This window comes from Nelumbo lutea, chromosome 2 (assembly GCF_056320005.1).
Source record: "Nelumbo lutea isolate HS-2025 chromosome 2, American lotus-T2T, whole genome shotgun sequence".
Lineage (NCBI taxonomy): Eukaryota > Viridiplantae > Streptophyta > Magnoliopsida > Proteales > Nelumbonaceae > Nelumbo > Nelumbo lutea.
The window spans coordinates 98,534,284-98,595,231 of NC_142685.1; the positions used below are offsets into that span (position 1 = coordinate 98,534,284).

At 36.1% G+C, this 60,948-nt stretch overlaps 2 protein-coding genes and 2 pseudogenes across 2 annotated transcripts; 1 reads left to right on the forward strand and 3 right to left on the reverse strand.

The window, feature by feature from the left end:
* Window positions 1-2,294: 2,294 nt before the first annotated feature.
* Window positions 2,295-13,401, reverse strand: LOC148872247 (LEAF RUST 10 DISEASE-RESISTANCE LOCUS RECEPTOR-LIKE PROTEIN KINASE-like 2.5). The gene is made up of 5 exons (XM_088970107.1): window positions 12,528-13,401; window positions 5,008-5,787; window positions 3,777-3,860; window positions 3,558-3,611; window positions 2,295-3,457 (listed from the first exon to the last, which is right to left on the reverse strand). Exons 1-5 carry the CDS (start codon window positions 13,399-13,401, stop codon window positions 2,295-2,297), a joined length of 2,955 nt encoding a protein of 984 aa, XP_088826233.1.
* A 581-nt stretch (window positions 13,402-13,982) lies between these two features.
* LOC148872248 (rust resistance kinase Lr10 pseudogene) lies at window positions 13,983-19,570 on the forward strand (annotated as a pseudogene).
* A 20,709-nt stretch (window positions 19,571-40,279) lies between these two features.
* On the reverse strand, window positions 40,280-53,003 carry LOC148872249 (glucan endo-1,3-beta-glucosidase, acidic pseudogene; annotated as a pseudogene).
* A 1,620-nt stretch (window positions 53,004-54,623) lies between these two features.
* Window positions 54,624-56,316, reverse strand: LOC148872250 (ankyrin repeat-containing protein BDA1-like). Its single transcript, XM_088974036.1, has 2 exons — window positions 55,696-56,316; window positions 54,624-55,566 (listed from the first exon to the last, which is right to left on the reverse strand). Exons 1-2 carry the CDS (start codon window positions 56,275-56,277, stop codon window positions 54,874-54,876), a joined length of 1,275 nt encoding a protein of 424 aa, XP_088830162.1. The 5' UTR covers window positions 56,278-56,316; the 3' UTR covers window positions 54,624-54,873.
* Window positions 56,317-60,948: the final 4,632 nt, after the last annotated feature.

A 60,948-nucleotide genomic window follows, 5' to 3' on the forward strand; every position in this document is an offset into this window, starting at 1 on the left:
TAAATTTTAGATATTAACAATAAAACTTTGAATACTTTTAATTAATTAGCAACAAATTTTGATTATTAATTTAATATTAATTAATAGGGAAAATTTCCAATAGGTACTCTGTACTTTAGGTTGGGTGCCAATTTAGTACATGAACTTTAAAATACAACAATTTAGTACTTAAACTTTCATTTTGGGACAATCTAGTACCTACTGTTAATGGACCGTTAATTATGTATATCACGTGACCTCGTGTGCAATTTAAGATTTTTGAAAATATCAAAATTACCCTTAAAAATAAAATACAATGTTCATCATATTCTTTATCAAGAAAATGAAACAGAATACAAAAGACTCGCCGACTGCTTCGCTCTACTGGATGCATCACATCCCGTATAGCAAGCTAGCATTTTACCAAAAAATTCAAACATGTGGGTGCAAAATGCTATCGTAGATAGGAGCGCTAATGGACACGGGGAGGGAGCAGGCGAGGTGTGTTGTTCGTAATGGAAAGAAAGATACCACTATTTCGCCTCTTTGTTGGACCGCCGAAGTGAACATTGTGGTCTCTGACCTGGACCAGGAACCAATTTGAATTTGGATCTTCACATGTCGGTGGTTTTTAATCGTAGGCATCTCTCTAGGAAGTTGGTGGGCTCATCATGAATTAGGTCGGGGTGGCTGGTGGTTTCGGGATCCCGTAGAGAAGAAGAGAAGGAGTGCCGCCGCTGTTCAACGAAGCAGACGATGAATAGTGGCGGGGAACAATTCATCGTCAGATAGTGGTTGATCGAGGGAGTGTAGTACCTGATTTCAACAGGTACCTAATAGCTGTTCAGTACCTGATGTGGTTGATCATGGAGTGCAGATTTCAGCAGTGGTTTGATCCTAGTTGGGCAGATAGTGGTGCCACTTGGTTCGTTGCAGGACAGCCCGGGATTAGCTCCAGGGGGAGCGACTCATAGTAATGTCCACTGATTTCAGCAGATGTTGAGGATAGTTCTGATTCGCTCTCAGTTTAGCAGTCATAGGATCTGAGGTTGCCAGTTTCTGATGGGGATTGCTTGCAGTAGAGAGGCATTCGGAGACAGAGATAACACAGATCGTTTCAGATGGTGCAGGAGAGACTTGCTGGTCGGGGTGTTCGACGATCGTGGTTTCTGCATGTAGGCGAGCATTCTCGAGAGGGACAAAAGCGCTTCGAGATGTACATTGCCTTGAGGGGGAGTTGCGTACACTGAAAGGCAGTCTTATAGGCGGCCGTCGATTTTAATATCGTTGCGTACGTTGGTTGCTCATTTTGAAAGCACCAAGTTTTGGGATCCGTTTGATAAAGAAAACTAGATGAAATTTAAGGGGCATTTGTATCTTTTTACATATCACTTAACGGTGAATTAACAATAGGTACTAGATTGTTGTAAAGTGAAAATCTGGATACTAGATTATTGCATTTTAAAATTCAGGTACTAAATTGTTACTCGACCTAAAATACAAGGTACTATCGAAAATTTTTCTTCAATTAATAATAATTAAATTATTAATTCTTTCAGATTTTCGCTTCCATCGCACTAATCCCCACTAGTATATTAATTAAAACACAATATTAAACATTTGGCATAGGGCCGGCCAAAGTGTAACCGGAGCCATGCCGTAAAAGTGATATAAAGCTAAACCTAGCTAAGATTTCTCGATCCGATGATATGCCTAGATTAGTTGAGAAATGAAGTGGGGCTGAGAGATAGGGCCCACCTACCTTGAAGGTTCAAAGGATCAAGGCCAGTATTGAGCTATGGATTTCGTGCTGCAAGCGAGTTTAGATGGAGCTTCAATATAAGTCACATATATTCCTTACAAGGATTTCTTAAATATTGTCTATTGAATAGGAGTTGTAAGCAACTATGATTTAAACTATAGATTTAAAAATAAATAAAAAGAAGAAAGAATTTTGTATTGAATCCCTACAAACACTCTATTTCCACCATAAAAGAGGAAATCCAACTCTATTTCTGGATTAATGTACTTTCTTCCCTTGTTTCTATTACTTAAGGTTCAACAGTACTTGTTTTATCTTATTAATTACATGGACAAAACCATGGTGAATACACATGAAATCGCAAGCCTTCAAATTTTGGACTCGGCTGAAACTATGTTTATTTTGATGCATCACTTAATTAGTTGACTTAAATCAATATTAATTTGTTATTGATACATGACTTGAGCAGTCCTGATCCGTGGGTTTTGGTTTGTTGGGACATCACTTGAATCACCCAGATGAATAGATAGATAGTATAGTGTAACAAACAAGATCAACAATTGGATATATTAATTTGGCTGTCAAATAAAATTGATTGTGATTCAGATTGATAAATAGTTGACGCTTCCGAAGGATTTGTATCAAGTGTAGTATCATCAATCGGCATCTCTGGTGGAGAAAGAAAGGGTCTGGGTGGCATTTGTAGAACTTCAATATCTCCTTCCAACATGTCTACAATTCTGTTCATGGAAGGACGATTGACAGGATTCATTTGTATGCACCACAGTGCAACTATCACCAGTTTCTTTGCTATCGTCTTTTCATCATCTGTCGCATCTCCTATTTCGATGTCTTCTCCTTGGCTGACTCTGTCATATATCCAAGATGGGAAATAAAATTGGCTTGAATGATCTCTTGAAGCATTTATAGCCTTCTTCCTGCCTGTTATCTCCAATAATAACATTCCAAAACTATAAACATCTGCCTTATATGTGACGCCACCAATGTTTTTATAAATCATTTCTGGAGCTATATACCCTATTGTTCCTCGTGGAGCTGCAGATAGACTCACAGTTCTGTCATCTGTTGCAAAGAATTTTGCAAGCCCAAAATCTGATATCTTTGGAACAAAGTTGTCGTCAAGAAGAATGTTATGGGGCTTGATATCAAAATGCAGAATTTGTATGTTGCATCCTCGGTGTAGATATTCAATACCACGACCTACTCCTAGGACAATGTCAAGCATCTTCTCCCAACTGAGAGAGATGCTATTTCCTTCTTGGCGAGCAGATATATACTTGTCTAGAGATCCATTGGGCATGAATTCATAAATAAGAGCCCGTTTCGAACCCTCTGAGCAGAACCCAATTAGTTGCACCACATTAACATGATGAATCCTTCCAATGGTGGCAACTTCATTGATGAATTCTTGGCCATTACCGTTGGATTGGTCTAACAATTTTATTGCCACAAGATGGCCACTTTTTAGCTTTCCTTTGAACACAGAACCATAACCTCCTTGACCCAGCTTTTCTTTAAAACCTTTAGTCATCTTCTTGATGCTTGAATAAGAATACCTGATTGGCATGAGATTGTTGTAACTCTGTAGGAAGTCCTCAATACTGTCATCCATTGACAAGTGACGTCGTCGTAGCTTATAAATCAAAAACGGGAAGAAGCACATGATACCACATAAAGTTCTTGTTGTCAATAATCCTAAACAAATAAATCACATCATTTTATTAAAAATCACATGAGAAGTTTTTGACGCAAGGTATTTGCTCATTCAATGAAAATTATCATGAAAGTAGCTTACCTACGACTATGAAAATACCCAAGAAAACATATCTTGTTAAAGTGACAAAATAACCTAAAAGGGTAAAAAAAGAAAGAATATTAGTAATTAATTTGAGATGCACAAACAATGAAAAGAAATGAGAAAAACTCCATATGCCCCTATTACTGTGCAATTACATCCTTCTAGAGGGGTGTTCGAGTTTTCCCAAATAAATATAAAGAGATTTATGGTCCTTACCGAGGCCGACATCATTGTCAGTGATGACAGAGAATTTCCCTTGAAAAATTTTGGCAAAAAAGAGCAAAAGGTCCAAGACAAAGCCTGCATTGTCCAAGTAAAGAATTGGAGTCAGGCCAAAAATAAATTACATTACGCCCAAACTATTCTTCTTCTCCCTTAATTAAATTCGTGAAAGAATTTAGTAAGTTTGCAATGTATGACAAGGTTAAAAACTAGTTTTAGTGTGAGATTAATTTAAAAGTTATTTTGAAGATATATGTACATGTGTGTTTTTATATAATTAATCAATCAAACCTCATTAGATTTAATTTCTAATGAAATCCAATAAGAGTGCGATTGAAAATCTATTGTAGAGGTTCAACTCTAAAAAGTTAAATATTTTATTTTTTTGTTTTGTCTTTTTCTATATATGTAAAAGGTAACTTTAGTTGGATTTATTTCTACTTTTTGTAACCTGAGTTAGTCGTAAAAGCGTTTCTATCTGGCTTGCTCTAACTAAGAGAAACCAGAACAAGTATGAAATGATTTCAGCCCTTCTCTTACTCTGTTTTTGCTCTATGTTTTATTTCAATTAAGTGCATGTAAGTTCTCTATTTTAGAACATCTTCTTCACTTTGCATGCACCCACCTTTAGCTGAAACTACAGCCAAAACCTAACAACAGCAAAAGCTGGGAGCAGTAAGTGGTGTTAGTGTGAGTTCAGTTGACGATGCTTCGGATGTCCCCAGAGGGAAAGTTTGCTTGGGGGAGGGGAGATGGGCGAGACAGCCCCAACAGGATCAACTAGGAGTCAGATGGATTCTTAGGGCAAGGAGGGGAGAAGAGTACTAATTATTCGGAACACGAATTAGTGCAATGGAAAGGATATTGGGACTGTTCCTTTTAGGTAGCGAAAAGCAAATAAGAGATTCGAACGACAGAGGAAGAAGATGGTGTTCAGGCGATGGAGGCTCGTGAGGAGGTAAGGAGAATCAAGACAACAATGATTCCTCTAATGAAGCTAATGCAAAGTTTGAGATTTGGCAGTCTACCAGCTGGAAAGGGTGATTTGGCTAGCAGACAGAGTATGAATTATGGAGCAAATTAAACTGAGCTATTAATAAATTTCCTTTAACGAGCCAAAGGGTGATTTGACTGTACTAATTAACAGTGGGTTGAAAATGTTGATAAAATGTTTGTTTATCTACTTTCTCCGACGGGGATCTATAGGGATAGTGAAATTTCTTACGCACAAGAGTAGGACTGAAATGCTGATCTGCAAAGCCACCGTAGCAGATAGAGGTATGCTTGCCGTAAGCATCATTTTGCACGTAACAATCAAAATCGCAATCTACGCAATCAACGTGAAACCAGAGAGAAAAACCCATTGACATCTTATGGTGGATGTAATGAAAAGAAAAGTTCTCCAACTTCTCCAATTCAATCGGCACAACTAAATTGACTCTGCACGAGTCTGGGGCATCCCAATGACCAAGGTCATAACCCACTAGAGCATAGGAATAGTGCTTTTGCCGGGAGGAGGAGATGGAGGAGTCCACCGAACCATTGATGCAAGTTGACATGTCTACCAAGCAATACTCATAAGAAGAATCGTTATTATGACAACCAAGTGTTTGTGGAGTCTCGCAACGTAGAAGAGAAATGCTGAAGAAGCTGATCGGAAATATATCGCCATGGAGCTGGTATGGTTCTTCGTTACTGAAGTTAAAACGGCCCAATGAATTGTAAGAAGTAGAGGAACAATTGTCATCCTGCAGACCGGAATCGACGACTCGAATTCTATGATTCTGGTACGAGATCTCCTCCACGTAGTACCTCGCTTGATGCAGGTATAAAACAGTACGGTTGCTCTCGCAGGAGATTTCATAGCGTCGGTCGCCGCAGTCCATGCGAGGATCGCCCTTCAGACGAAATGGGTAGCTTATGTTTCTGATGTTGCCGCAGGAAGGAGAGCAGTGTTCATCTTTTTTGGTTGCAGCAGCAGCAGCAGCAGAAACAGTGTTGCGAGCTACAAAGCAGAGAGCACAGAGCATGGCAGCTTTGATCATCGCCGTGAACCATATCGTATTGACTGTTTTTCTCAATCTCAACATCTCCTCGTGGGGTGAGAGAGAGAGAGAGTGATACGGGGCGTTGCCGCCTCAGCCACGTCAGCCACTCCGAATATTTCGCTCCAACCACGTTATCCTTCGCAGAGGTTGTTAGTATTGCGTGAGTGTCTTGTCTCATCATTAATGGTATCTGACCGCCCATGATTATAAATGATTGGATCTTGGAAGCGGATGATTGAACTTGTCTTATCATTAGTATCTCTTGGGTCTCGCTCCTGGTCTTCCCCTTCGAGCATCTTGGTATCGGAGCAACGAAGCCCTCGGCAGCTCAAATACGGGCAACGAAGGATTGCGTAGGAAGCTTGGAAAAATCCCGTGAGGAAATGAATATGAAGTTCACTGAAATGTTGGAACGTCTAAACTACATCACTTCATGAATGGACCAATAGGAGGAGTCTCAGCACCAGTCGTCCACTGGTGGTGGCTTCGGGAAGGGGACGGAGAGCTCGGGGGCAACAGGGAGCAGCTTCATCTCCCCGCAGAATTTCTGGAAGGTGGAACTGCCGAAGTTCGGAGGCACTGGGCTGGACGGGTGGCTTCTCCTCATCCAACAATACTTCCGCCTACAAGAGGTACCCGAGGAGAGCTGGGTTGCAGTGGCGAGCCTTGGGTTTGAAGGACGGGCATTGGAGTGGTGTAACTGGTACAAGGATCATCAAGCTGAGCCCACTTGGCGTCAATTTACAGTTGCCTTGGATGCTTGATTCAATGGGCCCCTGGGAAGCAACCATGTGGGGCGGTTGGTGAAACTCTCTCAAACCTCCACCGTCCATGAGCATATGGAGGTGTTCCAGAGGATTTCCAGTCGAGTGAAGGGGCTGAACGAAGAATCTCTAGTCGGGTGTTTCATTGTGGGTCTCAAAACAGACATACGAGCAAGGGTGGAAAAGTTAGTACCAGTGACTTTAGCTAGAGCCTTTCGCTTGGCGCTGTTGGAGGAAGAAGAGTGGGCAGCTCGAAGATGGACAGTTAGGCCGGAGCACTTGCGACCACGTCCTATAGCAGCAAGCGACCCTTAGGTGAGCAGGTCGTCTCCAAGGAGTTTTTCGGAAATTTGTTGTCTCACACCAACGGAAATGAAAGAGAGGCGGGAGAAAGGATTATGCTACAACTACGAGGAACGCTATGTCCATGGCCACTGGTGCAAGGTACAAAAGTTGTTGTGGATCAACTAGGAAGCGGAGGAGGAGGAAGGTGACGACCCTAGTCTGACCCTAGAGGAAGAAGAACTAGAGCCTACACCGACCATCTCCCTGCATGCCATCTCCGGGGCTGAAACCCCACAGACTATGCGCTTAAATGGGACGATAGGGGCACTTCCGGTGACCATTCTCGTGGACTCAGGATCTTCACACAACTTCATGGACCTGAGGGTGGCGACGAAGGAGAGGGTGGCGCTGACTTCCAACGCCAGGTTGCAAGTGATGGTAGCAAACGGGGATCAGGTATCCAGATAGGGCCACTGCGATGGAGTCCGCATCTAGACACAAGGGGCTGAGATCACTACAGATTTCTTCTTGTTATCGTTGCCTGGATTGGATGTCATTCTCGAAGTCCAATGGCTTTGGACCTTAGGTCCAGTCACATGGGACTTCAACAGCCTCTCCCTAGAATACCAAGACCAAGCCAACATTCACCTTTTGCATGGCCACTGACCCCCTGAGCTGATAGTTGGGGATCGAATGGAGAAACAGGTACACAAGTCTGGGAGTTGTTTCCTGTTACAGATATTAGACAACCACAGCATGACGGAGACCACCACTAATTCCGGGATCCAATCAGTACTAAAAGAATTCAAGGAGGTCTTTGAAGAGCCAGTGGGTCTACCTCCTCCACAGGCCTTGGATCATGCCATTCCGTTGCATCAGGAGGCAGCACCAATGTGTGTGCGTCCTTATCGGTATCCCCATTATCACAAAGGGGAGATAGAGAAACTAGTCCAGGAGATGCTCAACCATGCGATCATCCGGCCCAGCGCAAGCCCATTCTCCTCACTAGTTCTACTAGTGAAGAAGAAAGATGGAGGCTGAAGATTCTGTGTAGACTACCGGCAACTGAATGTAGTAACGGTGAAGGACAAATATCCAATGCCTAACATTGACGAACTTTTGGACGAGCTGCACGGATCCCAGATTTTCTCCAAGTTGGACCTCCGAGTCGGGTACAATCAAGTCCGAGTACGGGCCTCAGATGTTCCTAAGATAGCATTTCGAATGCACGACGAACATTACGAATTTCTGGTGATGCCCTTCGGGTTGTCCAATGCACTGACCACCTTCCAAGCGCTCATGCATGAGGTCTTTCAGGGGTTTCTGAGGAAATTCGTCCTGGTTTTCCAAGATGACATCCTGGTCTACAACCGATCAATAGAAGAACATATCAAGCATCTCCTATCTGTTCTGGCAACTCTCAAGACCCACAAATTGCACGCTAAGAGAAGCAAGTGCTGCTTCGGGGTGGACATGGTAAGCTACCTCGGACATGTGATTTCAGTCGGCGGGGTGGAAGTGGATCCTAGTAAAATCAATTGTATGGTGAAATGGCCCAGGCCCAACTCCCCTACAGAACTAAGAGGATTCTTGGGACTCACTGGGTACTACCGGAAGTCTGTCCAAGATTATGGAAAACTGGCTCGACCACTGACCAGACTGCTCAAGAAGGGTGCTTGGGGTTGGAACCCGGAAGCCGAGGATGCTTTCCAAAGGTTGAAAGAGGCCTTGACATACACTCCAGTACTGGCGTTACCAGATTTCAATTCTCCCTTCGAGCTGGAGTGTGATGCGTCAGGTGCTGGCAATGGCACCATTCTATCACAACAGGGGAGATCGATAGGCTTCTTTAGTCAGGCACTAAACCCCACCAATGCAGCCAGATCTACATACGACAAGGAACTCTTAGCAATTGTAACGGCTATCCAACGGTGGCGGCAGTATCTCTTGGGACAACAATTCGTAGTTAAGAGCGATCATCAGAGCTTGGGATACCTGCTCCAACAGAGGATCACCACTCCCTACCAACAACGACTCCTCAACAAGATCATGGGGTATGACTTCACATTGCAATATAAGAAGGGTTGGTAGAATGTCGCAGCAAATGCGCTATCCCGCTGTGTTGAAGGGGAAGTGTAGGCCATCTTGAGCCCATCGCCGTAGTGGGTGGAAGAGTTATGCCAGGAATAAGAGCAGGACGAATGGGTGAAAGGGTTGATAGAAAAGATTAAACAGCGATAGGCCCCCAACACAAAGTACATCTGGAAGAATGGACCAATATAGTGAAGGGGACGTGTGGTTCTTGGGCCAACCTCTGCCTATCGCCGGAAGCTGTTTACCAAAGCTCACTCCAGTCCCTTGGGAGGTCATGTTGGTTACCACAAGACAATGCAGCAACTGGGAAGGATCTGCTTCTGGAAAGGGTACCGCAGGCAAGTGCGTCAATGGATCTATGAGTGCAACACATGCCAGCGGAACAAGAACAAAAACATTCCCACTCTAGGACTACCATAGCCCTTGTCGATACCGAAGTTTGGAGAAACCTATCGATGGATTAAATCGACGGACTGCCGCCTTCTAATAAGAAGTCAACTATCATGGTGGTGGTCTACCGATTGACCAAGTATAGCCATTTTGTTGCCCTATCACACCCCTACATGGCTCAGGTGGTCACTCATGTGTTCATGGAGCACATCTTCAAGCTTCATGGGATACCCAGTAGTATCATGAGTGATCGGGATCCAGTCTTCACCGAAAACTTTTGGAAGGAACTGTTCCGTCTCCAAAGTACACAGCTACAGTTGAGTTCGGCCTACCACCACCAGTCTAACGGGCAAATTGAGCTGGTAAATCGAACCTTGGAGGCATATCTACGCTACTTCACCGGACAGAGCCTGCAAACTTGGACCAAATGGCTAGCCTTAGTAGAGTGGTGGTATAACACCTCTTACCACTCCGCCACCCGCACCACCCCGTTTTAGGCAGTCTACGGTTGCCCTCCTCCCAATCTTCTCACCTACATTCCCGGTACCACCAAGGGTCAAGCAGTAGAAGAAGGGTTGAAGGATCGAGAGACGGTGCTGATGAAGTTAGAGGAAAACTTAGCTCGGGCACAGGAAAGGATGAAGAAGCATGCAAATCGACGGAGGACCGAGTGAGAGTTCGAAGTAGGGGATGAAGTCTTCTTAAGGCTACAGCTGTATCGACAGACTTCCGTCGCTGCCCACCGCTCACAAAAGCTATTGGTCAAATATTACGGCCCTTACACCATCACCGAGTGTATTGGGCCGGTAGCCTATAGGCTGGCCCTTCCCGTAGAGAGTCGGATACACCCGGTGGTTCATGTGTCGTGGCTGAAACGCTCGGTTAGGGATCCAACCCGTATTCGACCCAAACTACCACCACTTACCCCATGAGGAGACCTTCTTCCTCACCTGAAGGTAGTGCTCGATAGGCATATGATAAAACAGAAGAACCAGGCAGTCACTGAAATCCTCGTGCAGTGGAAAGGAACGAGCCCGACCGGTGCAACGTCGCTACCCGACAGCATGCCTCAAGGACAAGGAGTTTCCCGAGGAGGAGGGTATGATACGGGGCGTTGCCGCCTCACCGTAGCCACGTCAGCTACTCTGAATATTCCACTCCAATCACCTGATCCTCTGTACAGGTTGTTAGTATTACGCTGAGTATCTCATCATTAATGTAACAATCTCCGACCGCCCATGATTATAAATGATTGAATAATGGAAGCGGATGCTTGAACTTGCCTTATCATTAGTATTCTCTTGGGTCTCACTTCTGGCCATCCCCTTCGAGCGGTGATTCTCACCATAGCTCGGAGAAACTCGAAGCTCTCTCCCCGGCAACGGGAAGAGGTTCTTAACAGAGAGAGAGGGAGGTCTAAAGTTACCTGAATTGCTCTTCCTCAATCTCAACTTCCAGCCGTTTATTATCAAATGGAAAAAAATCAATTTTTTGATCATCTCAATTTTGTAAAACCCAAAAACCATATGAAAAGACATGCCAAATGCTCCTTAGACAATCAAAGTAAACACTGAAGAATCTGGCTGAACAGTCGGAAAATTTCTGTCAACTATGTGGTAAAAATCATACAAGTATACATTCTCATTTAATAATTAAAATGTTTCACAAAATTTTGATTTGTTTTATAGGTAAAAATCTGTATGAATATTTAATATTTGTGAAATATAAATATAGTTTTAAATATTTAAATATATTTATAAAATAAAAAGCTATCCACTTTTTTCCTGCTTTTAAACTTCACAAATAATTACGTATTATGCATTATTTTACGAATTATACTCACATTTTTTCCAGATTTCTTGAAACCTACAATTTGGGATACTTTCTTAGGAAAAAAAGAAAATGATAAAAAACTCAATACACATACTGTACCTTAATTTGATAGTTATAATGTAAAATAAGGTTATTTTTCGTTTGACAATACTGATTTAAAAACCTGTTCAAGAGATTGTCAACCAATTAAAATTTGTGATTCAATTTGCAAACCTTACAATTTATCTACTTTCTCTACCAAGGTTTTAAAAGGCTAAAATTATAGTTGAGGCATAATGGCCTAAAAAGGTGAGGGTAAGCCTCAAAACTTAAGAAAAAAATTAACTGAAGTTTTTAAATTGATAAAAATAAAATATAATTAATCAACTAACAATTATAAATGTCTTACATTTTCATGTTTCAATATACAAAGTTTTGAATTATTCAAATGACCAATTTAGAAGAAATGAAACAACTTAGTCTATTTGATTTATGCAAAACAATCAATAAAAAGAAAATGCATCTATTAGGAAAAGAAATAAAAAATAAAAAGCTTGGGATGTTAGATTTAAAATAATAAGAAAAAAATCTATCACTTGACTTATGCAAGAGAAATTAAGAACTTGATTGCCCCTTTTGCATTCATCTCTTTTAAAACACTTGAAAAATTAAAATGCTTATTTCATATGTTTTGAATTACAAAGATGTATTAGGCCATGCTTGGGAATTCTTAAAAATAAGTGCTTATTATTTGGGCCAGGACTAAACCATTAAGCACTTATTTGTGTTTGGGAAATAAACCCAAAATAAGTGTTTATTTTAAAAATAAAGACTTATTTTTTAAGCCCAAATTTTCAGCTTAGGTGCATACACAATAATTAAGCATTTGTTCAATTTTTTTCTTTCAAAATTATCCCTATTCTCACAATTGCTTATACTCAAGCATTGAAGCCTTACCTCATGAGTTACGGTTTTTAGGCCCCATTCACATTTCGGTAAGTTATTTACCCAGGTAATTGTTTACTAGGAAAGATTTACTTAGGTAAGTACATTTACCCATGTTTTTTTATTTCCAATGTAAATAAGACAATAACCATTTTATCAATAAAAATCCATTATTTGAGGGGGCATTTTTGTTTTTTCAATTTTTGGCAATTTCCCCTCAAAGTGGGAAAATTATTTACCCAAATTTTTCCAGATCCCCACATAAATCTGAAAAAAGAACATGGGACGAAAATCAAAATCCCATTAACCAACTTTCCCCCTCTCAAAATCCAGAAAAAGAATGCTGCCTTAAAACAATATTATCTACGGAGATAAGGGATATATAAAATTAGAAACTTCTTACGCACAGGAGAACGACTGAAACGCTGATCTGCATTGCCAGAATTTAAAACATTCAGTGGCATACTTGCCGTAAGCATCTCTGCCCATAGAACAATAGTACCCTTTTGCATCGCAACCTGCGCAATCAATTCGAAACCAGAGAAGAAAGCCCATTGCCATCTTATGGTGGATGTGGCGGAAAGAAAAATTCTCTAAATTCTCCAATCCAGCCGGAACAACTAAATTGACGCTGCACGATTCTGGGATATTCCGAATATCAAGTTCATCGCCCACTAATGCATAAGAATAATGCTTTTGGCAGGAGGAGGAGATGGAGGAGTCCACAGAACCATTGATGCAAGCTGGCATATATAGCAAGCAAAGATCAGAATAATAGTTGTTATTACGACAACCAATTGTTTGTGGAGTCTCGCAACTTAGAAGAGCAACGTCCATAATAGACTCGGCATGGTAGGCGAAACCGTATGGTTTTCCTCTACCGTTGCTACTGAAGTTAAAATGGTTTAATGAATAGTGAGGCATAGAGGAACAATTGTCGTCCCGTAGACCGGAATCAACAACTCGAATTGTACGATTCTCATAGCAGATCTCCTCCACGTAGTACCTCGCTTGATCATGCAGGTATAAAACAGTACGATTGTCCTCGCAAGAGAGTTCATAGCGTCGGTCACCGCAGTCCAGCCGAGGATCGCCCTTCAGACGAAACGGGTAGCTTATGTTTGTGATTTCGCCGCAAGAAGAAGGAGCGCAGTATTCATGTTTCCCGGCTGCAGCTTCAGCAGCAACAGCGAGGCAAGCTACAAAGCAGAGAGTACAGAGCATGGCAGCTTTGATGATCACCACGAGTCTTCCTATTTTATCGACTGTTCTCCCCGACATCAACATCTCCTCCTAAAGGGGTGAGAGAGAGAGATCTAAAGTTGTTCCTCGAATTGCTCCTCCTCTGAAATTAATAAATAAATCATCGAGAGGAGTCCAGAGATATTCCATTACATGTAAATAAATAAATAAACAAATAAAAGAGAAATAGCTAGGGTCCTTCAAAGCAAGCCACTCACGACGGTTACATGGTCAGTATTGTTTAAGGGTTTCAATTTTCAAAGTACTCGTGTGAAACGAAATTAACACCTCGATCGGGGAGGACGACGATAGTCCTCTTTCTACCAAAACAATTTCGTTCTCTTTCGAGGAAGGAAGCATCTGAGCGAAAAGTCAGCAGAAGTAAACGAAGGATCGATTGACTTGAGTTAGTTAATCCATGCACCTGAGCGCAACCCAACTGAAATATAACTCCAAGACCACTAGTTTAATTTGTTTCGTCCTCACAAAACAGACTGTTGGGTTCTAACCCCAACACAGACAAGGTAAAATTAAAGGAAGTGGCCTATATATCATATAGGTCAGTAGACTTGATTTCCCGGCTCTCCCCCAGCTAGATCCTGGAGAACTGCAGCTAGGAGATGGGTGGTGGTTGTAGGAGTAGTAGCAGACAGCCACAAGTGATTCTTGTTCGACAATTGCTCATCTCCTTAGTCTTGTTCATACTCGCCTCAGCAGACGCAGGAGAAAACCAAGACAACTGCACGGTATCAGAATGCAAGCATCATGGCCCTGCCATCCGATTCCCCTTCAGGCTAAAAGAAGACCGGCAGCAGAGTCACTGTGGCTATCCTGGGTTCGAGCTATCTTGTACTGCAAATAAAGAAACCAAACTGGAGCTACCATTTTCGGGTGCCTTCCTTGTAAAAGCCATAGATTACAGATCCCAACTGATAGAAACCTATGACCCTCAGGGCTGTATCATCAAACGTCTTCTGCACCTCAATTTCTCTACATCTCCCTTCCACCAAACACTCTCTTCAGATGGTAACGATTATTATGACCTCATTATCATATTGAATTGCTCATCAACAGAATTAAGAGGTAAAGCGCACCGAATCAATTGCCTTGAAGTTTCCGGTTACCAAGTTTTTGCTGTTCATGTTTTGGATGATGATTGGCTGAGTGGCTATATGCCCCCACCGTCTTGCCATAAAGTGAGGACCATCTCAGTTCCATTTTCGAATCATTTTCTGTCTCATATCAATGACCCAGATTCAAGCCTCTTCTTCGGTTGGAAATCACCAAATTGTTCATACTGCAAAGAAAAGGGCAAGAGATGTGCTTTCAAGAATAACACCAGTACTGGATCTATTTGGTGTCTTGACATTCCGACTAAAGGTATTACGCTGTAATTTATTTATTTATTTATTTGGGTGAGGAGGGGAGGGGGTTGATTTACTAAAACATTTTCTATAGTTTGTAATAGATTTGCATAATTAGAGTGGAAAATGACAGTTTTGACTTAATGTCTATTTGAAATAATTTAATCAAAAAGAAAATAAAAAATAAAATACCATTTTTACCCCTAATAGGATATGAACAACCACTCCTATTGGATTATATTTGATCAATTTTATTTTCTAAATGAAAAAAGTGATAAGAATATGTTTAGAATAAACATTCATGGACCCATGCCCTTGAACATTTTTCAATCAGCTTAGGTCAACTAAGTAAATAAGTTGCAAAGTATAGGGGTGTTTTAGTAAAATAGAAACTATAGGATAAATTTAAGTAGATCCATAAAATTGCAGGGTATTTTAATAAATGATCCTTTCTTAAGGATAAATTTGGGAAAAATACATATTTGTATTTGCATTACTAAGCCTTAAGACATTGCTAATTTTTTCCATTTCTTTGAATGTGTTACACTTTGAAGCCTTATTTGTTCTTTACTTCTTTTAAAGATCTAAACTCACACCCAGAATTTGATATAACGCGGCCTGCATTGGCAGGAGCCAAGTCTATAATTTTGTTATTTACATTTATTTGTTTATTGCTGAGAGGTTACACAACAGGGGTAATCCCCCCTCTATTTCGATTGGATTGAGTTGTCCAAAGAATCAACCCTAATGGGCATGGCCTAATCGGAACGACAGAGAGGTTCTTGTAGCTCACGTGGTTGTGGAAGGGGTAGGGGTAAAAATGTTTCAGGCTAGTGTCTGTTGTGGTAGGTTTTGTTTTGTTCTTCTGGTTATCTTTTCTGTGTTGGCATGGGTAAGGGGGATTGTCGGTTTGGGACTTCTGTAGGTAATTAGGTACCATTTGGCAAGTCTTTTTTGAAAGGTCTTCTGGAAGATCTGATAGCCAAAAGACGATGAGGGCTTTTGCATATAAAGATTTTGGCAGCCCACAAATCATTTGATGGAGGCACATCTTTCTGTGTACCTTCTCACACTAAGATGAGGTAAAAAAAAAAGAAGCCTAAAACAGGCTTCCTGCTTTGTTTTTTATTTTTATTTTTTTTGTGGCTGTATCTTTCGGCCATGGTTTTTAAAAACGAACTAGTGACCGAGCTGGTCAGGGGTCCGGTTACCGGTTTGAATGGTTCGACCGTTTGACCCGAACAGTCGTCCCGTTTTGACAAAAAATAAAAAAAATTTAAAAATTGGAAAACGATCAAAACGATTCGAATGGTTCGAATGGTTAACCGGCCGGTTCAGCGATTTGCTAACCAAAATCAACAGTTTTGGAGGAAAACGGAACCGATCACCTGACCAGTTCCCAGTTTTTCCGGTCCGGTCCGATTTTGAAAACAGTGCTTTTGGCGGTTAGATCTTTTCTCAAACAAACAGGAAAATATGAAAGTGCAGGCTACCGAGCTTCTAAAAAGCTGAAGCCCATGCAAAAAGACATGCCAAACAGGGCTCTAATTTTCTTGCTACTTAGGTTGTGGCTTACCACTTGGAGATAGGTCAATCAGTTTGGCTGTTCTGGTGTTTTGGGCCTGGCCTTTGTCGGCCCATCCAGATTCCTTGGGTTCGCTCTCTTGGGTTTGGGTTGTTCCTAATTGAGCATTCTTTTCGAAAAAGTACGGATATGCCCAATGCAGATTTCTGATTTCCAATGCAGAGCTATAAACATTCAAATTGTCAAAAACTCACACTCTATACACCAACGCCCACCCGTGAATTGGCATCAATTCCGAGCTGACAATCACCCCCACTGTACTTTGGGCCTAAAAATTCTGACCCTGCACTGAACCGTCATTCTCCCCCTTCTTTTTGCATTTTTTTTTCCTTTGCCTTTTCTTTTTATTTCCAATCAAATGTATTTTACTTAAAAAAACATTTACTGTACCCAATTCAACACTTTGTTCTTTTTTTTTCCTTATGGACAAGATTTTGAGATCGGAAACAGAACTTTTTTAACCACTGATTCGTAGGTTAAACGGTCTTACTGTCTGATCCAAACCCGGGTCCTGTGATAAACTGGTCTAACTGTCCAATTCGTTCTGATTTTTAACCGTGTTTGTGGGAGGGCGGGGGGATTTGGTTTCAGACTTTTCAGGGTGGTCCATCCTTAGTTGCAATCCTAGTTTGAAGATTACATTAGCTCCAAGCCTCCTCCTTGAGATGTTATCTCACCAACTACTAGAGGTACAAGTCACTAGTCATCCTGAATGTAACTTTAACTGATAAAGAAAGGATTTTTCTACTTGCTAATTTCACTAGTCGTCCAAGCCCCGAGCCCTTATGTTTTGATTAAAAACAATTTCTGTTTTATCTCCTAATGATATTACATTTATCTCTTGCCGGCTAAATTGTTAAATATGTTGATTATGCCTCTGAAATCAGTTGTATTAATTAGTAACCAAATTGTTATATTAATGTTCTTGTTGTTTGCAGGTGAAAGTGGTAAGCAACTTTTGACAGGTAGTCGTCCTTCCTAGCCTTCAAAACTTAATTAAATCAGTTAATTCAATAGTCATGTAATGTTACTTCAAATCAAATTTATTAAATGTCTGCATGTAGGCTTGCGTGGGCCCAATCTGAGCTTAAACCAGCCCGAGCCTGGCCAATATATATATATATATATATATATATATATATATAGAGTGGGTTCATTGACCAACATGGGCCCAAATTCATCAAATTACAATGCAGTCTGACCTTCAGTTGGAAAAATTAAGCTTGACCTCGGGCTCGGGCCTTAAGCCCAAATTTTAGGGCCAGGCTCGGATTGACCGTAAACTCGGCTCAACCCATCTGACTTGCACCCTTAACTGCAAGTGAAGCAGGAGGGAGTTTTACAAATGAATGTTTTTTATTTACTATTTGTTTTTGAAATTGTTGCTTTTCAAAACTAAAAGTAAATTGGCTTTGTTTCAAAGAACAATACGGGAAAATCAATGATGCAAAAAGACATGGTACTGAAAGAGTTTTGACCAATGAAAACCCACTCATGAATTTTGACAAATAACACCATGTTCCTTATCATGTTTATGATTCTAGTTTATTAGTCGGTTGTTTTTCAGATATCATATCTTTTCCATATCATAGTCGAACCCACACAATACACATATATTTTCAAAACCATCATAATAATATATTTTAAAATAAAAACAAACTTTGAAGTGTAAAAATTATATGATTTATGGAACATGATATTAAATAACCATTTAAAAAATATGTTCTTTAAAACAGAAAATTCTGTTCTTTTATTGGTAAATCTTTAAATGGGGAATTCAAGGAACGTGTTAATGTTATTATTGTTTATGGGTAAATAAATTAATATAATAATCATAATAATAATAATAATAATAATAATAATAATAATAATAATAATAATAATAATAATAATAATAATAATAGGGTACTTCAACTTCCTACCTTTATAACCTAATTAACAAATTATATTAAGTTTTCATTAATTAGATAGAAAGAAAAAATATAAAGCTTTGTAATGTCATATAACTTGAAAATTATGCCTCTGCATTGGTTGACAATAATAATAACTTAATAAGTAATTAACTGTAATTGTTATTATTATTCATTTGTATTATTAGTTAATAATTCAATAGTATAACACAACATTTATTAATGTCCACAGGTCTAACCATAGGACTAATTCTGGTTGAGATAGCAATATTAACATCCATAACAATCTACTTTGTCTACAATTCAAAATTAGACAAAGAGGATCAAGCTAGGATCGAGAAGTTCTTAGAGGACTACCAAGCTCTTAGGCCTACAAGGTATTCATATGCTGACATTAAGAGGATAACAAATCAATTTAAGGAGAAATTGGGCCAAGGAGGTTATGGTAGTGTGTTCAAAGGGAAGCTTTCCAATGAAATTCTTGTCGCTGTTAAGGTCCTCAATTACTCCAAGGGGAATGGAGAAGAGTTCATTAATGAAGTGAGCACAATTGGTAGGATTCACCATGTCAATGTGGTTCGCCTAGTTGGTTTTTGTGCAGATGGGTTCAGACGAGCTCTTGTTTATGAGTTCCTCCCGAATGAGTCCTTAGAGAAAATTATCTTCTCAAAGGATGCTAATAACCCCTCCCTTGATTGGGAAAAACTTATGAATATTGCAATGGGTATAGCCAAAGGGATAGAATATCTCCATCAGGGTTGTGATCAACGTATCCTGCACTTTGACATCAAGCCCCATAACATCTTGCTAGATCATAACTTCAACCCAAAGATCTCTGATTTCGGTCTGGCAAAGTTATGCTCCAAGGATAAAAGTATTGTATCCATGACTGCTGCCAGAGGGACCATGGGATATATTGCACCGGAAGTGTTCTCTAGAAACTTTGGAAATGTGTCCTATAAATCAGATGTTTACAGTTTGGAATGCTGTTGCTTGAAATGGTTGGGGGAAGAAAGAATATTGATACAACAGTAGAGAAAAGTAGCCAGGCTTACTTCCCTGAATGGATATATAATCATCTCATCAGCCAAGGGGAAGAGTTGAAAATTCGGATTGCTGAAGATGAAGATGGTAAGATAGCAAGAAGACTAACGATTGTAGCGCTTTGGTGCATTCAATGGTACCCAGTGGATCGCCCTTCAATGAAAGCTGTGGTTCAAATGTTGGAAGGAGATGCAGAAAACTTAATCATGCCACCCAATCCATTTGCCACAACCACTAAAACAAATACTAGTGGAGTTAACCCTAAGAAGCCTTTCCACACCGGATTAACAATCATTGAAGAATGATGATGAGACAGATGGGTTGCTTAACCTTTACTTTATGTACTTTATTAATCATATTTAATTCTAGTTAGAAAAAAAAAGGATTTAATTTGCGACATCTTCTTATCTAGCTATTTAAAGTTAATTTGTACCATCTAAGTTAGTGTAACAGACATTTGTAATGAACATGGAGTTGGATGGTTTATGTCCATCAGACTTTGTATATTTATATTCATAGTGTTTTGCTTTTACATGCAATAGGACATTACAATGAGGAGATTGCAGAGATAAGATAACCATCAGAGTACTCACTACAAGAAATTTTCTATTAGCCGGTGGTTTATATCCGGTGCTCGCGTGCAATAGCAGCAACATCGATCAGCAAATTTGCCCACTCACGTTCTGAATAGGGGCCAGCGGTCAAATTTTAAGAAACCATATAACGTAACCGCATGATGAGTCCCAGCTGCGGGCTCGGGCTCAAGATGGGCCAGGCTCAGGCTCGGGCCTCAGTATAATCTATTAATACTGACACAAAGCCGTCTACTGGCAGCCCTAAGATTAGGACAATGCAATATTTCAAGTTTTGAGGTTTTCTGTACTTAAACTCCTAATATGACCATAAGGGTTTTGGGTGTAGGCTCAATTAGGGTTCAACATCTGAGTTTAGTATTAATAGTATTAATAAAAACATCAACTATTATTTAGTATTAATAAAATAAAAATATTAGCTACAAATAATTACTAATTACTAATGAAGTAGCTATTTCTTAATGTAAGTAAACCAAATAACCAATTAATTAGATAATTTAGTTACAAAGCGATAATTAATATTCAATAAATAATAATTAAATAATTAATTTATTAATATTAATCAATAAACTATTTAATTAAGAGTTAAGTCAAGCTAAGCCAAGCTGAACTTCAACATGCATTGGCTCGGTCCAACTGAAGTACTCATGGGTTTTAGTTTGAGTTCGAGTTTGATTCAAACTATATTTTTTTATTTGAGTTTTATTTGATTAAATATTAGATGAGCTTAAGTTTGACACAATAGCACAAAAAAGAAGAATATATTTTTATATATAGTATATACTATATATACAAATATATATTTTATACTCTAAAATATTATATATTATAAGTATAATTAATTATAAAATAAATAAATTTATTTAAATATTCAAATTTTAATTAAATACAAGAATAGTTGATTATTTGAAAATATTAACTACATTAATAAAATTAAAATGAAACACTAATAATTAAACTTTTCACTTAATAAAAACAATTTAAATATTTAAGCATTTAAAATATTCATTTATATAAATATTTTTACAATTATAATCATATATACAGTAAAGCAATTTTGGAGAAAGAGATAGACATTTGGTGACGTTTAGCATAAATGTCACCAAAATATAAACTAAATGTCATTGAAAGTTAAGGTTTTTACTACGTTTATAACAAACGTCATCAAAATTTTTGGCACGAAATGTTGGTGATGGCGGGAAGGACTTTTAATGACATTTACAGAAAATGTCTCCAAAACATAAATTAAATGTCACAAAAAAAAGTGGTCTTTCAATGCCGTTGCCAAACGCCTTTTTTTGCGACAAATGTTGTTAATGTCACGAAAAAGAGAACTTCAGCAACATTTTATTTAAACGTCGCAGAAGAAGCATCGCGAAACGATGGTTTTTTTTGTAGTAGATGTAAGGCACAAATACTGGGCCTGGGTCCCTAACAAAGGCCATAAAGAGCCTTCTGAAGCTTATATACTTGATTTGGCATAGAGGGATCTTCGAAGCCTTTGGGATGGCATACCATTGAGAAATGAATATTGAAATCAATCCAATGATGATTTGGCATGGAGGAATCTTCGAAGCCTTTGGGCTGGCATACAAAATATATCCTCCTAAATCACACCACTGAAATGAATTATTGAAATCAATCTAATGAATGAACCAGCCTTTAGATATAAACAAGGAAAGGGTGGTACATATGGTTACCAGTTTTACCATTGCACTAAAAAGTGTCAATGAAATCAACTCTAGCAACATGAGTGAAGCATTGGGCAACAAGACACATCTTATTATAATCAAAAAAGCCACCCGCCTTGCTATTGATCTTATAAAGCCATTTGTTTCCAATAACATGCATATTCTTAGCATAAGATACTAGGCTCTAAGTGCCATTTTGGCAGTCACAGTATTTGAAATTGTGACTATTCAAATAGCCTTTTCTGAACCAAACATCTTTCTCTGCTCCATAATTCTTTCGAAATTATTTAAGGAGCGTGTGTCAAGCATTTACACACACAAGTTTTCGATCACTCATGTCTCTCTCAATATGATCTGCTACTATCTCACAAAGGGTTTCTTCAGAGACTGAGTGGGGGAAAATAACATTAAGAAGGCAGTGTCTTCAAACGCGCCTCATAGCTTCTCCTCCAAATTTCAGTGACTCCATTTTTCCAACAAGTTTAGAATGTTATTCTGTAATGGGAGGTGGAAGCAAGCATGACTTCGATCAAGATTTCAACTTGACCAGTTCGATGGAGAAAATTTCAATCGATGGCAAGACAAGATGATCTTCTTTTTGACCATATTGAAATTATACTATCTCCTAGATCCGAATCTACAACCACTTCCTGAACCCACTAAAAAAAACTTGAAAAGCTAAAGAAGAAAAGAAAAAAATGAGAAGATGATTCACTTCTATGCCGAAGACATATACTGAACACTTTATCAGACCAGCTCTACAACTTCTACAAGGAACTTACATCTCCAAAAGAAATCTAGAAGGCTTTGGAATTCAAATACAAGGTGCAAGAAGTAGGTATGAATAAGTATCTTATCATAGAATACTTTGACTTCACCATGAACGACCATAAGCCCATATTGGAACAAGTTCATGAACTACAGGTGATGGTCAATAAAATTTGATCATTTGATATCATCCTTCTTGAATCTATTCAAGTGGGAGCAATTTGCCAAACTTCCACCCTCTTGGAAGGATTACAGGAAGAAACTTCTGCACAAGGCTGAAGAACTTACCTTGGAGCAAATTCAGCAACACCTTCGTATTGAAGAAAAGTCTTAGACACTACTAGAAAATTCATCTATAGAGGCGGCCATAACTGCCTCTAAAAGAGTAAAAAATGCCTCTAAAGGTTATGGGAGGTGGCCAAATAAGTGCCTCTAAAAGCCTTATCGCTAAATGTTTTAGAGGCGCTTGGTTGAGCATTAGAGGAGGATTTATTGCACATAATCCACCTCTAAATTAGACTTTTAGAGGCACATATGACTGCCTCTATTGCACTGACGCTAAAAGTCCTATAGAGAGGCAGTTAAAAGTGCTTCTAAAAGTTCAATTTAGAGGCACATTTGAACGCCTCTAAAGGATTTTGCGGCAATTTTATGTGCCTCTAAAAGAAATCTAAGAAAAGGAAAAATTTGTATGCTTTAATATTTAGAGGCACTTTTGGCCACTTCTAAAAATGTTCCAATTTTTTCAAAAAAGTGCAATATATTGTGAATATTGCTACATAAAAATTCCAATTGATACCCTACATGAAAATTTATTCAATCAAAACATAAAACCTGTGTGAAAATATATATAAAATCCAAAAAGATACACATTATCAATAAAATTCCAATTGACTTCCATAATCATTTTAAGAACAAAAAAATACACAACATTCAGCCCTTTGTCCCCTTTTCTACTATTTTCTCCTTCAAAATCCTAGCATCTTGTGCCCTAGTCTTTTATTTTCTTCTTTTTTCTTTTGGGTTGGGAAGGGGTGTAATTTTAGTCCTGCATTACATTTCCCCTCATGTATATGTAGAATGATCTAGTATAAGTAACTTATTGCATAATTCACTAAAACATAAAAAAGAAAATATTTTCTCATCAACATTAGTCTTGTTTCAATGTGTCCAATCATCCCTAGGAGCCCATTAGGGATGTCAATGGTATTTGATTGTCCAAGTCCAAATCCAAAATCTGATCTGATTAAGCCAGATTAAGTCAAATCTCAAATATAAGATCCTTTTTCTCTGAAAAAGGTAAGGTATTATTTATTGAAAAAAGTATACAAGGTGTATACAAAGAGAGGCTCGAGGCCTCAAACCAAAAGAGACCAAAACCAAAACTCCATAAAAGGGTCTAAACCAACTCCAACACAGAATAGGACTAGGCACTAAAACAACCACCCAGACTAAGAGAATGAACGGCCAAAACCAGAACTAGAGTACAAAACTCCTCAAGATAACATCAAGCACACTGAAGCCCAGTAAGTGAGTAGCCAAAAGCTCAATAGTATACACTGAAAACATTTCAGCCAAAAAATGACTAGCCAGTAGTCGCTAATCTTCCTCTACCTCTTCTACCCCTACGTCTAGTACTACAAGATCCTCTGCCACTGGGCTTCACCACCACCTCGTCATAGAAGCCCTAAATCTTTTTGGCACTTCTACAACCTGAACCCGGTAGATAGTATAAGCTATTAGAGGATTGATCTGATGAAACATCACCCATGTCCAATTATAAGATTCATTTATAATTGAATCAGAATTGGGTCCAGCCCAATCCAATCAAGACCCAAATCTGATAATATCATTGTGTATAAACATATATCTAATAAAGCTGATAATGTTCACTAGCAAGTCAGATTTAGTAGGTGTATGTTTTATTGAGCATTTGAGTGTGTTAGGAAGTTTTCTGGAAGTTAAAATTTAAGTCATTTTACTAAGGATAATGACATCATAGTCAAATTTTAGTTCATATTATTAAGAATGCATGATGTTCTAGACATTCTTTACTTTAACAAATTTTCTCTCCATCTAGCTTGACAAATGAAAAGGTTATTTTCTGACAGTTCAAGGAAAGTAAGGTTGGTGCAAAAGCCAAGCTCATCTAGTATACTACAATTCAAGCCTGCTTTCTGTAGATTTAGTTCCTGAAGCATGGTGAGCTTTCCTATAGAAGATGGAATTGGCCCATGAAATTGATTTTCCTACTGTTCAAGAATTCTGAGGTTGGACAAAAGGCCAATATCTGTTGGAATTGTACCATTTAATTTATTTTTTCCTACCCTCAGCCCTTGAAGTTCAGCTAGCTTCATGATTTCCATGGGAATTGGTCCTTCAAATTGATTGTTGGTGAGGTTAAAATTATTAAGACTAGTCATAAGTTGAATAGGTATCGGACCTGCAATTTGATTATTTGACACGTCTAGAAAAATGAGCTTTGAACATTCAAATATGAATGGGGTAACATCTGGTTTCAACTGGTTATAATCAAGCTGGAGTTCAGTTAATGATAACATGGGCGACACTACTGTTTTTATTGAATCTTGATTATACTTGTGTTAATTGTGCTACACTACTGTTGCATGTCTAGGGCTCCTATTAAGCCTCCAAAAAGTATGCAATAATACATTCAATACATTGTTATAGGGGAAAAAGAAAGATTGTCGTCTATACCCTTTCCCTTTGTCTCCAGTACACAATGCAAGATCAATCAGAAATTTTGAACTGTTGCCTTTCAAATGACAATATAAATTAAAAGGATATATGGATGAGTAGATGAGAATGATCTTCACTCATTGGCTCAAAAAACAGAAGAAATTCATAATAATTGTATCATGAAGTGCTTTTCTAAAACAAGTAGAAATGCTGAACTACCCCCTCCAATGTGGTTTAATTTACCAAGAAAATAAAAAATGGAAATAATAAATTGACCTACCTTCAAGGTGTCCTAAATGTCTACTCTGATGTTGGGCTTGGAGCTATAAGGGACCATTTGATAACAGCTGAAGTGAAATCTTACTGCTTTGTCTTTTAGTGAATTAGTTTTTAAAGAGGTTTTGTGGGATCCCTAGTGGCTGAAGCTGAAGTTGAATAGACTACTATACTCTTAGAATATTTTATTATTTAATAATTTTATCCATCAAAGGACAAAGCTACAAGTCTTTCAACTAGGAAACTTTGGTTATCAAACAGCCCCTTAGCCTTAAGTAAGCACACCACAAATGGTTCCTTAAGACATGATATTATTATTATTATTACTATTATTATTATTATTATTATTATTATTTTGAAAGGATAAGAACCTAGGAACAGTCAAGAGTGCTTCTACTAAAAGAACCCTAATTAGGATAACAGCTAGTATTGTAGTTTTCCTTGTCTTATGAAAGGCTACCCAACAACAAATTCATACTTGTTGGGATGCAAAAAGTCAACAATTGAACTAAGCATTCAAACCTGATTCTTGGAAGAAGTTATAATGGTGTTCTCCTTAGGTTTATAGCAAAAGATGCTTCTCAAAGTCCAAACCTTGCCAATTCCAAATAAGACCCAACTCCAAGGACCTAAGGAGGGACTCATCCTCATGGAGAGCAGGGCATTATCCATGTCGAAAAGAATATTTTAGTCCTTTCACATGATGCTATCCCAGTCACTGGAATACTGTTTGTGGCTAGTGAAATAAAAGAAAGAGATTGGGGGAAAGCCGGGAGACATGTTAGGGTCGGGTATGTTTTAAGTGCAACACTTTCGGTGGTGGGTTGCAATGGTTACGGGGAATAGGTTCAGGAGTAAGGTCACCTGCAAAGAAAAAAGCACTCCAGTGTATGCATTCATTCATCCATTCCACCCCTAATGTCCGAGAGTACCTCCCTCTCATCATCCATCCATGTATATTAGAGTTGCCTCTCTGAAAACGAATGTAGATCTACCTAAAAACGAAGGTAGATCAAAGTTTCCTTTGCAAATCTACCTAAAAACGAAGGCAAATCTTCCAAAAAGATAGGTGACCTAAAGACGAAAAAAATACCAAAATGAGATACCGGATATTGAAATAATAGAGTTACCTCTCTCACTTTTTAGAAATCGAAGGTAGGATCACTACACTTACCTTTTCTCTCGTAGTTCAGAACCGTTCTCCTCTATTTCTCTCTTTGAGGGTTTTGCGATCTGAAAGTGAGAATGGATGCAAAACTATGCTCTATTTACTTTGGCTGTGAAAGATAATAAATTTTACTTTGATTTTTTGAAAGACAGCAAATAAGAAATGAGAAAGAATGAGAGATAGAGAAGAGAGGAAGGAGTTGACCGAACACCACAAGCACAAATAACCAACCAGTTGCAAAAAAAAAAAATGTAAATAATCCGAAGGGCGTTGAAGGATGTACATACCTGCAAATAGGTATAGAAGATTTAATCAGTATCGCCAACCATTAAGACGATGAACAGGTGTCGTTTCCCTGACTGCTTCCGTTTGAGTTCCATTAAATCAACGTAGGTCACTGACAAGAATCCTGTTACCCATTTGAGTTCGATTATAACCTCAAAGGCATCAAAAAGTGCCTCTAAAAGTAACTCGATAAATCTGCCTCAATTAATATGTTATGGAAGCATTTTTCCCTCACCGCCTCCAATCAAGTGCCTCTAACTATAAGAATTTTAGTAGTGGAATTAGAGAATATAGGGATAAGACCATAATGGGTATGTTGAACTTTAAAGTTAATTTTGTGGATAATGGATCAAATAAGATTAATCATATATTACAAGTAAAGAAGAAGAACAAGAATTTGAAGAAGAGCAACAATAGAAATGATCTTATTATGTTTGTGGAAAAAATGGGCATTATGCCCGAATCTGCCAATACCAAAAAGGTGGAACCTGTAAATATGGTGGAAAACAATCTAGTGGCACCACTAAAGTCAATACGACAGAATTATCTTCTGGATGATTATTTGATTCAGGCACCACAATCCATGTTTGCAAGAGCAAGTCCTTATTCAAGACATATGAAGAAGTGACTGATGGCCAAGAGGTATAGATGGGAAACCAAACATGTGCCAAAATTGTTGGAAGAGGTAGCGTGTAATTAAACTTTACCTCTAGAAAGACACTGACTCTCTTGAATGTTTTCCGTGTTCATGACATTAGAAAGAACTTGGTCTCAGTAAATCTTGTCAATAAGAGGGGATTTAAAATTGTCTTTGAATCCGATAAACTAATCATATCCAATAATGGGATGTTTGTTGAAAGGGATATGGTTGTAATGGTATGTTCAAATTGAGTATTAATGAAGGAAAAAGTTCTGCTTGGTTTAGTTGAATTTTAAATCCATAAAAACATGAGTAAACTTGGTTTAGTTGCAAACTTGGTTTAGTTGCTTATAATAATGAATTAAATGAAAAATGTGAGATATGTCTAAAATCTAAAATGGCCAAGAAGCATTTCCCAAATGTTAAGAGAAATTCCAACTTCTAGAACTAATTCATTCTGATACCTATGAACTTAACGATGTATTAACTAGAGAAGGTAAGAGATATTCCATAACCTTTATTAATGATTTTTCAAAAAATTAAATCATTAGAAGAATTTGGAATAGTACATCAAAATTCTTTCTGTAAAGAATTAGGAATAGTACATCGAAATTCTGCTCGCTATGCCCCTCAACAAAATGGCCTAGTCGAAAGAAAAAATAGAACACTTACAGAAATGATAAATTGTATGCTAATGAAAGGTAATGTACCCTTAAACCTATGAGGGGAAGCATTCCTAACAGTCTGTCATTTACATAACAAAATTGTTTCTAGAGTAAACAATAAGTGTCCATATGAACTATGGACAGGAAAAAAAACCTAACTTAGCATACCTAAAAGTGTGGATGTGCTTAGCATATTACAGAGTTTTGGACAAAAAAAAAAACCAAATTAGAAGAGACTCATATCTCAATATCCATTGGTAATAATGAGACTGAAAGAAAAAATGACACAACTATAACACTTATACTAGAACCTAGAAGAAATCCAAGACAAACAACGGAGAAACACTTACAATGAGGTGGTGACCTATAGAGGTTTTAAATAAAATCCCATTGTACTAAACATTGAAAATGATCTGAAAATCTACAATGAGGTCGTGACCTCTAAAGATGCTTCTATGATCAAAACCAATCAAATGTAAATATGTGTTTAGAAAAAAAATATAACAATGATAGAATTATACAAACTTTTAAGGTTAGATTGGTTGTCAAAGGATTTAGTCAGAAGGAATGTATTGACCACTTTGACACCTATGCGCCAGTTGCCAGAACAACTTCTATTAGAACACTTATAGCACAAGCAATCCATTTATCACTTATTTATTCATCAAATAGATGTTAAAACTGCTTTCTTAAGTGATGATTTAAATGAAAAAGTTTATATGGAACAACCAGAGGGATTTGTTTTTCTTGGAAATGGGAATAAAGTCTGTAAACTGATTAAATCACTGTATGGTTTAAAACAAGCACCCAAACAATGGCATGAGAAATTTGATTCTTACATTCTAGCTTTTGGTTTTAAACACAATAATGCTGATAAATGCATTATTCAAAGTTTACTGAAAATTATGGTGTAATTGTTTGTCTTTGTGTTGATGACATGCTTATTGTGGGTACTAATATGGTTGGGATAAATGAAACTAAAAACTACTTTTCCTTTGTCTTTAAGATGAAAGATTTAGGAGAAATAGATATCATCTAGGAAATAAAAGTTAAAAAGCATAGTAGGGGTTATGCATTAAGCCAATCACATTATATTGAGAGGATATTTGAGAATTTTAAGTATTTAGGATTTAAAGAATATAGCACACTATATGATTCTAATATAAAGCTAGTAGAAAATTCTGATAGAGCAATTGCACAAGTCTGATGTATGACATGCTTTGTAATAGACATATTATTGCATTTGCAATAAGTAAACATAGTCGATTTACAAATAGTCCCAGTGCAGAGCATTACAAAGCAATTGGAAGAGTTCTTGGATACCCCAAAAGAACATTGGAACTTGGCTTATTCTATTGTAATTATCTAGTTGTACTAGAAGGGTACACTGATGCAAGTTGGATTACCGGTAATGGAGATAACAATTCCACCTCTTGAAGGATTTTCGTCTTTGGTGGGGGTGCCATCTCTTGGGAATCCAAGAAACAAACTTGTATATCTCACTTGACCATGAAATCTGAATTCATAGCCTTGGCATCTGCTGGAAAAGAGGTTGAGTGGATTAGGAATTTATTATTGGATATAAAACTTTGGCCTAGTTCTTTGCCTCCAATTTCCATTTACGGTGATAGTGAGACAAATCTATCAAGAGCCTATAGTGGTACCTACAATGGTAAGTTCAAACATATAAGTCTGAGATATGAATTTGTTAGACAACTGATTCTAGATGGAATCATCACTATAACTTACGTGAGGTCAAGTAAAAACTCGGATGATCCTCTTACCAAAGGTTTGCTTAGAGAATTGGTAAAAACGACAACTAAAGAGATTGGATTAAAACCCTTTACTTAGTCACCTGTAATGGTAACCCAACATGAATTGAAAAAACATCAGTATTGGGTTTAATGGATAACAACAAGTTATAATGTGACTGTTAGCACTGACATTGATAAATTTTCCATCGCAACATAAATAGTGTTGTCCTTTATGAAGAGAAGTTGAGTTAAACTCTTAATGAAGTTTTGAAATGTGCAAATAATGGAACATATAGTGAAACTTCACCTATGTGAATATAGAAGTAGTGCCGCTTCTCATGAGAGTTTGGGTTTGTTCTCGAGATTGTTCATGAAACCAGGAAAGAAGCACATGGCCATAACAGTGCTGAGCATAACTTGAAACTCTTGTAGAGACTGGAGAGACTATACCTTTTTGTGTGTATGGGGTATCTCCGATCTGTCTTGAGAGTAATTGGTTTAAGGTCTTACCACCAATAACTTTGGCAAGACTCTAAGATATTTGTACTAATAAAAAGTTTAAGTTGTGAAAAACCTTTTACATGCATAACTTTGTTATAGTAGTTTGGACCGAAAGAAACCTATGTAATTGATCAATCAAAGTGGGGGATTGTTGGATTTTAATCTCATTAGAGGTTAAATTCAATGGGGTTCGATTGATCAATTACATGAAAAGCACACCTGCCCACATATCTTGAAAAATAGCTTTTACTTCTTGCTAAAACCAGTTTTTAACATGTCCCACATTGGAAAATTACAATACTTGTTTTGAGTTTTTAAATAGGAGCTTATTTACACTTCTTAGATATAAAGATGAAAGTATAGCGGCTTGTTACTGCGCACTTGCGAATGGTGACTTACTCACACTTCACGTGCACCAACAAAATGCGACTTTGACTTTTGGTGCGAGACTGACTGTTGATGTTTTCAATGGCCATGATTCGATCAAGTGTGGTCAAGAGGCACAATTCAAAGTTAACAGTCATTAACTGTTAACTACCTTTTTAACAGTCACAATGTTTGAAATTGTAATTGTTCAAAGAGCCTTTTCTGAACCAGCACCTTTCTCTGCTCAATAACTCTTCAAAAATTATTTAAGGAGTGTGAATCAAGCATTTACACACACAAGTTTTTGAAATCACTCGTGTCTCTCTCAGTTTGATCTGTTGTTGTCTCGCATAAGGTTTCTTCGGAGACTCTTAACTTTGTTGGTTGCAGACTCTCGCCAAGGCTCTGTTGTATCTTGGAAATGGATTTGCCTATAACCCAACAACAAACTTAATGGAGTTGAGTGGGGGCAAATAACATTCCAAAGACATTGTCTTTAGACACGCCTTACAACTTCTCCTCTAACCTTAGAGCTTCTCCTCCAAGTTTTAATGACCCCATTTTTCCAACAGGAAGTTTATTTAAGTTGTTTGCCATAAGCGTACATCTCTAATGAAGGGCAAAAGAAAGAACGGGGACGAAGAATACATACCATACCATAGAGATCATGGGGTGACGAGGAGGGGCATGTTTTTTAGTTCATGTGTGGAGGAAGCATTGTTGATGAATGACAACTGGTCTTGGAGCTAAAGCTCATCAATCAAATTGGTACCACCATCATAAAAAGGAGAAGCCAATGTAGTAGCTAACAAAGATGATGTGGGTGGAGGAGAACCCATGACATGTTGATGCCATTTATTCCCGCCGAGTAGAAGGTAGAGGAGCTGGAACCAGGACTTACAAGGTCGGTCTTGGTTGGGGATATCTAAGAAGGCAGAAGCAGTCTAAGGCAATGATAGTGAGGGTGATGTTTGCACAAAGAGGGAATAAGCAAGGATGAAGCTGTCACCATTTATCCGCGAAGAAGGATCCTGTATAAAATCGAAGGAGTTGGAGTTGTTGCAAAGAACAGAGATGGAGACAAAGGCATGGATGGTGTCAACAATATTTTAATAAAAATAAGGGTAAAATAGGTGTCTAAAAAACAAATACATTAAGTTGACTTTTCTGTTTAAAAAGGGAGGTAGTTGCATATTTTTTAAAAAGTATAGAGGATGATTTTGTTAAAGTGAAACTACAACGGAGATTTTTATGATTATCAGAAAACTCAAGGGAGGTTTTTGTATTTTACCCTAGACGTGGTTTTCACCATTACAAACTCAAATTACTTAAAAAGACCATGAATGAAGTTTCACATACCAAAGGTAGAAGAAGATGAGAAGATAAAAAGTTGTTCTCCCATATATGATTAAAGAAAACTTACTGTCCAAGACAAATTTAAATACACGATGCCCATATTCAACACCATGTTTTGTTGGTAAAAGGGGTCACAAAATTTGGAGAAGCTCTAAGGCGTATTTAAAGACAGTCTTTAGAATGTTATTTCCCCCCAAGTCAGTTTCACTGAGTTTGTTGTTGGGTTACGGGAAAATTCATTCCCAGGATACAACAAAGTTTTAGGTGAGAAATTGTAACTAGCAAAATTAAAGAATCTCTGAACAAGCCTTTCTGTGAGGCAGTATCAAATCAAACTAAGAGTGATAGTGAGAACTGATCAGAAAACTTTTATGTAAATCAACTTGGTTTACACCCTTTAAATAAAATCTAGAGAATCATCTCAAAGAGGGACGTGTTGGTTTGAAGGGTTCCTTTGTATAGTCATGATTTCAAACTTGGTGACTTTTCTCACTTAGTTAAGGTTAGTAACCGTTAATATTTAAATTTTGTCCTTTGATCACACCCAATCAAGTCATGACTGTTAGATCAACTTAAAACGTCAATAGTCATATTTGATCCTTCAAACCAAACACACCCTTATGTGTTGCTCATCTTGTGATTTTGAAATGTTGCAAATTCAACAATCTATGATTTGCAATTTTGCAAATTGCACATCTTGTGATTTTACAAATCATAAAGTCTATGAGTTGCAATTTTGCAAAATCACAATGTTTGTGATTTGTGATTTCACAAAACTTATAGTCTGCGATATATGATTAAGATAAATAAATAGAAAAATAACCAAATCCATTTTCTGGTTTACTAACAAATTATGTTTATCGATAGAATAACTTTTATTAAAAATTAGGGAAAGTAATGCAAATACATGAGTTAGACATCACACCACTTGTTATAAGTGACCTACTGTTAATTTAAACTAGTGAATGACCCCGTACTATATTATGGAATCAATACTATTAATTTATATTTTATTAATATTTTAAATAATTATTAATATTTCAAAAAATATTTATTTTAAAAAATAGTTTTTCAATAATTATTAGAATATGGATAATTTTCTTTTGTTATGATACTTAGAAGGTGAATGATTAAGTGAGATTGCTAGAATGTAGGCAGAAGTGGTTGTGGATAACTAGTTTTGCATTTTCTGCATTTTTTTAGGAATGGATTGAAAATGGTGGTAGTTGGTTGTGGGCTTTAGCAGCAACTTCTCAGAAAATGACACGTGTCTATATTTCCAAAAAAATGTGAAGGCCATGTATCTGAATGGTAGGGAGCTATAGCAAGGTAGTGGGTTGTGGGTTTTAGTAGAAATTTCTCAGAAATTGCCACGTGTCTAGCTTTCTAGAAAATGAGAAGGCCACTTGTCTAAATGGTGGTAGTGGGCTCTGGGTTTTAACAACTTTTCATAAAACGTCATGTACCTAAATTTGAAAAAGCCATATGTCTGAATGGTGGGGCTGTAGCCTGAAAGCCTTCCATCATACGAGTACGTAGTAGCAGTGCAATGAGGCATTAACTTGAGTTTTTAGCACAATTGTTAATTTAAATGACATACTATTAATTTAATTCAAGTACATTGAGTCTTTAGCACAATTATTTCTTTCAAATACAAACACCGCCCTCAAAATTCTCAATGTAGAAAGACCATTTGATAATACATGTTATGACCTTCCAGTGCATCTTGTTAGTACAACCTACATTGCAATAATAATCTTGTGATGCATCATGGCATCCTAGCCTCCTATGGTAGGATCATCATGGTCTTGCGAATGTGATTTCCTCTCGTTGGAGGGAGATTCAAAATTTCAAGAATCTCTTATCCCTCTCTTGTGCTCCTTTAATTTTGTTTTTTCTTCTTCCCACCTTTGAATGCATGGGAAGACTCCTTGTCCCACATTTCTTGTGAAAGGAGTTGATTTTGAGTATATCTATAGATTTGTTCTCTTTATGGGTAGGGGCCCATAGGAGGAAAGCACTATAGATATTCCCATGCATGTGAGGGGATTGGGGATGCTTTTCACACGCAAGCGTCAAACCAAGCCAGGTTGGGTCGGGTGGCATCGTGTATACGGATTGAACTTTTTGACTTTTAAACTTCAAATTTATTTTTTAAAATATTTTCTTGTCTATTTGTATCTTTTCGAATAGGTGCATTGTTTCGGAGATGCCTCTGTCTGAAAGGACACTTCTGTATCCATTTGGGTGACTGAGAACACTCTATAAAAGGAGTGTTGGTGGACCTAGAAACATACACTAGTGCATAGTGTTCTCTATCAGTCTTTCTTCTCTAAGCATCCATTTGAGCATCATTCTTTGTGGTTCGTAGAGGTCTATTAAGCGAGTGCATGCCTACCAGTGGCCTGTTGGCTGTTTTATCTTGGTGACTGACTTGCAATCACCCGGTTGCATGGTAAGGGGTAAATGTGGTTTTAAGGAGAGTGACCAAGTGGCACGACTCAGCCCTCCTCTCTGCAAGTTCTCAGTTTCACAATTTTACAACGCTACAGATTCACAAGTTCTCGGTTTGGAAAACAATTACCGATAAGTTTCATTTGTCTTCTTTACTATTTTCCATACCTCATTTCTAATTGCAACCCTATAACTTCTCCCATATGCATGGCTCGTATTTTTGTTCCATGACCTTGTTCCCTGAGCGTGCCTCAATGACATTCTTTAACCTTGCCTGACAATTGAATTGGTGTTCTCTCTCATACCTTCTCTCAAACAATTGAATTCAAACCAACAATTAATGGATTAATTGGATATTATTGTAGTGGTATCTTCTGGTTGAGAAAATTAAATTCATGGATTCTAAGAGGTTTTAAAACGCAGAGGTGGACTTCAGCCTACAAATCGGCTGGATATTGCGGTGGTAATTTAATTCTAGATTTTGTAATAGAACCAGATTGATGTGCTCTTTCTCTGTTTTTGCACTTCCGCCAGATACCATTTTTCCATGACAAAAAGCTTGCGGGATTGATTGTAGTTCCTCTCAAACCAATGAACCGAATTGTGGTAGAATTCAAGTTATAAAAAATCTATACTACTTTAAAAAGTACGAATGGCCTCAAGAATATTTCTGGAATTTTTTAAGGACAATATTTACTCCTTTATATTTAAATTTAATGATAGGGTAATTGGTTCTTGATATTAAATGAGTTGAAAAGAGGTAATTTAAAGATATTCAATGCATTCAGTCCTCTCTTATTAAATCCAACATTTAAATTATTAACTTGCCTTCATGTTCATTGAATCATATATTTAAGTCATTTTTATTTCTTCTCATCATTAAGTTATATTAATTAAATCCATTCTTAGTAAATTGATAATTCCAATAACATAAAAGCTTATACCTTTAAAATCTACCTAGCAAAATTAGTGTTTTCATCTAAGTGGTGGTAAGAAATTAAATCATTTAGGGTCAAATGGGTTAATCCATGCTGCCATGATTAAATAATAAAATTAAAAAATAAATAAAATTAAAAAAATTAAAAATTAAAAATTTGGGAACATTTTTAACATACACATTAAACAATAATAAGTATCAAATAAGAAATGTTTGCATTAATAATGAAAATGGAATGTAAAATTTAAAACCAAATGAAAATAAAAATATTTTCCTATTCTTTCTCATTAAATCCTATATTTAAAATATATTTTTCTCATCATTAAATTCTTATAATTAAATCCACAATATTAATTTTAATAGTATAAAAATAAATATTTTGAAAAGTAATTTGAAAACAAAACCATTTTCTTCCCTTCCGGTGGTGGGCAAGCAATTTGACCATTTAGGGTCAAATGGATTAATAAATAATGCCATAATTAAATAATAAAAATTTAAAATAAATAACTATGAAATGTAAGAAGTATTTATATTAATGATGAAAATGGAAAGTCAATTTCAAAATCTACCTAGAAATTAAATAATGTCATAGTCAAATAATAAAATTTTAATAATAGAAAATATAAAGAATCACAAAAATAAAAAAAGATAAGAGAAAAATTTGGGCACATATCTAATGTTATATATTTATAAAAAATAAAATATTGAGTACACCTCTAATATTGTACATTCGTTGTATTGAACAAAAATAAGTTTTATACATAAGAAATAATTTTATCAATGATGTAAATGTAATACAAAATTTAATGTCAACTTAAAAATCAAACAATTTTTATTTTTAGATGGTGGGTTAGTGGTTTGATTAAAATGATACTATAGACAAACAAAAATTAAGTGTGATAAGTATAAAATATTTTATATAATGTAAATGAAATATATAATTTAAAGGAAAAATTATAGTCAAAGTCGGTTCTACATTTAAAATTAGGTTGCAGGTTGGTCCAGAAACCAATCAAACTCCGAAAATCAGCTCTACATTTCAAATTATAAAAACCCCACCATGTTATCAAAGGCTTATGTGGCGGTTGCCAACATGGGACTCTTATTCCATGTTGGACACAATAAAAAACCTATATCAAAAATATGTTTTCGGTTTCTCTCCTACTCCCTTTGTCTCTTGATCTCCCTCCCTTCTTTCTCACTCTCACAGTCATCTCTCGATCTCCCTCTCCCTCTGTCTCCCCCCCTCTCTCTGCTTCGATCTGTAGCCAAATCAAAATCCCTCTCTCTCTATTGTTCTCCCTCAATCTTTACCATTCTTCTCCCTCTCAATCAAAATCTTCTTCTCACTCAATCTCTATCGTTCTCTAATTGGTGTAAATTTCATAGTCAAGAGTTTCTTGTAAACTTTATCAATTTGGTATAATAATTTTTGAACCATACCAAGTTGATCTCATGTTCTTTTATACGATCTGATTAATACCATATAAGTGTGTAAGAAAATAAGAAAATAAAAAATTGAGAGAGGGAAAGGGAGAGAAATTAAGGGAGAACGATAGAAATTAAGGGAGAAGGAGAGATTGACTGAGAAAGAGAATGAGAAAGATTGAGGGAGAACGACAGGTAGAGAGAGTGGATGAGAGAAATTGATATAGAGAATGTAAATACAGAAACCAAACCATATTTATTTATTTTTTAATCACATAGTCGTTGAGCAAATAAAGATGAGTGTGAGTGAAAGAGTGTGAGGGAGATTGAGATTGAGAGAGAGAGAGAGAGAGAGAAAAATTAAAAACCCTTTTTTATTTTTCAATCACCCAACATTAAGGGGCAATTTCAGTATAAGCTTTTTATTGTGTCTAATATGGATTAAGAGTCTCATGTTGGCAATAGCCACATAACCCTCCGATGACATGGCAAGGGATTTTGTAACTTGAAATGTAGAGCCATTTGTTAGAGTTTTGTTGGTTTATGGACCAACTTGTATCCAAATTTTAAATGTATAGCCAGCTCCGACTATAATTTTCCCTAATTTAAAACAAATCCAAAAGCAATGCTATTTTTTATCTAGATGGTGGGTCAATGATCCAACTTTTCGAAAAAAAAACCGCAAGATGTCATAATTGAATAATAAATATTTAAGTTTAGTTTTAATCGTATTGTTACTTTTTTTAATTTTCAATTTCTATCTTAACTATGATATATCTAAAATTCAAGTAATTAATATGAAGAAAAATTTCTCACATGCAACGTATGTGCTTAATTACTAGTAATATAAAAGAGGGACTTTATCTCCATGCCTTTGAGTTACATGAAAGCGGAAGTGGTTTATTGGTTAAAACAAAAAAAATTAGACTACTCACCAACCTCTTTGTAGGCCAACATCCAAGACCTTACGCCCCTTACATAGAGATGAAACACCCTTTACATGAGTCCGAATCTACTGACCACAACACATTGCTGGCCATGCTCATCCAGCCATACATATGGAACGTACATTGGTTGTGTTGTTGTCACCGATATTATAGACGTGCGGCTGGATGAGTGTGGCCAGTAATGTGTTGTGGTCAGCAGATCTGAACTCCCTTTACACCTATCTCTCAATGTAAGTCTATCAATGGGTTGGGCCATGTAGAATCAGTCCTGAATCAATTATTCATCAGAACAAAATCATAGACTCAGAATCGTCCCAATTAATAATAACATAAATTTTAAATTTTGATAACATAATCTTAAAAAAAATTATAGAAAAGTACTAAATCATTTATAATTTTAGAAATTAAACATTTTTAATTTATATTGTCTTAATTATTATTTATCAAATTTACGATTTCAAAGTTAAAATATGATAAAATTATAAGAAAATAAAAAAAATATTATATATATTTAATAAAATAACCTATTCTAGGTCTGAATATATATATATATATATGTATGTATATATGTATATATATAGATCCATTTTCATGTAGTGAATTTTGAGATTGAATTTGGTGGATAGACATTTTTAAATGCCCTAAATTTGATGGAAAAATCATATTTTTGATTAGAGGCATGGATTAAAAGATTGGTTCAGATCAAGATTTTGGCTTATGGCTCACTAATTAATGTGAAAGATAAAAATGAAATCTTACTTGTTTTGGATGGAAATTCAAAAATTTAAGGACAAGTAGGTTATTTTGAGGATTTTGGACTTAACGAAAGATAATGAGAGGTGCTTGGTTGTTTGGGCTATAACTTCTTGTGTGATTTAATCATAAATGTCAAATTTGAGTCATTGTTGATTGGATGATTAAACAAGAGAATTTTGAGTTAAAATTTTATGTGTGGGCATGGACTGTGTTGAGGAGTCAAGTGAATGGTTAAAATCTGAGAAAGAATTTATTGATCTTGGTTGTCTAATTCTATTCATCCAAGGCCATTAGAAATGAAGTCTTAGCATTTTTATGATTTATTGTTGTAGATTCATGGTAGGATTTTGGGGTTTGATCGTATGTTAATATCCTTAAGGAAATTGATGTGTCAGATTTGATTTTAGGGAGTTAAGGTGTGAACGTTGTGTTAATCGAGACCATTGGATGTGTAACTAAGTTATAGTTTCCTTTGTTTATGGATCATGTTTGATTTGAAGCCTATGTTGTGCCAGATGTTAAGGATCAACTATAAAGTTGAACATGTACAAATAGAAATTAAAATTAAGGCTCAGCTTGGGAAGAGTGCAAATACAAGGTTTAGAAATACCGTATGCAAGATTTTGCACAGAACATATTTGCATTTACACTCTTCCCAAATTAAGTCTAATCACTCCTTTTTAGTGCCTTTCAACAGACCAATATATGGAACCATTTGTATCGATGGTACAGAATAGCATGATTATCATCTAATTAAAGTTAGTTAAAGATTATTATCTAAAACTCAAGTTCACTTTTCTATCATTCTTTAAGTTAACCTAACTTTCGATTTGATACCTCAAAGTAGAGCTGGCAATTGGCTTCTAATCAGGTCAAGATACTTTCCGGTCAATTTCAGGTCGGCTTGGGTCAACAAATGTTTAAATGTTCAAGTTAAGGTTGACCCATGGGCTAATTTGGGTCAACACTATAAATATCTAAAATTTCAAAAACTAAAGAACACAAATACATGAAAAATGCTAAAATTAAAGAAATTAATCTTAAAATTTCAAATTTAAAAGAAAAAACTTGAAAATTCAAAAAAAAATAAAAAAATTAATAATAAAAAATAAAGACTAAATACCAAAGACTAAAGAGTCAAAACTTATAACAACACATAAATAGTCACTGTTAGACCTGACAATCGGGTTAGCAGGTTGACCCATGACTCAACCTGACTTACCAATCAACCAGTATGATATACATGGTAACTAATCAGGTGATATTTATCAAAATTTACAGGGGGTTTGATACTTTGATTGATCAAAGACCTTCTGATGTGGTGTCTTTCTGTCAGCATAAATTTTTCCTTATTTATAATATATATACATTCTGTTAAGTCAACGTTATTTAGCATAATAGAATTGGTGCACATGTGCCATTTTTATTTTTTAATGTCAAAACTAACCTTAACCAACCTGTCTACTCTATTAACTAATTTTTATGCCACAATAAAAATACCTCTGACTTATTTCTATCCCTTATTTCATTGCATAAAATCAGAAAAATTGAATACAATTTCAGATAATAACCCTAATTAACCACAGTCCACAGACATGTGATTGTTTAGGGAATAATATTATTTCATCAGAGTTTTTATTGTCCTCGTGGAAGGATACAAGCATGCATGAGGAAATAAACTTATTCAACAAGATGAAAAATGCGTAACATGTACAGCAGGACCGACCTCTTAGGAAAGTTTGATGTGATACTTGGGCAGTTTGTTTGGAAAGAAAAGCCCAAAATGTTTCTCCCTCTCATCTTTACCCTTCTGGTTCTCATCAAACATTGCAAACGAGTAAGTTTCAATAGTCTTTCCAGGCCTTTTGGGAGTACCCTTTCCTGAGTTCACATGTTGAATCAGGTTGGAGTAGTACTTCTGTGCATTTTCTGTGGTTGATATGGAGTCACCTGCGTTTGGCCAACCAGTTTCAGATACAACAATCTCCAAAGAGGACCCTCCCTCCTTCTCAAGAGCATAATAGAAACCATCAAGCATGGCATCGAAAAGGTTCTGGTATCCGATTTCATTCACTGTTGGGGATGTAAAGAAGACGTATTCAGACGGTATCTGAGCTTGATTGCTCAGATAAGCGAAGAAGGGATACACATTAGCAAGCAGTGGTGCTTGTTTCTCGAGCAAGAAGGCAACGATTTCCCGCATGAATGGCCGAATTTGAGAATTGAACACGGAATTCCGAGGTGGGTAGGTTGCAGAAATGTGCCCGGAGAAAACTGCAGTTGACACCTTGATTTGGTCTTGTAAAACAGCGGTTTCAAGCGCCCTGTAAATGTTCTTCATTGCAGGCAGGACATACTCCCACTCGGCCATGGTCACTTCATTGCCAACTGCAATATACCTGAATCTGATATCATTTCTGCTGGCATTCACATATTTATAGACCCAGGAAAAGGATGGTGTAGGGTCGTTTGATGCGATGTTTTCAAGTTCCTTACTTGGGATGCCTAGCATGAGTTCAATGGTGGAGCCCTTAAGAGCTTGTAGGATATCATCCCTTGGAAAATAAAGTCTCATCCTTTCTATGTTTTTTCTTGTATAGAGATCCACAACTTCATTTGCGGGTGGTAAGTCGTTGCCTAAAACTCCGTAGCAAACGCCATTTGCTTGTGCAGCTGCATTATAGTTCAGATCAGGTACGTAAGATTGTTGATTATAAAAGCAAAGCTAATTAAGTACAAATTGAATGCTTTATGGCCAATACCATCTTAAGACATGACCCGTACAGACTTAAGAATGCTCATATATTGTAGCCATTCCTACCATTGCAGCCACTGATGAAAGATTTTTCCTTCAGCTGGTATCATGTTTTTCCGGCCGGCAGTATAGATTTTTCCATATGGCTCAGTTTGCAAAGAGTGCAAAAACGAGGTAAGGTGCTGCTGATGTGTGGAAACATTGCTGCCACGTAGGACATTTTCTGGAGCAATAACAATGTTTTCTTTTGGAACCTGTTTTCAGCACTGGTGCCTATTATTCAGTGTCGCATCATGTCCCTGTTGGCAGCAATAAGCTGCAGCTCCAAGAAACGTCAAATCCGGCGTTGCTCCAAGTGTCTTCTTAATTTTCATGGCATGGCTTGAAACACCATTTTTTATGAAAAAATGGTTCTAAACAAGTGCCCGTTTCCTAGAGCACCATTTTTTCGGATGTGGCGCTGATGTGACGCCATTTCTTGGAGCAACGACAATGATGCCAAACAGATGCAAGGTTTACAAGTACTGTATATAAGGATTTTGCATTGAACACATTTGTATTTGCACTCTTCCAAAACTGAGCCCATATATTTATTCCATTGCTTGCATTTTCATTCAGTGTAAACACTCCAACTGAAGCAATACCAAATGATACACTCCAACTGAATTAATAGAAATTGATATGTGGCTCAATTGGTTTTCGAGCAACGAGTGGGATAGTTTACCCTCTTGTGTAGCCCAATGAACCAAAAACTATAAAAAAATACGAAGTGGGAATAAGCCCAACCCAACAAATCAACTAAATCTAACATAGTGAATCAAGGGACTGTTTGGGAGGAGTTCACATCTCCACCCCACAAGGAGCCGCCCCACAATACCCCACAGCACATCCCTCCAGTGTATTGAGAACATCTCCCGATGACATCATCGGAACTGGTACTATCATTGGGAGATGTTCCCAATACATGGCGGGGATGTGCTGTGGGGCGTTGTGGGGCAGCTCCTGGTGGGGCGGAGATGTGATCTCGTTTGGGAGGCCTTTTGCAATGATTGAGTTGCATTGACCAAGTCACTTCAGAGAAACTACTTCAGATAGTTTCTCCAAAAAGTCAAATTTTCAGCTCATATATAAGCTTATTTTTGGCTTTCTAATTTACAGCTTTCCAGGTTAATCAGCACATATACAATGAGAAGATTAACATCTACCCACAAGAACCCTATCCACACCTATCCATGCTTTACTACAGCTGTACATTGAGAATATTTCTCGCACGTGTTTGCATGTTACCACAATTCATGGGGAGATGTTCCCAATGTACAGCTGTAATGTCACGTAGGTAGATGTGGGTAGGATTCTTATGTTTAGGAGATCTGAATTCTTCATCATTGGGAGTATGTAATTGGAGCGTATTTGACATTGAGAACATGGAGCATTACATACCTATGAGTTCCAATGTACACTTCAGTAGAATGAAAAGAATGAAATCAATGTACAAGGCTATCTAGCTTGACTCAAATTCTACGAAAACTATAATAGCACGTGATGAAATGATCTTTCTTTTATCATTTCATGCGTGAGAGTGAGAGAGAGAGAGACCTGTTATGTATAAAGTAGAAACAACCATTAGAAACCCAAGAAACAGCAGTGCAGTAGGCAAAGAAGGAATGTTAAACCTTGCTGCATAGCACGTAGCCATTAAGAGAAACTAGTAAAGAAAACCCAAAAATCGTTTGTTACAATTTGTCCTAAAAGAATTGATGTCCCTTTATAAGGAGAGACCAAATGAGCTTGTTTCCTCTTCAATACACAATTTGGAATTAATTAATTCATTTGTTACAATGGGTCTTAAAAGATTCTGAGACAAAAGATAATAAAATCTAATGCAACTAGTCATATAAAAATGGAAATTATGTGATGAGACAAAAATCTGATGTACCCAACTTTGAAACTTTCATTAGTTAATTTAAGCACTTAGTTAAATGTAATTAACCATGACAACTTAGTAAATTGTACTTCACAACATTAGTTAAGTAATTGAAAATAACAAAGTAAACAATAAAACTATTCAATAATTAATAAATTCATTTGTTACAATGGGTCTTAAAAGATTCTGAGACAAAAATCTGATGTACCCAACTTTGAAACTTTCATTAGTTAATTTAAGCACTTAGTTAAATGTAATTAACCATGACAACTTAGTAAATTGTATTTCACAACATTAGTTAAGTAATTGAAAATAACAAAGTAAACAATAAAACTATTCAATAATTAATAAATTCATTTGTTACAATGGGTCTTAAAAGATTCTGAGACAAAAAAATTATAAAATCTAATGCAACTAGTCATATAAAAATGGAAATTATGTGATGTACCCAACTTTGAAACTTTGAAACTTTCATTAGTTAATTTAAGCACTTAGTTAAATGTAATTAACCATGACAACTTAGTAAATTGTACTTCACAACATTAGTTAAGTAATTAAAAATAACAAAGTAAACAATAAAACTATTCAATAATTAATAAATGGAATAACTTTTAACCAATGAATTAAAAATTCAATTTAAAAATCCAATTAGATTAATTAGAAAATAACAAAAAAACTCATCGATTTTAAAAATAACATTTTAATTTAAAACCATCTGAAAATAATACAATTTTAAAAAATAATAAAAAAACTAAGAATGGCCTTTGTTTTGCTTGTCAAAGCCCATGTATTTCAAATAATGATTAATAAAAATTAAATTTTATTTAAATTTGTATTTAAAAAATAATAAAAAATACTAAGAATTAATATAAAATTTTCTAAAAATAACAAAGTTTAATAAATAATAATAAAAATCAATACAAATTTATAAGACAATACATAATTTTGAATTCAGTTAATTAAGAATGTTATATGACTCATTCGTCCTAAATTTTTGCTTAATAAAACACGGATTCTTTCTAGTTAGCAAATTATAGGATTATTATCTAAAAGCCGAATAACTTGGTTGGTGGATTAAGAAATCAAATTGTTAACAAATTATAGGATTATTATCTAAAACTCACCTTCATTTTTTCTCATTTGTCTTAAACTCACCCTGGCTTTGGAAATATATGGAGAAACCTCTGGCAGAGATCTGCAGTCGTTAGTAAATTGGATAATTTTTTGCAAAATTACCATTTTAATCCAAAAGACAACCCTTCTCACTTGCTCGACAGTGACATGAGGGACCTTCCAGAAACCCTCTTCCATTCTAAAACAGGCAATAGCGCAGTGAGCACTGGTGGTTAATCACTTGTTTCTCGAAATCTTGCTCGTAAGCGTCATCGATTTCAAATTGGGGCGCCATCCATATTGTACTAAAGAAAGGTTTATATCTCTGGTAGAGAATGAGAATCAGAAATTGCTCAACCATATAATAAAATCAGTCTTTGATCCCTTCCCGTGATTTGTTTTAATTCCAAACAGGTATTAATATCATTGTGTTTAATTACTTGGCTACCTTAGTTAAATTAATGTGACTGAGACAGAAACTTAACAACTCAATTTCATGAATGAACAACATACTCTACCATGCAGGAAACAAAGGAAAGCTCTAAGGACAATTTCAACATGAGCAAACAAGCAGGAATTTTTATGAACATAGTCAGAAATGCAATATTTTTGGGGACTCTACTGCATGGGATGGTTGGAAGTTGTTTCCCGATTTCATTTCAATGGGATCAAATCCGAAGAATTGGTTGGGATGATTTCAGTACCGATTGAAGTTGCAGAGTTTGACCTCTCATCCACATTAAGATCTGGTTGGGACTTTCGGAGACACCACGCTGGCGAAAGGCGAATAGCTAGCTTTGCCATCAATAGAAGATTAATTGTAGCCTTAAGCATCACCTAGTATTTGGAGAGGTAGAACTAAACGATCTCCGATCTGCCATCGACGAGATGTTCCCACAACTCTACCAAGACATGACAATTGCGCATTGGGAATCTCTCCCTTATCATTTATAAGATATTGGGAACAATTTATGGATAATAGATCTCGAGTGGTACTAAACCATTATTCAAACCTATAGCTTCCACTAGAGTGGGGGAACGAAAGGGAATGGGTAGGGGGTGTAAATGGATCGAATTTGAATCGGATCAGGCAATACCCGAATTTGAATCCGATTAGAAAATCTGTATCCGAATTCGATTTGGTATTCGATGGATTTTGAAAATTAATATCCAAATTCAAATCCGATCAAATATTCGAATATTCGAGTCGATTCGAATTCATGTATTTAATTATTTTAGATAATTAATAAATATATAAAATAAATATTTTATTAATATAAAGTATATAAATATATAAATTATTTATATAACTTGATTATTATATATAAATTATATAAAATATTTTATATATTATATATAAGAATTAAATAATTGGTCGAATTCAGATATTTATTGAATCGAATCAAGTCATATTCGAATTCGAATCCGATTAACTAGTCGGTAAGAAAAGGACATCCGAATTCGACCAATTAGATATTCAAAATATCTGAATTCAATTCGATTGTGTCGAATATCGAATTCAAAATCAGATTTTTGAATACCGTTAACACCCCTAGGAATGGATACAACACATGCCAAGATGAAAGTATTGTGATGCTTAGTACAATCAAAGCAACAACAGCTTGTGATATTCCCCAGGGATGTAAACAGATTGGGGTACATTCTAATTTGATCTGATACTATCAACCATAGATTTAATTTGACCAAATATTACAAACATTGATTTGAACATGAATTCGAATGTCGAATATCTGAATCTGATATAATCTGATTTAATTTAAAAAAAAATATATTAAAAAGAAAACAAGATTTAAAAATTTATATAAACAAAAACAAAAAATATAAATATTTTGTAACTGTTTCCATTATATATAAGTTTTTATAAAAAAATAAATAATATAAAAAATTTTAAAAAAATTTTAAAAATGCAATATAAACATATTTATAAATAAATAAATAACACACATATATATAGGATTAGATCCTTTCTAATCAGATAGAGCATGATCCGAATTCAATCCAATTTTTAAATTAGGTCCTATTACCCGATCTGATTCAAAAGTTCAAAAAGAGGATATCCAATTCCAACAAAAATAGGATCAGATTTTGGATTAAGTCGGATCATAATCCGATCCATTTGCACCCCTATTGATTCAGTCACAACACCAACATTTATGTTTACATGATCTCAAGGAGGACAACATCTATTCAACTGCATTAAGAACGAGGCTGTAGGAGAGTTTTCCACTTCCAGACTTGAGTGAATAGAATCTAATCATGTTACCAGGTCAAACATCTTTCTAGAAAGAGGTGCTCATTACAAGCCTACCATATATGCCTAAGGACAATCACTCCTCTAATCAAACGAATGTTTTAAAAAATCAAACCAGAATCAAAAGCGCCCACTAATCTTTGTGTTAATGGTTCGACCGTCTGGTTTGAACGAATAACTTATTACAATTTTTAAAGATAGAATATTAAAAAAGACAGCCAAAACTCTTGTTTCGATAACGGATCAATGGTTTGACCATTCAGGTTAGTGGGATTCTAGATTAGGTGTAAAACACCATTAGTTGATTGGATGGTTTTCGGTTCAATTACGACTGTCACATTGATAATGAATAAATGTGTTGTGCTCATTTTGGTTCAGTCTAATTACCAATACATGTGTTGACTACAACCTAATTTTATATATTTAGTTTATTTAAATATTTTAAATATTTAAGTTATATTTATAAAATATTATAATATTTAATAATTAATATATTAAAATAAATAAAATAGAAATGAATAATATGGAAAAATCATTATTTTATAATATAATTAGTTATAACTTATTATTTTTGTTGCTGTTAAGGTCCTTAACTACACCCAGGGAAATGGAAACGAATTCATTGATGAAGGCCTAGTTGATTTCTGTGCAGATGGGTTCAAACGAGCTCTTGTTTATGAGTTCCTCCCTAATGAGTCCTTAGAAAAATTTATCTTTTCAAAGGATGTTAAATTGCTAATAAGCCCTCCCTTGTTTGGGAAAAACTTCAGAATATTGCAATTGGTATAGCCAAAGGAATAGAATATCTCCATCAGGGTTGTGATCAACGTATCTGGCCTGGACTTTGATATGAAGCCCCATAACTTCAATACGAAGATCTCTGGTTTCGGTCTGGCAAAGTTGTGCTCCAAGGATATAAGTATTGTATCCATGACTACTGCCAGAGGGACCATGGGATATATTGCACCTGAAGTGTTCTCTAGAAACTTCGGACATGTGTCCTATAAATCAGATGTTTATAGTTTTGGAATGTTGTATCTAGAAATGGTTAGGGGAAGAAATAATATTGATACAACAGTAGAGAAAGCCAGTCATGTTTCTCTGAATGGATATTGTTGTTGTCAAGGATGGGGTCGAGGGTAATAACGTAAATTCATTGATGTTAGAGATTGATGAGTTTAAATTACGAGTAGGAGAAGAACACACATTAGAGGCCTCGAGTGTTATCTCAGGGGATTGAGCAGGTTCCGATGGGCAAGTCAGTTAGGTGCTTAAACAGGGGTCGGACGATTAGACTTGAGACGAGGACTCAGGGCTTAGTCCTTAAGAGCTCAGACAAGATCTCTCGAGAGTAGGAATGTAAGAGACCAAGAATGAGCAACTAGGTCGGATCAACGGAAAAAAAATCTATTAAACAGACCCAACTTGACCCATAAACAGCCCTATTGCAGGTGGATATGGATATTGCAAGAGGTTGGGAGAGTGGGTATAATGAAAATGTGGAACAATATAACCTTAGTTTTGGTTAGTCAACATAGACTTGTTTCTTTGCAAATAAACTTTGTAAATCAAGCATTGCAATGCCATAGAGGCTTATCATTCTAATTTTTGGTATATTATATGTTATTTTATCAATTTATAATCTTTAATTAATTTTATTCTTAAGCTTTGAGGCTTAGGCGTTGCAATGCCTTGAAGGTTAGGTTTCACCTTTTTGGGTCATTACACATAAACTATGCCTTTAGCCTTTTAAAACCCTAATTATGTGTTCGGATCAAGTAAAGGCTTTCATAGAAATAAATAAATAAATGGCAAACACAAGCACATGATTTGATAGATCTAATTATATGGTTGCCGTTGATTTTGCTTAAGAAACATAGGACGAAATAACAATAATAATATCAGAATTATTACAAAAAATTGATAATTTACTTTCAAAAATTATCAACATAATTATTTCCATTAATTTTCTTTAATAACATTAATTATTGCTTTCAATAATAACAACATTAATTAATATTATTTTAATCAATAATAATTATATAATTATCAATGTAATTATTTTGAAATTTTAAAAACTTTTAAAATTTTCAATAATTATTACGAAAATGTGAAAAATTTCAGTATAATTAACAATGATAATTTTCTCGTAATTATGAAATAATAATAGTGATTATTATTTTTAATAATAATAATAATCATAGTAATTTAGTAGTGTATATTAAAACAAAGATGGCCATGTCATTATTATTATTATGATCAATTAACAGTAATAGCAATAATCTGTTATTCTTATTATTCAAAATAATTGTTTTGAATGGTTTCTAATAATTAAATATCAATTGAAATAATAATAATAATAATAATAATAATAATAATAATAATAATAATAATAATAATAATAATAATAATAATAATAACAGTAATTATAATAGTAATTAAAGTAATACCCTTTATATGTATACGGGTATTATGACAGAACGGGCAGGGGTTAGCCAACCATGAACCTGATTTAGATTAAATAATCAAAACTCTATCGTAAGACGACCTACAATCAATTAATAAGCATAGAAATAAATCATAAAATATAAGGTTAGGGGTTAGAAGTTAGACCAAACTACAAGATAACCCGTTACATGTGTAGGGGTATTATAACCCAATGCGCTGGGTGATCCAAACATGCACTTAGTCTGTGTTAAATAATCAAAACTCTAACCTGACTAGACACCCTAATAAGCCTGACCCCAATCTAATCATGTAGAGGTGAGGTGAGTTAAATCGAATTTACCATTTTACTTAGCCAATTAACATCCCTGTACAAGATTAGTCACTCAATTGAAAATGTCATATAAATTTGATAAAATATTATACATTTATACTTGGTGGGTGTCGGCTTGCTTGGCCTGGACCCAACCCACACTACGTGCAGGCTTGCTGCATGTCCGTGCCAAAAATATGCTGCCCAGGCCTGAAAATTTGCGGGCCAGAGAGGATCATTATCTAGTTGAGATCTTTAGCTTTTATTCGTGGAATAATTAATCAGCCAACAACCTCCGTATGAAGTTGTTGCACATGTTGATTATTGGGTGTATCAAGTTGATTAAAAGACAGCAAGATAAGGCACAGTTTAGGAGTACAAATACGAATATGTATAGTATAATTACATACAAAATATAAGGCTTTGCAGTCTACATATTTGTATTTGTCCCAAATGAGTCTAGTTTGGAAAGAATATAAATACATTGATAACGTTTTATACTGAACCAGAAAGTGATCATTATTTTTTTAAAAATAGTAATGGATGAAAGAGTGTAAAGTTTTACCTCGATAAAATCGATGTAGTTTTTACATTGATTATCAATTTAAAACTTTAAAGCTAATGAGATTTTATATCAATTATCAACGTAAAACTACACACCATCAAACATACATAAAACAGAATCGGAGTATAATTTTACGTCGACAATAATTACACAAAACCAATGTAATCAAAAGTTGCATGCAATAACATCATTTGGGAGTTGTTAGGACTTCAACCCCCCTCTTCTTGATAGTGCTAGTGATATTCAAATTTCGAAGTATTAAGGAACAGTGCATGGTCGATTCTGAGAAAAGAAGTAGACTGTTCAAGAAACGATGAGTTCGACCATCTGTGCTAGGGTCTACAGAGGATGTCCCATGTGTAGTTAGAGGATACTTATGAAACCGAAATACCATTTGATTTGGTTTATTAAACAAATTTGAAACATTAACACCCTTATATCAACCAAACTACAAACCTCCTAAAGTCCTGAACCAACAATGTGAATATTATAGGAGGAACGCTAGTGAAGGATTTTATTACTCTTAATTAAACTACTCTTGTTTTCACTAACTAAAAAGAAGATGGGTTTATACTGCTAGATAAGACTTGTTATTGCTCTACTTATCTGCTTAATTGATTTCTACATGTTCTCCCTTGATTAGCTTAACTAATAACTAGCACTTTCTTCCTAGCCTGCTTCTTCAAATTACTTGGCTTGCCAAATTTAGAGGATAATGGTCCGGCCCATTTATCCATTGGTTTCTTCCTTTCGATATACCTTGATGCGCCATTTGTTACTGGTTAATGGGGATTTTCATGATGGGTTTCCATATCCATCTCTCTTTATCTATCTATCTATCTATCTATCTATCTATCTATCTATCTATCTATCTATATATATATAAAAGAAGGAAGTCTAAGAATTTTTTCTATTTTTGAATTTTTTATTTTTTCTTTTATGTTATTTTTGAAACAACCAATGAGAGGCTTTCCTTCCCATAAAAGTTTACCTAAAACCTCTCTCTCTCTCTCTCTCTCTCTCACACACACACACACACACACACACACACATTCTCAGTTACCAAAATAATCTCCTCTCTCAAAATTTCTCCTAAACTCTCTCCCCCATCTAAAACTTCCTTGTAAAACATATCCTAAGTCTCCTAGTTATATATTCCATTATTTTTAGGGAAAATACCCAATTAGTACCTTGTACTTTGGGCCTAGTGCCACTTTGTCCCCAAACTTTAAAATGCGATAGTTCAATACCCAAACTTGTAAAATGTGTCAATTTAGTGCTTACCATTAACTAGTTGTTAAGTGGCATTTAAAAAGAACAAAATGTCCTTTGAGTGTTATATAATTTTCTTTACCAACCATCCAAACATTGATAAAAAATGAATAGTCCTAAATCCTTGCCTCTTCTATTCAAGAAAGTTAGGACTGTTCATTTGAGATTTTCTTGAATAGAAGAGGCAAGGATTTGGAATTGATCATTTTTTATCAAAATTTGGATGGTTGATAAAGAAAATTATATGACACTCAAAGGGTATTTATGTCTTTTCAAATGCCACTTAATGGTTGGTTAACGGTAGGCACTAAATTTTCATGATTTTGGAAGTTTTGGTATTGAATTGTCCCATTTTAAATAAGGTTCAAAGTATTGATATGCCCGATACATCGATAGAGGCGTATAGGTAGATTTTTTAGTTTTGTTATTTAAATCTTATTCAAAGGGGCCTATTTAAGGTCTACTCCCTTTGTAGGGGTGTATCGGGAAGCTCCCGATACGATATGTATCGAACCTTACTTTTAAAGTTTAGGGACCAAAGTGACACTAGACCCAAAGTACATTGTACTAATTGGGAGTTTCCCTTATTTTTAATGTTAAATAAATTTAAAAACTATCAATAAAATTAGCAATGCCCATTGATGAGGGATAATTTGGTCCTCCCAATCACATAGCGACATGCGGCCTTTAGAAGACACCTCGGCGCTGAGTAAGCGAATTAACTCAACAAGTTAGCTCAGAGCATCTCGTCTAGGCTGACCTTCACCTCAGCAAAGCCGAACTAGTAGACCCTGTAAGATTACAACCTGTCCTAGGAGCGTGTTAAGCTATAGGAGTCCAAGCTGACCTGCGAGGAAGAGCTTGCTAACCACTCCCTGCAATACGCTACCAAGTTGAGATCCCCGGAGCACTGATATCTTGATCGTTAGATCCTCGGGTAGATCGTAACCCCCACACCAATCACACAACCGACACATTAATGCGCCTAACAAAGCAGAAATGGTACCACAAGAAGTTCAGGCCTGTTACAAGAGTGCTCTGCCTATTGCTACCTATATAAGGCACACACTTCTACCTGAAAAGGTATGTGCAACAAAATACTCTCTAGCTCTCTCAATCTCTAAAAGAATTCCAAAACATTTTCTGACTTAAATATCGAAGTGCCCTCCCTAGGTAAAAGACACCCAGACACTATAATTCTCCCTCTCTTGTAGCACACTTCAGCTTGGCCCAACCTTTAGCTCGACCCAACCTTCAGCTTGGCCTAGCACAACTTGGCCCTAACCAGGAAATATTCGTATCTGTCTGAGTCAACAGACATGAGGGAGCTTCCACATCGTGTGACATTAATTGACAACGCCTATGGGAAACCAACACAAAAGCTAAGTTCTCTCCTATCTCTTTTGAAAACTAAGAAATGGAATCCTCGAGCAACTTGCCCGCCAATAACAATAACAATGGCCAAATCCTTACTATCACCATCAGCCCAATAGACATTCCCCTACACCTAGCTGTCGTATCGGAAAATATGAACACGCCTCCTCCTACAGTCGAGCCCACAATGGTTCCTATAGTAGTCGACGCGTGTCGGTTCTATGATTTGGTACGATGTGTGTAGAGAATGAGTGACCCGTTGAAGTCCTAGGAAAGCAAATTCGCCTCTGTAGTAGGGGCAACAACAACAGTAGCAACACCAGTAGATGCCTATGCAACAGGTACCCCATCAGAACCAACAGGTACCCTTCCAACAGGTCTATATCTCAGTAGAACACTGGTCTGAATCTGATCGGCCATCTTATCCCGACTCTAGCCCGGGTCCACAATCAGATCCAGGTCTCCAACAAGACACTTGGGCATGTTAACAACCAGCCCTACGGAAACAATGTGGCCCCAACAACAATCAGCTCCCAGTGGAAAGCTGAACTATGTCTCCCATTAGAACTGAGGCTGCCAACTCGTCTGAAGAGTCCAAAAGAAGGCGCAGGAGACGTGCACACCATGCCGCAAAAAAGAGCCAACTCGCTCTAGCAAGGAGCATAACTCAAAAAAGAGCAGACACTAAAGCGACAAGCAAGGTAGATGCCCTATTTGAATAGTCGCACCTCATTCGAGAATCCCCATTAACACTTGAGATACTCCAAGCACCGAGGCCAAAAAATTTCAGAGCACTCACCTTCTAAACATACAAAGGTACGACAGAACCAATTGAACAGGTCAATAGCTTCCAAGCTCTTATGTTGCTTCATGGGGCCAATGATGCAAGCATGTGCATTGCCTTCCAAACCACCCTAAGAGAAGAAGCCTGGCTTTGGTACTCAAGGCTGTTCCTTGGCTCCATTAATAATTAGGACCATTTTGCCCACATATTTATCAGCTAGTTCGCCACCAAAAAAGGCATTCCAAGTCCGCCACTTATCTACTCAATGTGATCTAGATATCTAACGAGACACTACGAGAATACATAAAGGGGTTCAACATGGAGTGCCTATAAATTCCTAACTTAGACCCGACAGTGCAGTTCATTGCGGCCAAAAACGGTATAGGTTACCCCGACCTATGCTGGAAGATCGAGTTGAACCCGCCAGACATGCCTGGATCGAGGGGATCTCGGTTGTTTTTGTTTTATGATGACAAAGGGGTTGAAATGGAATCATTGTCTGATGAGAGGGTAAATAGAGTGATTTTAAGTTCAGATTTGTTGGATAGGTATTTCAGGTTGTATACGGTTTAATGATAGTGTTTGATCTAAGGACTGAGGTGCGGTTGGGGGTTGATTGGGATCGTTGGATTTGTATCAGATAATTTAACAATGGATTTGAGGACTTTGTAGCTGAAAGTTGGGTGTTTTGAATTTTTGGGTGTTTCGGGGAGCTTTAAAGGGTGTGATTGGACGTTTGAGGTGAATTAGGGGTTGAAGCGACATACTGAGCAAAAAAAACTATATGAAAAAAAAAAAAAAAAAAGAACAGAAGCATCCAATGTGAAGTTTACAACAAAAAAAAAATATGAATTTCTTTGGGAGGATCAAAATCTGTATTTCCCAGCGTCTCATGCTAAATGGGCTAAATTCATTTGGAAATTAAAAGTCACACCAAAATTTAGGTTGTTCACCGGGACGTTGCTCAGGAATTTCGTTCTATACAATTCGGAGCTTGCAGTTAGAGGGATCATCAGTCACAGCTGATTGCCCTACGTGTAAAAACTAAAAACATCTTAAAACTTATCGCGGAGGTTGCGGAACGCGGTCGCCGCAGATGATAGCTCCAATCTCCATATATTGTTGCTCGTGGAACTAATCCGGACTCGATTTAAGTAATAATTAATAAAAAACTTATCGCAATGCTTACATTTTTGGGTGCACAGAGAACACGATGCTTACTTTACACAACAACTTACAGTAACAACATCTAAAACGACAATAACAACAAACTTGCATTTAGAGCCAAGTTGGGATTAACAACTTCCTTGCAACAAACATAAACTCCTAATTAACTGCACCAGTCCGAGTGCCAAACCAACCGTAGAGTCGCATTGGAGGACTAACTTGAGAAATCAAGGTTGAATATATATATATACCTACCTTAGGAAGCGACTGCATCATCTCGATCAGTTCTTTGATATGCAGCTGATGCAGTAAAGGAATTTAGTACCGTTGTCAATTTGTCTACAATTTTCCCTTCCCATGAAGATAAAGTAGCACAAAGTAAATTATTGAAGATATTGTAATCAGAATTTCACCACATAGTAGCATCGAAAGCAACCCCGGCGGCGCGATGGAAGCTAGTGATGCTGAATAAGTGACGAGCATGCCATAAAGGGCAAGTATGAGTCCATATCGAGCAGGGAATTGTTTCGTAAGGTAAAAGAACAGAACTATAGACAGTAAAAACGCCAGTGTGTTGTAAACTAGAATCAGATAGAAAATCAGCTGGGATCGAGTAGCCAGAATTGATGTTCCAGCCACGTGTGGTTTCTGTGATGCAAGAGTTGTGGAATTGAGGGTAGAGTAATCGGGATTGAAGTCATCCTGCCAAACACCACCTGGGAAGTTGATTCCAACTTGAAAGGTTGCTGTTGCAATCAAAGTAACAACCACCAATATTGCATTTCTGACTTCTCCTGGTGGATCTATGCCTTTCCGGTACTTAAAGAAGTCTCTTTTCTTCGCAATTGATTTTTTCATCTCCGAAAATATACTTGTTGCTTCATGATGGCTGAGAATATTTTCAATGTCTCTACTTACTACATTACTTTGCAATTGTTGTAGCACCTGTAAGGCTGTATTACCACTCTTGTTCTTGACATTCAGATTCACCTTCTTCCGCCCAGAAAAATCCTCTAGTAGAAACTTTACCATCTGCACAATCATGAATATGCACATACAACTTAGTAATAACACTCCACAGAATTCCTCAAACGTTTCAATCCCTTGAAATTGCAAAGAAGAAAGAGATAAGTAGCTAGGAAAAAGAAATATAGTCCTTGCCTGGAGCTGCAGTCGAGATGTTGCGAGGTGCAAAACCGTGTTTCCATCGTTGTCCTCCCAATTTACGAGCTCTTCCTTCTGAAGCTGCTGAAGCTTAACAAGCAAAAATTCAAAAGAACCAAAATCTTCATTTTCTACTGAAAGGTGAAGAGCGGTCTTATGTTCTACCGTCAGGTCCTCCATTGTTTGGGAGCATGTAGAGATCAATTCACCCATAACGTCGATTTTCCTCTCTATGGTTGCAAAGTGAAGAGGCGTCATCATCCCTTTTCCCTTAACGCGGCAGAGGCTACTATCAATGCTTAAGAGTCCCCTTACAATCTCCAAGTTTCCTTTACTAGAAGCCGTGTGGATGGGACTGAGACCATTCTGGTTTAACTTTCTAGCAAACGAAGGCTTAAGGTTTGCAATTTCCAGAGAAAAGAAGATGCGCCCCTCCTCAACAGATTTGTGTAAAGGAGTATCAACAAACGGCTTGCTATCAAATCCCTCAAGTATATGACGATCATCGCTAAGTAATTTATATATCTTTTCTACGTTTCCCTCTTGAGCCGCTTCAATTATCTGATTATTCAGATCCATGGTAGTTGTAAAACGTGATGAGCTAAAACTCTTTCTTAATGATTGAAACCAATTATACCACTTTCTTTTATACTTTGAAGGTAAAGCATGTGTTTTCTCTTCTACTTCTTCTACTGCACACTACAAACCTTCAAACCTTATCTTGTTTTGCTCCTCAAGTGTCGTAATCTGACGATACCAAGGAAAGGTTACATATCATAAGTAATGAGATTTTATAGATTCCTCCACTCCATAAATTTTTACCAAAAATATAAAAACCTTCAATGAATTTTTTAACAATCATATAAACTTCTCCTTTGTTTTAACTATTACAAAAACCTCCATGTATTTTTGGAAAAAAAAATGTACAACTACCTCCCTTTCGTTATGTTTATAGTAACGGACATTAAAATTATGAAACTGCCCCTACTATCCGTTGAGACAACTGTGTACAAAATCCAAAATTCTAATATTACCCTTCTATACTTCCCTAGGTCTAACAATTTTACAAAGTAAATTTACTTCAATCTTGTTAGGAATTGAGGTCACTGAAACTTTTACGAGAAGCTCTGAGGCGTGTCTGAAAACACTATGTTTAGGACATTATTTGCCCCTACTCAACTTCAATGAGTTTTCTATTGGGTTATAAGCAAATTCGTTCCTATGATACAATAAAGTCTTGGACGAGAATCTACAACTAGCAAAATTGAAGAGTCTTTGAAAAACCTTTTATAAGACAGTAGCAGATCGAACTTAGAGAGATAAGAGAGAATTCAAAAACTTGTGTGCACAAAAGTTTGATTTACGCTACTTAAATAATTTCTGAAGGGTTATGGAGTAGAGGAAAGTGTTGGTTCAAGAAAGACTCCTTGAATAGTCACAATTTCAAATATTATGACTATTAAAAAGGTAGTTAAAAGTTAATGACTGTTAACTTTGAATTGTGCCTTTTGATCACACCTGATCGAATCATGACCGTTGATGTTTCAACAGTCAGCCTTGCACCAAAAATGCGAGCAAAGTGCACCTCTAAAGCACCCCATTATGCCATGTACACATGCGTGTGCATGCATTGCACGGTAGATGTGGGTAGGATTCTTGTGTTCAGGAGATCTGAATTCCTTCATGAAACCCTCCAAAACGATCATTGGGAGTATGGAATTGGAGCGTATTTGACATTGGGAACATGGAGCATTACATACCTATGAGTTCCAATGTACACTTCAGTGGAATGAAAAGAATGAAATCAATGTACAAGGCTATCTAGCTACACTCAAATGCTACGAAAACTATAATAGCTCGTGATGAAATGATCTTTCTTTTATCATTTCATGCCTGAGAGTGAGAGAGAGAGACCTGTTATGTATGAAGTAGAAACAACCATTAGAAACCCAAGAAACATCAGCGCAATAGGCAAAAAAGGAATGTTAAACCATGCTGCATAGCACGTAGCCATTAAGAGAAACTAGTAAAGAAAACCCAAAAATCGTTTGTTACAATGTGTCCTAAAAGAATTGATGTCCCTTTATAAGGAGAGACCATATGAGCTTGCTTCCTCTTCAATACACAATTTGGAATTAATTAATTCATTTGTCACAATGGGTCTTAAAAGATTCTGAGACAAAAAATAATAAAATCTAATGTAACTAGTCATATAAAAATGGAAATTATGTGATGAGACAAAAATCTGATGTACCCAACTTTGAAACTTTCATTAGTTAATTTAAGCACTTAGTTAAATGTAATTAACCATGACAACTTAGTAAATTGTACTTCACAACATTAGTTAAGTAATTAAAAATAACAAAGTAAACAATAAAATTATTCAATAATTAATAAATGGAATAACTTTTAACCAATGGATTAAAAATTCAATTTAAAAATCCAATTAGGAAAATAACAAAAAAAACTATTGATTTTAAAAATAACATTTTAATTTTAAACCATCTGAAAATAATACAAATTTAAAAAATAATAAAAAAAACTAAGAATGGGCTTTGTTTTGCTTGTCAAAGCCCATGTATTTCAAATAATGATTAATAAAAATTAAATTTTAAATTTGTATTTAAAAAATAATAAAAATACTAAGAATTAATATAAATTTTTTTTCTGAAAATAATAAAATTGAATAAATAATAATAAAAATCAATACAAATTTATAAGACAATACATAAACCTAAAAATTATGCTTGAGGATGAATTCAGTTAATTGAGAATGTTATAAGACTCATTCTTCCTAAATTTTTGCTTAAGAAAACACGGATTCTTTCTAGTTAGCAACCTATTATTTGCCAAGAGAGCAATATTTATTGAGACCTACACGGATTCGTTCAACGACCAAGCATAAATAAAAATTGTAATATTTGAATTGACTTAGATTGACTTGACTCAATTGAAAATGTCATATAAATTTGATAAAATATTATACATTTATACTTGGTGGGTGTCGGCTTGCTTGGCCTGGACCCAACCCACACTACGTGCAGGCTTGCTGCATGTCCGTGCCAAATGAGTCTAGTTTACAAAGAATATAAATATATTGATGACTTTTTACAGTGATCATTGATTTTTGAAAATAATGATGGGTGGAAGAGTGTAAAGTTTTATATTGATAAAACTGATGTAGTTTTAACGTTGATTATCGATTTAAAACTTTAAAGCTGATGAGATTTTATATCAATTATTGACGTAGAACTACACTCTATCAAACACACATAAAACTGAATCGGAGTATAATTTTACGTCGATAATAACTACATCAAACCAATGTAAATTTTACATCGGTTCTTGATTTATATTGCATCCAAATGCAGCCTAAACAAAAATAGCAAGAGTATGTGTGTAAAAGGAGAAGGGAGACAAGAATTACCAAGTAAACTTTATTAAGTTACGATTTATGCCAAATTCTAGTATGTGGAAAAACATATATATCAGCACCCAGTTCCACATTAATTCTTCTGACACTCAGCCTAATTAAAATTACCGCGATCGAAAGTTATTACTACAATAAATCTATTATACAGTAGTCAGGCAACAGTCCCCGTCTTTCAAATACGTGGCATTCTAAAGTGAGTTTATCTATTCCTAAAAAACTGTAAATGATCAGAATTTAGTGTAATTAGAAAATCTATTATAATAATAATTATATTCAATAATTAAATACTGATTATTAATAAGGATATAAGAAGATAATCATCACCATTATAAATTAAAAACAATATTAATCTTTAATTAAATAATTAAGTAAATATTACATTTTGATTTATCTTTAAATTTTTATTGTAAAAATTTTGACTATAATAATTATTACGATAATAAAATCATTAATTAAATACTTAATAATAACAAGAATAATTAATTAATTAAATATCATAATACAAATAATCTTTAAAAAATAAAGAAATAATAATAAAAAGTTAGATAGATTTTGCTTAAACAAAATAAAAATTATTAAAAAATACTAGCCCTATACTATAGTATGGAGTCATTCTCTTGTAAAAGGTGGCAAGCCTTAAATTGCAACCATAGCAACCATGATCCTTCTAACATACCAGTGGGGTGACACTTCGACTGTTCAAGACAATTTTTGAATCATTGTTGATCCAAATGGTCGGATCAATTGGTCCAGAAATCATCGTGGGCAACCAGTTCTGTTTCATCTCTGACCACTATGGATGAAGTAATAAGATAAAATGATAGATTTGTTACAAAAATCCCAACAAACTCATAACCCTTGTAACCTTTAGGATCTGTTCATTTTTTTGGATTTTAAGAGGGGAAAGTTGGTCAATGGGATTTTGGTCCCCATTGACCAAGGATTCCGGCTTTAGTCAGGGCAAAGCCTATTTCGACAACCTTTTATTTCATGGGAGATATTCGCAATGTAAGGTTGCGTGGGGCTGTTTGAACGGTGCAAGCACCAACTTGCCCTGATAGAAGCCGAACTCTTGACCAAGAAGCCTATGTTCCTTTTTCAGATTTGTGGGGACGTGGGAAAAATTTAGTTTCTTGAGTACATACCCATCTCATAGGTGAGTAAATAACTTTCCCACTTTATGGAAAGTTGTCAACACTTGGATGGGAGAAAAAAGCGCCCCTTTTATATAATAATTGATCTTTATGGCTAAAATGGTCACTGTCTTATTTACCTAGGAAATAAAAGAACATAGAAAACACACACTTGAATAAGTGCATTTACCCGGATAAGTGCATTTCAACACTATGGAGAACACTCACACTAATAATATCTGGTCCGCATGAATTGGAGACAAAATTATGGACACGACAATCGAGAATCATCATCGCAATGCGATCAAGAATCTCGTATCAGCTCGATTAGTAAAAAAAAAGGCCGTGGTGGCAAGCTTTAAATTCCAACCATAGCAACCATGATCCTACTAACATGCCAATGGGGTGACACTTCATAGTTCAAGACATATCTTACCCAAATAAAAAAACAAAAAAGTTCGAGGCATAGTTTTTGAATCACGATCGGTTCAGAAACCATTAGGCAACCGGTTCTGTTTCATCCCTGACCACTGTAGGTGAAGTAATAAGATAAAATGATAGAAGGTATCTATTAGTTTGATTGAGAAGATCGACATGATAGAGTGCACATCCTTCTCGATGTTAATCCGTATCGGGCTGATAAGTGAGACCGGTATGTGTGTCGTGCTGATCTTTTCGGGCTTT

Bases quoted from the DNA above. Each gene is read 5' to 3' on its own strand.
- LOC148872247 (XM_088970107.1), bottom strand. From the start codon at position 13,401: ATGTCGGGGAGAACAGTCGATAAAATAGGAAGACTCGTGGTGATCATC. The intron at 3,861-5,007 runs GTAAGAAATTTC...TGGACAATGCAG, and splicing joins TTTCAGTCCTACTCTTGTGC to GCTTTGTCTTGGACCTTTTG. The intron at 3,458-3,557 runs GTAAGCTACTTT...TTATTTGTTTAG, and splicing joins GGGTATTTTCATAGTCGTAG to GATTATTGACAACAAGAACT.
- LOC148872250 (XM_088974036.1), bottom strand. From the start codon at position 56,277: ATGGATCTGAATAATCAGATAATTGAAGCGGCTCAAGAGGGAAACGTA. The intron at 55,567-55,695 runs GCAAGGACTATA...ATGATTGTGCAG, and splicing joins CATCTCGACTGCAGCTCCAG to ATGGTAAAGTTTCTACTAGA.